Consider the following 60948-nt stretch of genomic DNA (forward strand, 5'->3'; position numbering starts at 1 on the left):
CTCTTCACCCCCAGCCTGCTCCTGCCTCCCTCACCCATTCCCTGCCCACTCCTACCCAGACCCCCCAGACTCGCACCCTGCTCCTGCCACCCCTCCCTTCTATACTCCACACCTCCACCCTGCTCCTGCATCCTCCATCTTGTCCAGGCCCTCCACCCCCAGCCTACTCCTGCACCCTACCTCCCACCCTGACCCCACACTCCTACCCCCAGCTGGCTTCCCAACAGCCCTATCCCACACACAGAGGCTGGAACTTGAGGGAAGTGAAGGGAGTATCTTTTCCTCCCTGCTTCTCAGTTGTGGGTCACATCTGTGAGTATCTCCATTTTTTTCTGCTTCTCATTTGTGTATGCCCCCCAACTGATTTTTCTGTGGGTCAATGACCCCCAACCTCCAAAAAGGTTCCCCACCCCTGTGCTAAAGCCATGAGCCTTTGTTGCATGAGCTAAAATCCAGCTGGCTCTTGACTACGGCTATAGAGCAGTCTTCGCTCTCCCTTCTCAGAGGTCTCAGTGCTTCTGGGTTCCATATATAACAGTAAAGGCTAATGCAACCCAAATGCCTTTGGAACAGGGTATGAATATTTGGTCCCAGGACTAATGGGAACATAACAGCAGGTCATTTAGGGTGTGTCTACACTTCACTGTAACTCGAAGTAAGATATGCAATTTGAACTACGCAAATTGTGTATCTTATTTCAATGCTATTTTGAAATAGCTTATTTCATCATTTGGCGCTATCTATACAGTGCCTAATTTCGAAATAGAGCGCTATTCTGAAACATCCCTTACTCCTTGTGGAATGAGGTTTATAGGGATGTCAGAATAGCGAGCCCAAAATAACGGGCTTGCTGTAAAGATGCAGGGTTGCTATTTTGGGATACTCCAGTATTCCAAAATAGCATTGCAGTGTAGACGTAGCCTTAGAATAAGATTTTCAAAAGTAAGTGGTGATTTTAAGTGTCTCTATTGTTTTGGTTGCCCAGCTTTGATCTGGGCCTGATTATCTGAGAGCAGGTTCTTAGTCCTAGGTGGTCCTGCAAATATTGGTGTTACATTTTGGAGGTGTTATATAGGAGAAGGAGACTTCTTTAGCTTTGCTGACTTGCTTTTGGTACCACAGGGTTATTCACTAAGTTCAAAGTGCAGTCTGATGTGGAGTTGATTTTTTTTTATTACTCTACGTGTATACTTTCCCATGAATCAGTTGTTTGCAAAAAAAAAAAAAAAAAAAAAAAAAAAAAAGCAGACTACTGTACTTACTGAACCCATGATAACATTAGAGACACTCAGATGTTTGTCCAAAAATAATAGGTTATTTTCCTGACTGGGACTGGTCAAATAAATCAGAACAAATTAATTTGTCACGTTTTGTATGTTTTTCTGTTCATGTAGCGTTTACAAGTAAATTATTGTTTTCTCAAATGTCATGTTTGAAATAATTTGCCAACATTTTCTAGACACTTTTCTTAGTCTGTGGCTTATTCATGAGTAGTTTGCACGTCAAGCTGTTTTGATTGGCTATATATGTGCCATGCACCATGTTTCTGCCTTGTTTGCATAAGCTGTTAGACTCATGATTTGGGTAGAATACTAATGCTTCTGAAGTCAAAATGGACTTTCTCACGTTTGCCTGCATCTCATTCAGCTGGAGTAAGGGGGCCCACTGTTTTTTTAAATCAAGTCCATGGTGTTTCAAGCTGATGCCTATATCATTGCCCACTTCCAAATATGGAGCCATTCCTTGTGCTGATGAGAATGGAAATAACCCTCCAAGAATGAGGAGTCCTGTGGCACCTTATAGACTAACAGATTTATTGGAACATAAGCTTTCATGGGCAAAGATATACTTCGTCAGATGCATGACATAGCGTCAGATGCATACCCTCCAAGAGTAACCAAGGCAGTGCTGAGGGCTGAAGGCCAACACATCATTTCTTTCTGGAGCATCTTTATGTCAAGCTGTGGGGAGAGGTGACAGGAGAGCTAGAAAGCCACGAGCCCCTTTGGGAGGGCAGGCAGGCAGCATTCTCTGAAGTGCCCACTAGGCACAAAGAATTGAGGTATCCAAAATCACTAGGCATCTTGGAATCTTTAGGTCATTGTACTTGACTAAAGTGAGGTTTAGGATCATTTTTATAAACATCTTACTATAGGTTGCACCTCTATAAACCGGGACTCTCTGGTCTGGCAACATCCATGGTCTGGCACAACCACAGATGTTCCAGGATCAAAGAGTCCTGGTGAGCTGCAGGGTGTTTGTGTGTGAAAGGGGGGTGGGAGGGGCAGAGCCTGGCACAGTGCAGGAGGGAAGCAGGAGCCCAGCGCAGGGCCTAGCTGGGCAGCTCAAGAGGCGGGGACTTGGGAAGCTGCCATGCTGCCGGGGGAAGAAAAGGGCTGGGAGCCGGGACGCCCAGTATGCAGCTCAGCTGGGCTGTGAGGAGGCCAGGAGCTGGGAAGCCTGGTGGGGTGGCAAGACAGGGGGTGGGGCTGGCAGCAGGGAGGCCAGAAATGACCTCCCCTACTCTGGCAAAATCCATTATCTGAGACCAGTCAGGTCCCAAAGATGCCAAACCAGGGAGGTCCAACCTATATCTATTTTAGAAATGTGCATCTGTGGGTCTGTCTGTCTGTCTGCGAATCCCTTTGCTCAAGAACTCCTCCTAAATGGTGAGAGCTTGGACAACCAAAGGGTTTGGTTGTGCCAGGCCAATGCGATATGCCTGGAATTCGATTGTTGCTCATAAAATGGAAAGAGAGGGGTCAGGTAGGAGGGTGTTATCCAGAATAACAACAGGCGGACAGCAAAGGGCCAGAGATGGGGACCAGGAGAGTTATAACCCCACTGGGACAGTAGGGGGTAGGAGTGGAAAAAGGGATAGCTATCTGCTATATATTTCAGAGAAGTTTGTTTGTGTGTCTGTTTGTCTGTGTTTCTGCCTGCGCCCCAGCTGGGGGACATGCACCCCTTCCCCGATCGTGCCAGCTACAGTGACTATGGAGAAGTATTTATCAAGCTCCTATGGTGAGAAAGGGTTGGGGTTATCCTTTCTCCCCAGGGCAGCCTGCATACTGAACCCCTCATCCCCAGCCTCACCTCAGAGCAATGACTTAAATAAAGAAAAACAAAACTTATTTGACGTAAGGACTCAAGTAACACCGGGTAAATCTTCTAGTGTATAAATATACCAGGTGGATTCTGGATTTTTTCTGTTTGAATGAATTTGTTGTTGTTCTGTTAGTTGTCTCTCGGAGCCGAGGAAGACATGTTGTGAGTTTCATTTATGGAAACGCATGTGGCTCCGGAGCCCAAAAGTCAAAGCACACATGCGGGTACAAATAGGGCATGGGACACCAGTTGTCAGGACAGGAGAGAACACAGCTCTATGTCTCCAATGAGGTCTTACTGTGTCCTCACTATCCATGCTCCCATTACCAACTTGCTTTTTTTGCACAACATAACCTGTGCGTGAAAAATATTATTATAGTGGGAAAGCCTTTGCACAAAGACAATCCCACTCAGAAGTCAGAATCCAGTGACATGCAAAAAATCGTTACTTCTGGAGACTGCCTCGGCTGCATTGGATGGCCATATCACCTTAAATGCTCTGACATGCCCCATGCACTCCATAATGTGCTGCTGCAATGCCTTCTCAGCCATTGAATCATAAAAATTTCCTCCGCCTGATCCATCGAAGCAGTCTTCGCATGCTGGGATGAGCAAGTCCCTAGCTCACCGAGGGTTTCAATCCCATCGGCTACCCTCACCTGGTTTAGCCGGCCTGTGAAAGCCATTGCACGGGGTTTGGCCGCTGCTGCATGCAAAGCAACTACGTGGAGCCACAGGTGAGAGCTGGGTAAAAATCAATAAAGGATGGGCCACTCCCGAAGAAGTGCGACAAGCCCTCCTTTAGAAGTACTACCCCATTACAGAAGTACCATGCAACCCCATACACCCCCTTGAATGAATTAATTTAGTAATTTTATTATTCACTGTTATTAGTTATTAGTTATATATTTATTAAATATTTGTATTTATTTATTTATTACCATAGCCCTGGGATCCTGTTATGCTAGGCATTGTACGAGCACATTTGTATTATTTTAAAGTACAATATACTTGGCAAAAACATTACGACTGTGACGTGGGGTCTATTTCAACTCAGATTGCGAAGGCTTTTTTGTCATGACTTAATTTTTCTAGCCATGAAACCAACAAACTTTAAACTTGATTCAAGGATGTCTATAAAGCGATTTGCACTCTCTGGAGGGAAGCGGCTGCAGAAGGGCAAGTTGATATACTATGTTTGGCTTTCCTTTTATTTTGGAATCAGTCAGTGTTCTGTATTCTTCATGTCTGAAGTGATTTTCTGAGCCTTGTCATTTGAATCCGCTAAGCAAGACAAATCCAGATTAAGGTTTCTTTTAAGAGAATTGTTAGAAAGAGCCTCTGACAGATGGAAGCAAGCAGAGACCGTTAAACCAGGACTCACATTTCTTCTGACAATTTCAAAACAAGGACATAGGAAATGGCTGTCTATGTGTAGGATGTGATGAAATGGGGCTTTCCCCCTTGGTTGCATCTAGACTGGCAAGTTTTTCTGCAAAAGCACTTGCTTTTGCGGAAAAACTTGCCAGCTGTCTACATTGGCCGCTTGAATTTGCGCAAGAACACTGACGATCTAATGTAAGATTGTCAGTGTTCTTGCACAAATACTATGCTGCTCCCATTCGGGAAAAAGCCCTCTTGCGCAAATGTATTTGCGCAAGAGGGCCAGTGTAGACAGCTAAAAACTGTTTTGCGCAAAAAAGCCCCGATGGCGAAAATGGCGATCGGGGGGCTTTCTTGAGCAAAACTGCATCTAGATTGGCACGGATGCTTTTCCGCAAAAAGTGCTTTTGCACAAAAGCGTCCGTGCCAATCTAGACGCTCTTTTCCGCAAATGCTTTTAATGGAAAAACTTTTCAGTTAAAAGCATTTGTGGAAAATCATGCCAGTCTAGACACAGCCCTTGTGTTTTATGTGAGCCTATGCCTTACTGTTTGGAATGCATACTCTGTGTACTTCAGTTTCCCTGTGTATTACACCAGTGCCTAGGTGGTGGGGAAAAAGAGGTGTGACTTTGCTGACACTCATGGGGAAGTTGAGGTGGTTCTAGCTGCTTGCACCTACCGTGCCCATTGTAACCTGAGACTTTGCTTGGAAAGCAAGACAAAGATGAGGAGAGAGGCAAGTATGGCAGCTGGACGCAGGTGAGTCTCTGCTGGTTTGGGGCTCTGGGGAAGGACCAGGTCTCTGTCTCTGGGCTCCTTTCTCCCAAGATGGACTTTATTAAATGCTCCTGCTTTCTGTGCTAGTGAGCTCTGCTCTGAGTTCTGGTAACTAATAAGCTTTATGATCTCTTCTAGACAGTGCTTGGTCCTGCCGTGAGGGCAGGGGACTGGACTTGATGAGCTCTTGAGGTCCCCTCCCATTCTAGTGTTCTAGGATTCCAGGATTCTGTGTTACACACTGGAGGAGAGTCACTGCTCACTGTGGAGTTGAGGTGCCCTCGGTGGTGAACCTAGGGTTGGGGGAGCCTAGGTCCCAGCCCACCCCCAGGGCTGTCCCTAAGGGGGTGCAGGGCCTGAGGCAACCCTCCCACCGCAGGCCCAGCCTCTCCTCTGCTCCCCCCACTCTGTCTCTTCCCTAAGCCTCAAACCTGCTGCACTCCTGCCACACCCCTTCCCGCCCTTGCATCACCCCTTTGGCCCCTCCCCCAAGCAACGTGGCCCGGGGGATCACTCGGGGGCTTGGCGTGGGGCAGCAGCAGGGATTGCCACAACCCCCCATACCAGTGGGATTCTGGCCCTCCCAGGCCGTTGTGTCTCACTTCTCCCAGTCAGTCGCCCCAAACCATCCACAGAGTTGCCAGGTGTCCGGTATTTGCACCGTCTGTCTGGTAGAAAAATTCAGAAAATACCGGACACGTGCAATGTCCCGTATTTTCTGAATTCCACACCGGACGGAAGCCTGGCGGGGCGGGGGAGCGACTGGGAGGCAGGGGCAGGGGCCGTGATTGGCGCTGGCAGCCCTGTGGTCACGTGCAAAAGCCGGGTGGGACAGGGCAGGGGCCAGGACTCCCAGCCACTCCCCCGCCCGGCTTTTACACACAACCAGAGGCTCCCAGAGCCAATCGCGGCCCTGCCTCCCACCTAGGAGACTCTGGTTATGTGCAGAAGCCGGGGTTATGTGCAGTGACTCCCAGCCCCGCCCCCGCCTGGCTTCTGCTCGCAAAGGGAGTGCCTGCTGGGGGCGCGGCCCAAAGGACTCCGGCTGTGGCCAGTGGCTGCACCCCCTCCCCACTGCCAGGTCTGCTTCCCGCCCCCCTTCCTCTGGGCCCCCCTCTCCTCCCGTCCAGCCTCGCGGCCCCCGACCTCCCCCAGCTCTGCTTCCCGGGCCCCCTCCCTGCGGCCCCCGGACACCCCCCCGCCAGCTCTGCTTCCCGCCCCCCCTCTTCCCGTCCCCCCCTTCCTCCCGTCTAGCCCCGCGGCCCCCATTCTCCCCCAGCTCTGCTTCCCAGGCCCCCCCCCCCGCGGCCCCCGGCCTCCCCCAGCTCTGCTTCCCGGGTCCCCTCCCTGCGGCCCCCGGACACCCCCCCCGCCAGCTCTGCTTCCCGCCCCCCCTCTTCCCATCCCCCCCTTCCTCCCGTCTAGCCCCGCGGCCCCCGACCTCCCCCAGCTCTGCTTCCCGGGCCCCCTCCCTGCGGCCCCCGGACACCCCCCCGCCAGCTCTGCTTCCCGCCCCCCCTCTTCCCGTCCCCCCCTTCCTCCCGTCTAGCCCCGCGGCCCCCGACCTCCCCCAGCTCTGCTTCCCGGGCCCCCTCCCTGCGGCCCCCGGACACCCCCCCGCCAGCTCTGCTTCCCGCCCCCCCTCTTCCCGTCCCCCCCTTCCTCCCGTCTAGCCCCGCGGCCCCCAACCTCTCCCAGCTCTGCTTCCCAGGCCCCCCCCCCCCGCGGCCCCCGGCCTCACCCCCGCCAGCTCTGCTTCCCGCCCTGCCCCCCTCCCAGCCAGTTCCGCCACTCCGCCCCCGCCAGGTGTCTGTTTTTTTGGCACTCTACCTGGCAACCCTAGACAGGACAGCTCTGCTTACCACTACTGCTCAGGGCCCCTGTGGGAGCCAAGACCCCACACACACTGTAGGGGCAGGACACCCACCCCAGTGGGAGGCGCATGGCCTTAGCCTTTCCCTCCCCTTCCATCTCCCGACCTGAGCACAGGGAGCGATGATGGGCAGTGTGCATCCCCACCTGGGGTTTGAGTCTAGGATTTTGGTTCAGGCCCATCTCCGGTTCCATGTAGTTTTGATTATTTGTATTTGTTGTTGTTTCACAGAGTTTCTTTTTAATGCTCCAAGAAGCCAGTTTGTGGGACCAAACTAAGACAAGAGCTGATCTCTGGACCATAATTCAGTTGCTGGTGGGTAGCTCTAGGAGGAGATAAGGCCTGCCATTGCTTTCAGCCATTAACGGCTCCCTGCTGCAAGAATGCCCATGAAAAACGCAAAGCAAGCACAAATGCTGAGCTCTGGGCATTGATTTAGGTCCCTGTGGTACCCAAGTGCACAGCCCTGGCTTTGCAACTGGCCTGTAAACAAACCATTTATAACTGTAACCCCCAAGGAGATTGCTTGGATTCCCGGGGCCTTGTCTGCTGGCAGCTCAGGGAGAGGCACTCTGAGTTTGCCTTGGCTCCCCCTCCCTACCAGGGCCAGAGTCTGCCCGGCAACCCACAGGGAGTGAGATGCCCCTCCCAGGGGGAAGGAGAGACCATTGTTGAGGGGAGTCTGGAGCCAGCCAGGAAAAGGGGAGGACTGAGTGTGTGGGAGCTAGTAAGCCCCAGGCCTGCATGCAGGGTTCCCCCTGAGAACTAGCCTCTAGGGACCTGAAGGCAGGATCCCTCAGCTGGGTTTATGTCTCCACTGTTGATTCCCAGTTGTGGAGTTTGCTGGGAGGTTTCCCCAGCCAGGCTGAGTAGGCTCCAGCTCCCTGGGTGAGAGGGTCACTGCATGGTCAGCGGGGCTCTAGCAGCAAGTTCAGGGCTGCTGCCTGCGGTGTGGGTCTGAATGCTGGGCTGGGAGGCTGTAGTTTTGAATTTTGGTGCAGTTGTGTGGTCTGCATCTTGAGCCCTGCACCCCTTCACGGTGAGGGGAAATTCTGGGACCGAAGCAGCCTGGTTCCTGCTTGAAGAGGACCCCTGTGAGAAGAGAGCAGCCCTTTGCAGAGACTGAGTCATCTCTCAACCTGAGGCTCATTCATGGAGTGTGTGAGTGCACCAATTTTTAGTTAGTAAGTCAGGGAATTTGTTTGGGGATTTTATTACCTGCAGCCTATTAAACTGTGGAGGGATTTGCTGCCTTCTCCCATTTGTGAGTCCCTTGGGCTGTACTGGACCTAGTCAGCCCCACTGCTAAACCACTGCAGAGAAGGATTGTGTGGTCAACAGTCATCAAGGGCCCCAACAAAGTACGCGTACCAACGGGACACTAACTTCACAGTTGCAGGGCACCGGTGACCCTAAAAATAATGTTTTACCCTGTTCTGTTATAATTGTCTCCTGTTTAATATAATTGTGTTTATTATAGTGTATGTGTTTGTGTTATTTTCTGGGAGTCTCCAACTATCTGGCGAATACGTGGGGATTATCCTGGGCTAGAATTTTCCTCCCAAGCTGCCCTGGCAACCCTGCTAGGAAGGAGTGAGGGGGGTGGAGGCACCGCCAAGTACATTAATCAGAATAAAATTGAGTAGGTGGCGGGATCCAGAAGAACCCAGACCTATCCATCCGAACCTGAAAGGAGATTGGCTCTAAAAGAAGGTAACCAGGTGGAGAGGGGGCGCTACATAACCAAGGCTTTAATTCGCTTCTGCTCCTCCTACTCAAACCTAGAGTCACTCCCACTCAGCTGCTGCCCTGTCCACTTCATTGAAACCGCCCTCCTCAGGGTCACTGCCTCTTCTTGGCCAGGCCTAGGGCCTGTTCTCCATTCTCCTCCTCCTGCTCTTGTGTTACCTTTCAGGCTCTGCAGGGCCAGGACATAGCAAGCCCTGGCTTGAGGAGAACCCAGCAAACAGGTGCAGGGAACTGGCTCAGCTAAACAGCAGCTAAGGATTGGCTCTGCTTCCCAGAGGGATCCAGCTGCGTAAGGGAGGGAGAAACACGTTCCTGGATAGCACCACCAGCGGCAGGGTGGCATGGGGCCGGCCACCCAGCTCTCTAGTCCCCGAGGCTAAGGAAAGGCCAGGACCCTTGAGCTACTGAGGGAGGAAAGCAAAGACCCTGCAGTCTCAGTCCAGGTCAGGACTATTTATTGGTTACTTTTAAACACTGCTTGTGGCAGAGGAGTAAAACAGCCTGCGTGGAAGACTCAGGGAGCTTTGCTCAGCTCTGGCTGTTTTGTCCCCAAGCTGGAGGCCAGACTGCACTTTGATACTTTTGCATGCCGCCAGGCCCTGGCCTGTCCCTGTGTGCCCTTCGAACTGCCCCCTCTCTGCTCATTAACAGCCACCTTTGGCACTTCTTCCCCCCTCCCCTGGTGTTCTTGTGGGGTTTGTCCTTGGCCAGCTCCGTTTCTCCTCCCATGCCCTCTCCCTGGGCGACTGTCTCTCCATTCATACGAATTCAGCAATCCTGGCTGTGCAGAGGACTCACAAATCTCTCTCTCCACAGCTGATCTGTCTCCCTCCATCTGGTCCTGCCGCTCAGCCTGTCCGGCTCCGGTGAAAACTGAGCTCCTGAGGTCTATTTCTATTCCCCCAGCCTCCCTAGTTGCTGTCACCGTCCCACGGGCCACCCAGGCTTGTAGCCTGGTGGGGTCATTGGGCCATTCCTAAGTCTGGCTGCTTCCTTCTCCACAACATACTAGACTCTAGAACTTTTTCTCTGTCCCAGTGTCTGCAAAGCTTTATCCAGGCTCAGATTATCTTCCACTGCAGCCTCCTCTCTGGCCTCCCTGGTAACAACACCCGCCCACTTCAGGCCATCCCAAATGTAGCTGCCAAAGGGCCTTCCTTATGTATGGATCTGGTGATGTCAACTCCCCACCTCTTCACTAGGCCCACAGCATGCTACATTCAAGCTGCATGCCTCATTCTTGTCTTCTAGGCCCTGCACGACACTGCTTTATCCTGCATCTTGGGCCTTGTCTCTTCTTATGTCCCTCAGACTCCACTCTATCAATGGCACTGGCCTTGATGCTCTGTAGCTGCAGAAGTCAGACAGGAGATGGTCACAGCAATCAAGCTGAGAAGCCACTGAGGCCTGGACAATGGCCGTGACGACAGAAAACACAGGACAGATCGCGGCGCTAATATGCAAGAAGAAACAACAGGGTTTAGTAAACGCGCCGATGAGAATGGATAGGGATGGGAAGTTAAAGGGTATGTCTACACTGCAGGGTATCCCGGAAGAACTCCGCTGTGTCCAGGGAACGCGTTTGCTCTTCCGCTTTTTTTTGCAGAAGTGCACAAGCGCTCCTTCGGAAGCTCTGTCTTCCTCATTCCATGAAGAAGAAGGGATCTTCCAAAAGAGGGGGATTTTCTGAAATTTGGCCCAGTGTAGATGGGCCAAATTTCAGAAAAACCTCTTCTGAAAAAAAATTGGAAAAAGCAACTCAAAATGTGGAGCGCATTTTGCGTCGTTTTTTCTGAAAAAAAGCTGTAGTGTAGACCTAGCCTTAGAGAGTAATTTATTTTTCCTGATACATCTCCCTGTGGCATGTGGGCAACCTTGTTTAAGGCCCGAGCAAGAGAGTTATTAATAGAAATAGTGCACGCAATGATGGCAGATGACCTGCTTTATTTGGCTGGATTAAGCATGGGATTACTGGAGGAGTGTTTAAATGTTCACAAAGCTCTGCTGCTTTTTCCCATTGTTGTCTGTTGTTTCTTCCAAAGAGGAGAATTTTGTGTAGTTATCCAGCCTCGGAATAATACCAGCTGCCATGTGATCAGAATTTGGAACGAGCACAATGAAAATGAACAGTCCCAAGCATTCCCCATTTAGAAACGAATCTGCCGTTTTTTCCCTCTTGTGCTAAAAGAGGTGATTGCTGTTTCATTAATAAAAATCAGCGTTACAATAAAAACCTTTGAGAGCATCCTGACTGCTTTCCATATGGCTGAGGGAGGAGGACATGAAGAAGAGGGAGAGGTGATGGCTGTAGAAACCATGGGGAGCTAGGGACAATGTCAAATAATCTGGACAGATGGCTGATGGCCTCCTAAAGATTACTCCTCATTCCCCAGCATAAAACTTACATGGTGCTAAATCTCATTAAGTGTTGCATTTAATAAAGTTCTGAATATGAAGAAGCAGCTAATTAAAGTCCCAATTACCTGCCAAATGTGCCCTTTAGAAACATACTTCCTGTCTCAAAGAGCCCCACCCTCTTCATCTTCTGTCCATACTTTCTCCTTAAGAAAGTGTTTAGGATTAAACGCTTTGTGTGCGTAGCACCATTCACTTGGACTCACGGGGCAGATTCTCTTGTCTGTTACATCGGTGCAGCCCTGTTTAAATCAGTAGGATTGCAGCAGTCGGAGAGAGAAGGGAGTATGGTTTTGTAGTCTCACAGAGTGTGTTTCCAAAGGGATTTGGGAATGTCAGCATTATCTTTTTTCCTGCATTCATCCCTATTTCAGCAGACACGACACATTCCGAAAGCTGGGAGGGTTGATAGTGGTTAGGCTGGTAGACCTGGGCTCAGGACTCTTGTAGATCTATCTAGTCCTAGCTCTGCCACAAACTGGTTAGGTGACCTGAGGGCAGATCACTTACAACCTGACTTTTTCCTTTCAAGGTGCAGAATGCTAGCAGCTCCTATTCAGTGGGGTTGGTGGATGCCCAGTGCTTGTAAATATTAGGCCTATGTACCACTCCGTGCCTCAGTTTACCTCATATGGGGGCAACAGGCTCAGTATCCATTTCATCAGGATGTTGCGAAAACTGCTCAATGAATGTTAAGAAAGCACTTGGGAATCCTTGGCTCCCTAGACGGTTGCAACATAGTATGAAGAAATGTGAGTACTATGCCAACCTGCGAGCGTTGCCAGCTGTACCCAGACCTAACATCCAGCAGGAGCTGCCTCAGCTGGGATCTCAAACTCTTTGAAATGCACCCTGCCCTTTATAAAGGCTTTAGTCTCTTTAATGCCAGTGGGATACAGCCTTCATGGATGGCAACAGTTCTCTTTGTTACAGAGGGTCACGCTGTGATACCGGGAATTTGAACCTCCTAGTAAATTATATTTAGTGCTGGGAGGGGGGGAAGTAACCCCAAATGTGTGTAAGATACAGCACCAAATGAAGAGACTAATAAGCATACATGTCTGCATCAAAATTACGTTTGAAAACTATAGCACTTTACACAGCTGAGATTACGAATACACGTCACTTTATCAGGGCATTTTCTCAGCTCATTGGTGACTGCTCTGAGCTGTCGCTCACGATAGATGCTTGGCTTGACAAAGCCCTGGCTGGGTTGATCTAGTTGGGATTGGTCCTGCCTTGGGCAGTGGGCTGGACTTGATGACCTCCTGAGGTCTTTTCCAGCTCTATGGTTCTATGATTCCTATCTGCTACTTTGGTATGATTACTGAGTATGTCTACACTGCAACCAGGAGGTGTGACAGCAGCAGGTGCAGACAGACCTGGGCGCAGGCCGTTCAGCTATGTAGCCAGGGTCCTGGGCGGGCAGGGCTAGCCCATGCAGCCACCGCTGCTGCAGCAGTTATTACTCAAGGTCAGTTACATTGCCAGCTAGAGCAAAGCCAAGTCTGCTGTGTGTACATGTGCTGCAATCACGCCTTCTGATTGCAGTGCAGACAACCTCTGTTGAAGCCAACCAGGTGACCTTGGGGTGAAAGGCCTTATTGCCTATCTTGATGCTGAGGACACTGGCCTCTTCACCCTTGCACTTGAATTTTTCCATGGCTAATCTATGAAAACGACACCTCCTTAAAGTTATATTGAAGGGAGGGTCTTAATACCACTGCCCAGAAACAGTAGTTTTACCCATGAAAGCTCATGATCCAATATATTTTTGTTAGTCTCTAAAATGCCACAAGACCACTCATTGTTTTTAAAGTTACAGACTAGCTCAGCTACCCCTCTGACACTTAACAACGGTGATGTCGCTCTTAAGGCAGACGTAGTAACAGGAGTTTTTCTAAAGGGGAATTTGAATATTGATGGGATTTTTATTTGACAGTCTCTTACCTAGTGCTCATGACATTCTAAAGTGTGAGAAACTGGAGAAGGTATCTTATGGTTCTAGTGTAAACTAGAGATGGGCCTAAATTCAAACTCTGGATCTAATCACACACCAGTGTGGGGGAAACAGACCCCAAATTTGCAGCTGGTCCCTAGCTTTCTGGAGGGCTGAATCCAAACCGCAGGTTCTGAGCGTTCCAGATGGTGGAGCTGAATTTTGTGTCTTGGTCCCATCCCTGAGTTTGGCCAAAATGGGGTGGCCTGGTTTATATAAATTCCAGATGCTTGTCCTCTGGGACATTGTATTTAGTTTTATGTTCCTCAAAGAGTTTGCACAGCTCTTGAATATACGTCTGATGTACTCGATCAACTTCTTCTTGGGAGGGGTTGTGCTTCTTTTCCACCTTAATCGGCTTCCCAACTGGAAAACAAAGGCATGAACCTTAGGAGAGACCAAACCCCATGTGCTGGGGTATCCAGATACCACCCTCATTTTTAACACCAAGCTATGGCTTCTGCAGGCAGGCCCACCAACATGGGGGAGGGTAAAGAAGGCAGTTGCCCTGAGACATGGTGATCAAAAGGGCTCAGGGCTTCCAGCTGTCACCACTGCTACTGTAGGAATGACAGTGGCTGGAGCCCTGAGCCCTTAAAACCATCACTGGAGCACCACATGGCATGCTCCTGGTGGCTCTAGGGCAGTGTTTCTTAAACTGTGTGGTGAGGCAGTCGGACGTGTGCCGCAGAGAACAACGGAATTCAAAATGGCCGCCCTTAAAGGGGGCAGGTGACCTTTTTTTTTTGCTCAATAACTTCCCCCCAATCCTTTTTTTTTCTCAGTAACTTCCCTACCCCCCACCCCCAACCTTTTTTTTTTTTTTTTTTTTTTTTTTTTGGTGTTTCTCCATTAAAAAAAATGTATCGTTTGGTGTTGCTCGGTCTTAAAAAGTTTAAGAAACACTACTCTACGGGATACTAGTTGCCTCTAGCCCTGCCCCTTCTACCAAAGGCCATACCCCTTCTGGGAGCACAGAACCAGTGTCCCCCCACACCATGCCCAAAGGCCTGACAAGTCTGTCAGTCCCCCTGACCTGGAGGCCGCAGGTTCACGTATGCAATGTTCTAATCAAACAACACTGTAATTAGGGATCAAGATGCAATATTATATGCTAGGGACTTGCATTTGGGAGGTGGTGGGCTTAGCTGACAGGGCATTGCCCTACCCTTCACGAGACCTAGGATCTAGTCCTGTCGCTGTTGGGTGACCTTGGGCAAGTCTGGTTGCTTCTGTTTTCCTCATCTGTAAAATGGGGATAATGACACTGATCTGCTTTTGTAAAGCATTTTGTGATCTAGGGATGAAGAGTGCTAGAGAAGAAGTAGGTAACATCATCTGTAGCTATCATGAGATGCTAAGGCTGACTGTCACCACTTGAGGGAAATTAGATGCCGTGTTGGAGCTCCTATCAAGCTGCCCAAGCAGCCCTCACTGTCACTAAGGTGGAACAGCTCTGGAATAACTTTTGTTCTAAAACACAGGGAAAAGATGTCAGCGAAGCTACAAGATGCCCTTGCAATCTTGGCTCTTGCCCAAAGAATAGCCATGGGAACACTGTGGCTATCACCAAAAAAGACTCCTCCCCTTTACTCTTAAGCTGGATTTGTCTACACGCCTATTCACAGAAAGCCCCGGGGGGGTAGACATAGGGCAGAGGGAATGTGTCTACACTGCAGCAAAACATACATCACTGACCCACATTCAATGACTCAGGCTGCGGGGCTAAAACACTGCAGTGGACACATTTGGGCTCAGGCTGCAACCCAGATGTGGGACCTCACCAAAGAGGAGGTTTCCAGAGCCTGGGCTCCAGCCTGAGTCCGAATAGCTACTCTGCAATTTTAAACCTCCCCACTCCCCACCCCCCAGCTCCAGCCCCAGCAGCTGGAGTCAGTGGACCCGGGGCGGGTGTTTTATTGCACGTCCACAGATGCCCAGTTTTTCAAAAGACACTTGCCATGTTGATTGCTTCCATTTCTGGGGCCCTGTGCAGTACCATTATGTTGGTGCCCTTATGCCCAATGGCAGCCTGGGTGGGTGGGTGCCATAATTTTTTAGAGATGTGGTTTTATAGCCTCAGAAACACACTAAGGAAATATTTTTAAAGCACATTTTAAATTAAGCTCCTGTCGATTAACACGGTAAGTTCAGAAACTGATCGTATATATTTGGGGTTGGCAAATGCCTGTTAAATGGCTTCAGTATCACTTGAATGGCTTTTTCACAGGATCAGTGTTCTGCTAATAGCTCTGGTAGGCTTTGTCACTTTTAAGTTAACTAGATCCTCTCCAGAGGAAGCAGAGTCACAGAACAGGAATAGGGAGAGGTGAGGGTGGGAGTGGTGGACATTAAGACCCAGCAGTGCCCCATATTTTCAGATGCCCTACACAGCTGCATATTCTGCATATGGGTAAGGACGACTATCTGCTCACCTGCTGAAAATCAGGCTAAGTCACAGAGCTATTTTGAAACACCTCGATTCATTCCTCATATTTAAAAATCTGCAGCTTAAATGATCTGGCTAGAGAGATTAATGCTCAGATTCTCAAAGGTATTTAGGTTCCTAATTTCCATTATGATCAATGAAAAATGCGGACAGGCCTAAGTGTCTCTAGCAATGAGAACAACAGGCTCTTCCTCCCCGAGAAGCAATTTCCAGTGGCACAGGGCACCTCTTTAGAAGACTGGAAGACCTTGGGGTTATCTCCTTCTCTTCTGAATTTCAATCTAATTGTGTTTGTCAGGTTGCAAAAGGTTCCTATTGTTTTAGGTAGCTGTCCATCTGTCTAATTAAAGGCCCTGAAAATACACCTGTGAGTGCAAGTAAACCCATTGAGAGGATCCAAACAAACTGTAAAACAATTAGGAGTAATTGCAGGCTGTCAAACCCAATCAGCACCAGTCAGCCTTGGTCTTCTCAGCCTCTCTAATTAGACTAACAAATGTTGGCTGTGCTTAGTGGGATCAATACACAGTTGGCAAAAGCAGATGCAAAAACCACTGGGCTCCGTTGGAATTTGGCTATACACTGACTCCCATGCTAGGAACCACCTTTCTCTGCAGTTTGTTTGCCAAGACCCAAGCCCTCAAAGCTATGGAAGTGCCTATTTCCTACTGGGTCTTTGGGGGGTATTTAAGCAGCTCTAAACATTGCACTGCTCCTTTTAATCATTCCTGTAAACTCTGTAGGGTTGCAGTTTTGTACTGTCTCTGAGCTGCTGGTGGAACTGGCTTGCGGACACTGAAACGATTAAGTCTACTGAGGATGACACAAAGTCCTAGCTCAGTTCAAAGCTGAACCTAGGCAACCTGGACCCAAAGTGCAGCATAAAGGGAGCTTCCTCAGAGGCACCTTCCCTGTGCACGTGGGAAGCAGCTGGCTTTCAAGTTCAGATGAACGGGGAACTTCACACCATATGGGAGCTATGGTTTCAGGCTGCCTGCAGACTCAGGTAGACATTGTTTGTACTTCTCACATGTGTAAGCATTTCTTTCCATCCGGGAGCCCTAGACATATGCCTGAAATGAACCATGGTTTAGTCTGTGTAAACTGGCAGAAAATCCTTAACTCCCCCTGGAGAAAGCAAGGGAAAGGGTTGTATGTCTTTGAGTAACAGCACCAACTGGGCTGTGCTGGGGTGATTTAGCATAAGCACTTCCCCTTCGACAAGGCTGTGTCGAAAGGCACTACCTTTCCTTAGGCGGGGACGTGCCTTTTAAGAATCTCCGAGTGCAATCGCAGCAGGCCATTCTGAGCCAAGGACCCACTTACCCACGGTGAAGATGGGCCGTCGGTATGGGAGCAGCCCTAAGCTGTACTGGAACACGCCCCGGGCATGGAACAGGGGGAGGGAGATGCCCATGATTTGCTGAAGACGGTGCTGCATCCTCCTCAGCCAGGAGCCTTTGGGGTTGTCGACCTGGTCAAAGAGCTCATTCTCTCCAAAGGAAAACACGGGGACCAGAGGAGCCCTGCAGAGGCAGAAAGGGGACGTGTTGGGCAGCTCACGCGCCGCATGCCAGCAGACACGGCACGTGAGGGGAGGCTCTTTCTCTGTGCATGGCCAGGAGCCAGCAGAGTTCGGCACTCAGCAAGAGCTCCCGCTCTGCCACTGGACAGGAGCTACGGTGAAGGCTCTGCCGCCGCCAGGCCTCCTCTGGGAGAGCAGCTCTGCAAGAGCACGTGCTGGCATGCAGCGGCCCTGCGAGCCTATCAAAGGGGTCCCCACCTTGCTCAGAGCAGGCAAGCTGCCCCTTCCCACAGGTGCTGGGCAGGGCTGTCTAGGGAGTGTTTTCAGAACACAATGCTGGCCTTAAGCATAAGCAAAGCCAATGGCCACTTGGGGCCTGGTGCTAACGCCCACTGAAGTCAATGAAGAGATTCCCACCAATGTCATCAGGCTTTGGAGCTGGCCATTAGAGGTACCCTGTCCAGCATGAGTCCAGGTCCTCTCAGGCCCAGCTCTCCTTGCGGCAATGGAACTAGAAGGGGAATGGCCCTGACAGCAGGCTGCCCTCTTCTCCTCTAGCAAGGGGAGCCAAAGTGGCCTTGTTTCCCTGCCTCCCTCCACCCCCCCTTTGCTCAGGTGTAGGCCTGGGAGCAGCGACAGGGCTCACAGCAGTACCCGTGCTCGATGGCCACTCGGACGAACCCCTTTCGGTTTTTCAGCAGTAGGGTGAAGGCTCCAGGCCGCGCATCCAGGGCCTCCTGGGCCCCTCCCACCACAATGGTCAGCATGTTCCCACCTCCCTTTCTCCTCAGCACGTAGGAAGCGCTGTCTTTGTCTGACGGGATGAGGCCTGGGTGGTGCAGAGATAAGAAGAGACATTTGACACTAAGAGCCTCACTTACCAGGGGCCAGTCATTCACACATCACTACTTGAAGAGCTCCACCAAGGTGCTTGAAGGCACTTCCTCCTCCTCTCTTCTATAGCACCAGGAGCTGAGACAGCCCTTTCCAGCCCCACAAGCCCCCAAAGGCGGACAGTCACAGGGTGAGATGGTCTCTTTTAGGGAACCTGGGCTCTACCTATGACAGTGACCCAGGGCCTGGGGCCCGTGCAGGAGATGTAACATGCATGGGATCTGTCCCTTTCTCTGTGACGTCGAGGTCACGTTTCTGTCTCACTGATGTAAATGATTTCTCAACAACAGAAGTGTGGGCACCACAATGCATGGCGTGTGATGACTGGTGATAGAAGGAGTGATATCCCTCAAATGAGGACCCTTGCCGACGTAGATAAAGCCCATTCCCAGCCTTGAAAAATCTCCAGTTTAAATAAGACAAAGCAAAACAGAGGCAAGATCTGGAGCCTGGCGTGTGTGTGTGTGTGTGTGTGTGTGTGTGTGTGTGTGTGTGTGTGTGTGTGTGTGTGTGTGTGTGTGTGTGTGTGTGTGTGTGTGTGTGTGTGTGTGTGTGTGTGTGTGGAGGGGGGAGCAGAGTAGGCAGTTGCCATGGCGCCCAGAGATTTCAAAGGGCCTCAGGGCTCCCACCCGTTACTGCTGCCACTGTTAAATTGCTGCTTGAGCCCCATGTGACATGCTCTGTGCGGCTCTGAGTGTTAGAGGGTGGGGTGTGCTGTGGTCTGGGGGCGCTAAGGGCTAGTCGCCCCGGCCTGCTTCTTCCACCCGAGGCCCTGACCCTTTTGGGAGCACAGAGACGGGCCCGACACACCTTACCCAGGGCCCCGTGGAAGTTGTCACCTCCCCTGCCTGGGGTCCTACCTCTGCAGAGGATTGGGGTTACTAATGGGGAGGAATAAGGGGAAGTGACTGCCTGGGGAAATGGGTTTTAAGCAGGGACTTAGAAGTGAGTGAAGGTGTTTGGCAGATGTGGTCAAAAAGACTGTTCCTGATGCAGGAGGCATCATGGTGGAAAAAAAATACTTGCATGATTCTTAGAGAGAACAGGCAGCGTCAGTCAAAGGAATAGGCTGAAAAGCAGGACTGTAACCAAGGCGGGACAAGCAGGGCAGCTGTCCAGGGTGCAAAGCCAGGGAGACAGAAAAATGACCAAAAAATGGGAGAAAGCACAAATATTTTCCAGGTGCTAAAAAGCTTAGTTATAGCTCATGGCAGTGAGTCTCAGAGCCCCATTGAACTGACACGGCTCATGCTGCAGGGCTAAAAATGGTCTCTTTCCCCCTCCATCCAGTGGGAATGTCTCCAGTGCTCTTTTTAGCCCTGGAGCGAGCACCTCGGTTAGATGAGACTTGTTACTGGGCCGGTGTTTTTTAGTGTAGATGTGACTTGTCGATTGGGAGCTACCTCTGCTGTATGATGGTTTGTTATTTGCATTGTGTCTCCCTGGCAGTAGTTTCTTTGTAAAAGCAGCAGCAGCAGAGAAGACGTTTTTCACCCCCTTTCATAGTAAGGGCAAGTTCTCACTATGTGCCATTTGGACATAAAAGAATTGAATTCTGCACCCAGCACGTGGGGGATTTAGTTTGCCCTTTGAAATCAGCAGAAGTGACGCAGCGATGTCCTCAGCTTTGAGAGTGGATGCGGTTGTGTCAGGTCTTGTTGGCTTTTCTTTCACTGTTTCGCATAACAAGCAACACACGGACAGAGTGATCTCGTAGCTGAGACACTTGGCTGGGACTCACAGATGGGAGGGGCAAATCCTTGTTCTGTCACAGATTCCCTCTGTGACCATGGGCAAGTCACTTAACCCCACTGTGCTTCTGCTCCCCCTCTGCAAAATTGGAGTCTTTGTCTTGCCTATTTAGACTGTAAGTTCTTCAGATAGTTTTTTTGCATGATCTGTTTGTATAGCACCTAGCACAATGGGGCCTGGACTGAGGACTCTGAGGATATGTCTAGACTACATGGCTCCATCAACGGAGCCATGTAGATGAGTTTACTAGACATAGCAAAATGAAGCTGCGATTTAAATAATTGCTGCTTCATTTACATCAAAATGGCCGCCGCACTGTGCCGACGATCAGCTGATTGGCACAGCGGGGTAGTCTGGACGCTCCGCAGTCGACAAGGGAAGCCTTTGTTGACTTCTCTGTTATGCCTCATGGAATGAGGTTTACCGGGGCAGTCGGCAAAGGCTTCCATTGTTGACTGCGGCGCGTCCACACTGCCCCACTGTCCCGCCAAACAGCTGATTGGCATAGCGTGGCGGCCATTTTTATGTAAATGAAGCGGCGATTATTTAAATAGATGCTTCATTTTCCTATGTCTAGTAAACTCATCTACATGGCTCCGTCAATGGAGCCATGTAGTCTAGACATACCCTGAGTGCTGCGGTAACACAGACAATACAGTATATAACATGAAAAGTTAAACCAATAACGTGGGGAGAGGAGAGAAGGAAGGTCAGAGCCTTTAAAGGTCTGATTGTTCCTCCAGCAGAGCTTTTCTTCTGTGTCCCCTCCAATCCTGGACTGTGTGCATGCTTATGGCAAAGCACATAGGAACCCAAACAAGGAATAGACTCCCCAGTGTGACTCCAAGGACCTATCTGTCACTATCACTGCCACTTAGAGGGGCTACTCATACCCTGCTCCCGCACTACGGCCTTGCTTACCTCCGCTCAGCAGATAGTCTCTGAAGAAGGGCGCTCTGAACCAGAGGTTCAGCATCATGACGTGAGGGGTTATCCCGGGGAACAGCTGCGAAAACCCCGTTGCTTCGGTGCAGAAATTGACGAAGGCACCAGCCACCAGGACGCCATGGGGATGGAAGCCGAACACGTAGTTCTTACTAGGATCCAGCTCTGCTGTCTTCACCAGCTGGAGACACAATTGCCAGTGGGCAGAAATTACACAGGAGCTTGTAAAACAGCTGCCAAAGCATGACTGGGCATTCGCCACAAAGAACAGTCGTGATTTTTCTTTGTGTGCAGCTAACTCCCTCCCACTAGGGGGTGCCTTCGGTAAGTCACCCTTCCCTCCGAAGCTCCCCGAGGCTAGAGAGGTTCACAAATTGTTCTCCTCCCCGTTTTTAAAACATTTTCCATGGTAAATGCCCCTTCATTCAAAACGGGAAATTTCCACCCAATTTCAGTTGCTATTTTTCAGGTTCCAAAAAAGATTTCAAGACAAAACCTGTTGAAGTTCTTGGAAACATTTCATTTGGGGGGGGGGGGGGGGGGGAATCCTTTACTGTTTGTCTGTCAACATTCCCCTCCTTTTCTAGTGGGAAAGTTTAAAAATGGAAAGACTGTTTCCCACCCCCCTTCTTTTTTTTCACCCAGCAATAGCAGGGACTACAGCCTGGCTTCTGCGGTGCAACCACATTTGTGCACTTGGGCCTATATCCTCAGATGTATCTCAGCATGGACTCCCACTGGAGTCAGTGGGTGCTACCAGGATCTGGGTCCTTGAATCCCCGGGTGGTGCGGTTCCTGTTTTGTTTTCAGGCCAACGCCCTCTGGGGGTAATGCTATGAGACAGCAAAGGATTATGGGTACAGTCAGAATTGCTAGCAACACTTCAGCATGCCTGACTTTCTCCTGCAGGGAAGGGGAGCTCTCCTGTTGAAGAGGGAAGAAAATGCTTTAACAAACCAGGACAAGGCTGAAAAATAGCTGCTGACATCAGCAAGTGGGGCTCAGCTGCTTCTGGGTTAGAAGCACTTTCCCTGGAGTCTCTTCTGCATTGAGAATTAGAAGTAATCTCTAGCACCAGTTTTTCTAGGGGGAGCGACCTGAGAATAGCAGTGCAGTGTAACCCAGGCTGGTCAGTGTGACAGTCTGCCCCCTTCTAGCAACAGCTACACCTACACCATCAGAGACTGATGAGTCTGCTGAAGCCTTGGCTAAGAGCTAGGCATCTTGTGGCTTATGCATTAAACTCCTGAGAGGCTAGATACAATCCTAGCTGACAATGACCAGGGTTTCTCAGGGCATGTCTGCACCACAGCGTTATTTCTAAATAGTGAGTGTCCACACAGGTGAGTGTCCACACAGAAAGCCCATTATTTTGAAATAATTGCAGAATAACAGGCTTCTTATTCCAGAATAATAAACCCTCGTTTCACAAAGAATAACGTCTATTTCGAAATAGTTATTTTGAAATAGGGTGCAAGTGGATGCTCAGCTGCTGTTATTTTGAAATAACGACTCCAAAGAGTCATTCAAAAGAATTACTCCCCAGTGCTTCCTGAGGCTCTAAGTCAAGGTAGCATGTCTTCAATAAGGGAGCCTGCCTCGGACTACTTTCAAGGCTTCCCTGTAATGTGGACATGCTATCTCAAAATAGTTATTTTGTGAGTTGTTATTTCAACTATAGTCTCAGGCTATGTCTACACTGCGCTGATTTTGCGCAAGAAATATGCAAATGAGGCTAAATATGGAATATCGCTGAGCCTCATTTGCATAATGAATGAGCAGATGCTTTTTGCGCAAGAGGCTTTTGCGCAAAAAGGAGCCGTCTACACGGCTCCTTCTTGTGCAAAAAAACCCCTCTTGTGCAAGAGCCGTTCTTCCGCATTTTTTTCAGGCTCTTGCGCAAAAAGTGGCGGCTCATTAATTATGCAAATGAGGCTCGGCAATATTCCACACTTGGCCTCATTTGCATATTTCCTGCGCAAAACCAGCACAGGGTAGACATAGCCTCAGTGTTACACAGGCATTGCCATAGGCACAGGAACTAGAGGTGCGGGAGGTGCTGTAGCACCTTGAGTTCTCAATCTAGCACCCAGGATCCTGGCTGCCTTCCCATGTGCCATGCATGGGCTCTGCTGTTGGCTCTGCGCATCTAGTTATCACCACAGCAAAAGAATACTGCTGCTGGCTCTGGGCCTGGAGTCCCGGCTGCCATCCCTGTACTCTTTCGAAAAAGGCTTATCTTTCCGAAAGAACTGCATCTAGACTGCAGTTTCACTTTCAAAATAGCTGTTTTCGAAAGAACGCCGTGATGCGGTTATGCAAATGAAGCATGGGAAATTCAAATCCCAGCTTCATTTGCAATTTTGATATGTCTCATTTACTTCCCTCTTTCGAAAGCGGGATGTAGTCTAGACATACCCATAGTGTTCTGGATAGACGCTGGAAAGTGCTTTGCTGGGCAGTCTTAGCGTTAAAAGTCACATATAGTTGCCTTGAGGGTCTAACTTTTATATGGGGTAGAGCCTCAGGTCCCCCCCTCCTTTCACCTGCTGGGAGAGTTTCAGGGACAGGGATATCTGACCTTTGAAGGGCATCCCTGTCCCACCACTTCACCAACGAGATCATTAGGAGGGAGTAAGAGTCACTGGACTATTTGGTTACAGCCCTGCTCAGCTATTCAATCTCTATCAGCATGGGGAGCTTTTGGGGACAGTAGGTCTGCCCTCTAATGACATTCTCCACCTCCCTCCCTGTCACTGCTAGAGCCCCTTGTGTCTGGGGCTGGCCTGGATCTGATAGCCACTGGGATGCAGAGAATTAGGGTGGGGTCAGTGTTCCCTCTAAGCTGCAGGGCAGCACAGCTTTACAGCTGAAAATCAGCCCGCCCAATCAGAGACCACTGAAAGAGAGAGCACGAATGAGTGATCTCTACAGCCTGATTTTGGCTCAGGCTGTAGAGGCTCATGCGCTAAGCTCCAGAGGAACCAGGTTCAGTTCTGCCTGTTGGAGCTACAAGAACATGTGATTTGATGGTGCAGTTCTAGGTCCCCAGACTGGGTGTTGGGTGCTCTGCTAACCTGCCTGAGCCATTTGAGAACATGGTTGCTTCCAGCCTGAGCTAGACTTGAGGAAGGGTAAGTCTTCATGGTGGTTAGACACTCCTACCAGCTGATTGTTTAATTGCAGTATAGATGTTCAGGGTCCTAGAGCCTGAAATGTTAACCCTGCAATTACACTGCCCCTTAGCCTGAGCCCTGTAATCCCGAGTCAGCCGGCACGAGGGACTTTAATTGCAGCGTAGTGAGGCGAAGATAGCTGCTGCCCCGGTCCCTGGGTCATGCAGCTCCACCCCCACTGGCTGCACAATTAGCTTTACTTACTGCCCAGCTTCATGAGCGAACAAGCCTGTTGTACAGGAGTCTGTGTGGGTATGTCTACACTACCCTGCTAGTTCGAACTAGGAGGGTAATGTAAGCATACCGCACTTGCAAATGAAGCCCGGGATTTGAATTTCCTGGGCTTCATTTGCATAAGCGGGGCGCCGCCATTTTTAAAACCCCGCTCGTTCGAACCCCGTGCAGCGCGGCTACACGGGGCACGAACTAGGTAGTTCGAACTAGGCTTCCTAGTTCGAACTACCGTTACTCCTCGTGGAATGAGGAGTAACGGTAGTTCGAACTAGGAAGCCTAGTTCGAACTACCTAGTTCATGCCCCGTGTAGCCGCGCTGCACGGGGTTCGAACGAGTGGGGTTTTAAAAATGGCGGCGCCCCGCTTATGCAAATGAAGCCCGGGAAATTCAAATCCCGGGCTTCATTTGCAAGTGCGGTATTCCTACATTACCCCGCTAGTTCGAACTAGCGGGGTAGTGTAGACATACCCTGAGTCTGGCTGCACAACCCTCTGCAAGAACCTACAAATGCACTGCAGGAAGTGGGCCTGTAACAGGCCTGAAAAGCAGGGGAGAGGCCTTGTTGGATGAGCTCAGGGAGGCTGGGAGAGCCCACTGCAGAAGGGTTATTCTCAGGGATCCATTCCCAAAGCCCTTGCACCTCCAAAGCAGCCTGGCCTATGAAAGAACCAGGCCCCGCCAGCATTATCCACTCCGCTGCCTCTGAGGACATCAGTCCACTCCGTGGTGCTATTCCAATGGCAGGGCAGCTAATTAGTCCTCCCGAAGAAAGTCAGACACAGCAGCAGGCAGGTCAAAAGAGTTGTTTGTTTTTTTTAATGGTGTGGCTAATTTTCCATCTGTCCCAGAGCATTATCGAGAGTGCACATATACCCAGTCACGCGCATCTCCTAACGAGGGGAAGCTGTGAACAGAATGCCCCTGAGCAGCAGAGCACAGGACATGAGGAAGAAAAGGGATCAGGTTGTTGATTTGCTAAGTAGCTAGCGATATTTCCATGATTCACTCAGTCTCAGGCCACCTTGTTTTGTTTTCTATTAGGATGTGCACTTAAATAACACCTTTCCTCTTCCCCGGGGAGCTTATAAATGCATGGAAGTGAGTCTAAGGGTTGGGCATCACTGAAATGTATTCCCCTGCAGGGGGAGTACAGGCAGTCCCCGAGTTACGCGGATCTGACTTATGTCAGATCCGCAGTTACGAACAGGGATTTTCTCGCTGATCTGGAAGCGCTGCGGTCTGGCCCGGGTCCTCCGCCGCTTTGCTCCGTGTCTCCCTGGTCTGCTGGGGGGGGGGGACGCAGCTAGTGCCCCCCCCCCCAGCAGACCAGGGAGACGTGGAGCAAAGCCCAGGGCCTGTGGTAGAGCAGGTGGGGCACTGCCGGTTGGTCCCGCAGCACCGCTCCTTGGCGCTACTGGACCAACCCGGCAGCACCCCAGCTGCTCTGCCCCAGGAGTCCCCAAGTTAGCCGCTGTTGAAACTGACCAGCGGCTGACTACAGGAAGCCCGAGGCAGAGTTGCTCTGCCCCGGGCTTCCTGGAATCAACTGCTGATCAGTTTCAGCAGCAGCTGACTTGGGGATGCCTGGGGTTCTTAAGCTGAATCTGTATGTAAGTCAGAACTGGCGTCCAGATTCAGCCGCTGTTGAAACTGATCAGTTTCAGCAGCGGCTGAATCTGGATGCCAGTTCTGACTTACATACAGATTCAACTTAAGAACAAACCTACAGTCCCTATCTTGTACGTAACCCGGGGACTGCCTGTACTCAGTAGCTGTTTAATGGACCACAGCTACACTTGAGACCAGCTTAGTGGAGACCATCTCCACCTGACTCTGAAGGGGAATACTGGAGCCGAGGGAGGAACCCTGGTTAAGTGATCGGGACAGAGGGCTGGGCAATCTGGTTTGCCATCCTGCCTGTGCCACAGACGTGCAGATTTTCAGAAGATGCAGCATTCTGATGGCCGTCAGTGTGTCAGTAAGAGCCCACTCCAGGCACATCCCATTTCCCTGGCACAACTAAACCCTTGTATTGCTTTAAGTTATGACAAGAGGAATCTGTATACTGAATTTTGAGGTCCTAGCTCTTTCTGTTTAGGACAGGGGTGGGCAAGAGGCTGCCAGTGGGCCGGATGCAGAGCGCATTTTGCGTACCTTTTTCCGAAAAAAAAAAAAGGTATAGAGTAGACCTAGCCCTAGAGAGGGAGGAGAGGGAGGCTTCACACTCTGTTCCCTCTCTCCCTCCACCCTGCCACTCGCAAAATATTTCAGCTCCCATTGGCCAGTTTCCAGCCAATAGGAGCTGAGAAATTTTGCTGGGGGCTGAGGCAGCATGTGGAGCTTTCCTCTGTCTCCCCTCCCCAACCCCATTCTCGGCGCAGAACCATGTGGAGCCGCCAGCCGACTGTGGGTATGTCTACACTACCCCGCTAGTTCGAACTAATACTAATACTAGGCTTCCTAGTTCGAACTACCTAGTTCGTGCCCCGTGTAGCCGCGCTGCACGGGGTTCGAACCAGCGGGGTTTTAAAAATGGCAGCTCCCCGCTTATGCAAATGAAGCCCGGGAAATTCAAATCCCGGGCTTCATTTGCAAGTGCGGTATGCCTACATTACCCTCCTAGTTCGAACTAGGAGGGTAGTGTAGACATACCCTGAGACTTCAGCAGAGAGCCTGCCTCAGGTTCCTGTAGGGCTGCTTGTTGGGAGCTGCTTAGATAAGTGCCTCCCAGCCAGAGCCTGACTCTGTCACCCCACTCCCTCTTTCCCCCAACTACCTGCTCCGGGCCACCACCCGAATTCTCTGTACCCGCTTCTTCCAGGTCACAGTTCCCTCCCAGACTCTGCACCCTCTTCTAAAGCCCATCCTCCAGGCCAGAAACCACTCCTGCACCTTTACTCTCTCCTAGAACTTGCACCCCAAACTTCTGCCCTAGATCACAGCCCCCTTCTTCACCCAAACTCTCTCTCAGACCCCACATCCCTTCCTGCACCCCAGTTCCCTACCCCAAGCTCCCTTCTGCACCCAACCTCCATCCCAGACCTTACACCCCCTCCATAGAAGTGTGGCCCTTTACCACTTGCAGCCCCTCATTAAAAATTATTACCTACCCCTGGTTTAGAAGGAGTTCTTGATCAAATAGACAAACTCTCTATAAAATATATATAGTAGATTCAGTATTAGGTGCCATCACAGCAAAAAGATACTGGAAAATCAGATATAATTAGGGGGGTGAAGGGATTAATAGGGAAAAATTAACCTCTGGATATGTTGGCTGAAGAAGCAGACAAGAGTGTTGTTATGTAGATGCATTTCAAGGCTGTAAAGAGGAAGGATACAATCCTGTCCTTGTGGGGAGTTTATGCTTTGCTTCCATCAGGTCAGGATTTCATACCAGTGATGAGAGCTAGGGCTACTGACAGGCCAAGGAGATGCATTATGTAGGCTGAATAGTGGGAGGAGGAATTTCATCTCAATGAGGTTTGTTAGACCATAGAATGGTTGAGTCGTTCTCAACTGTTTCCATTTTGGGATACATTGCCCTGGCTCCTCTTAGCAATATGAACCCTGAGAATAGTCCATTTGTACCACCTAAGACTGGACACAAATAGGTACCACAGGGAACAAACCTGCGGTGGCCAGAGGCACGAATGAGATATAACCACTGTCCCTTTCCATCCCTGATTTCTATGAATCCTGATTCCCATGCAGCTAATTGCCCACTGTCTGCACAGTGTGTTCTCATTACTGCTGGTTGTTTATTGTTCTCCTGCCATGCTGTTCTCTGTGTTTTCCCTGTGATTTATTATACTTTATAGTACACCTGTGTCCAGCCACTGCATGCGCTAGCCTTTGCTGTATCATTTGTTTTCTTTACATGTTCCTTTTGGCAGGAGTTGAGCTAGAGTGAAAATCCTGGTGTTTTATAATCCTAGCAGCTGGAACATCTGTTCCTAATATAAGGTTCCTCCTGGAGGGCCAGATCCAAAAGTCACTGAAGTCACATGGCCCTTAACCACAGTGGGCCATGTATTGGGCCCACAGAGGGGATGCATCCCTAAGAGAAATATGTATCCTCACATGGTACACTGCCTTTTCAGTGGCACCGAGAACATCCTGGGGCATGCCCACAAAAGCTCATGATACTATCTACATGTTTTGTCAGGTACTGCTAGACTATTCATTGTTTTTTTAAGTTTTTCCAGTTACAGACTAACTCAGCTACTTCTCGGAAGCTACAGAAAACCGTTATCCTCCCATCATTCAGGGTTACAGACACAGTCCAGTCAAAGTTTCCTCCTTCTTGAGGAATAAGCAAAGCAAGAAGGGGCCACTTTGCCAATACTGCCTCCATTCATTTCAGGTGCCTCCAGTGCTGGATATCCAATTTGACATCCCCAGACTCATGTTACTCAGGAGCACTGAGCACCTGCAGCTACAGCATTCAGGCGTATCTAGCTGTTGACCCAATAGCAACGGATAGGTTATGAACTGCAGATCAATGAATAAGCCAGCTGCTCTCACACACACCAGATCTGCCCCTTTTCAGACTGGTTTGATTAGTAATGTGCATACTGCAAGCTCAGGTAAGAGTAGCCAGACCTTCAGGTCTAACTTCTCATCGCTTTCTTGACATGTTAGGTACTTAGATGGCCCCTTTACCACAATATCTCAGCATCTCGCTGTCGCTAATGGATTTAACTTTACAACAGTCCTATGAGGTAGGAAAATGCATGATCCCCAGTGTACAGATGGGGAACTGGGGTACTGAGGCCAGATGTACACTAAAAGGGAAGGTTGAATCAAAATGTGCAACTCCAGCTAGATTAATTACGTCGCTCGAGTCGACGTACCTTATTTCACATTTCCCTGCCATCCCTACAGTGGGAGGCTGATGGGAGCAAATGCTCCTCTCAGCTTTACTTACTCCTCACAGAAGCAGGAGTACCGGCTGCCAACAGAGGTGTCCTCTGAGTTTGATTTAGTGAGTCTTAACTAGACCCGCTAAATCGAACTCTGGAAGATTGACTGTGGCATTATCCATCTTCCGTTTAGTGAAGACACGAGACTTGCCTGAGGTCACACAGGACATCTGTGACACAATATGAACTTGAAACTGAGGTCTCCCAAGTTCTGTGGTAAGCAGCCTCACCACTAGACAGTCCTTCCACTCTATCCTCCCTCTCATTAGGGGAACTCTTAGACACAATAACTACCTTCTTAGTGCCCAAACGTTTCTTTTTAATGGTTAGACATTCCCATTTCCCTCTTTGTTAAAATTCAGTCAGACTAGCGGTCAAGCTCAGGTCATGGTCACGTATTGGGAAGAGAGTTAATCTCTTACATTCCACAGGCTAATTGTTATGTAATACAGTCCTAGATGCCTTTTGGGGGTGGGGATCCCTTCTCTTGCTGAGTGGCTGGCTTGTTTGTTTGCTTCGAAAGGGGGGAGGGATTTGCTCTGGATTTTTTCTTTTCGGATGAGTTGTGTTTTTAATAATTGTCAGAGCACCCAGAGTCTGGGCCAGGCACAGCCAATCTAAATCCAATGAGCTCCTGCTTGCCAGTCCATCCCCAGGTATTTCCCATTCCAGAAAAACAACAACCCGTGAATGAAAATGGTGAAATAGAAACAGCACTGCCCAGATACGCCTGCCTCTTGCATCCAACAGATCGGAGGGATGCCCAAGCCTATGTCAGGAGATCCAGCTGTGATCGTGTTCGATTTTTCCAAACTGAGCAGCGCTCAGATTAATATTGCCAACTGTATTTGCAGAACCATAGGAATGCAAGCTCAGAGGACAGGTTCGTTCATCTCCTGACAATGAAAGACTGTTCCCTACAAATGTATTCCCTGGTGCTTTTCTCAGTGCAATTTTCAATTACTCGCCTTACTGGACTTTCCTTGGAAGACTCTTCCCCAGCCAAGTGGAGTTTTCTGTTAGGAGACTATGAGCTCATTGTCCATGTTATTGTGCCCATTTCATCCTGTGTCATGACTTCATTTTAGACCCGCTCCCTTTTGCTCTTTCCCCAAATACCACTGTAAGTAGAGGAGTGGTCCCCCGCCTGTGGGCCGCTTGTGACCCAATCAGCTCACAGCTGCAGCCCATGTGACATCCAGGGTCATACAGGTAGCATATGTATGATGTGGATGCAGCCCACATACTACGCAGAGAGCTGCATATGAGCCCACAATGGTTAATAGGTTTGAACCGCCAGGGTATGGTCATCAGTGTGAGGAGTAAAAAAACCAAAAAACCCTCCCGTTCAAGTCCAGGCCCCTTTCTTCAGGCTGGTTTTCTTAATGAACAGAAGATGCAAAATCCAGTACATGACACACAATGCCGAGGCTTTGTCTACACTTCCTGGGAACTCAACGCTGTGGAGATCGATCTCCCAGGGGTCTATTTAGTGGGTCTAGATAGGACATGCTTAATCGACCATTGATCCTGCTCCCGTTGGCTCTGGTACTCCCCAGGATCGCATGGTAAACCTATCTAAGGTACGTTGACTCCAGCTACGCTATTCACATAGCTGGAGCTGAGTACTTTAGTTCGACTTCCCCCTAGTGTAGGCCTGGCCTATGTAACAGAGACCTGGTCCATTTCTGCAAGCTGGGAAGAGACAGGAGACAGCTCACCCAGATCACATGGGTTTGTCCTTAGGGTTGCCAGGTGTCCGGTTTTGAACAGGACAGTCCAATATTTCAGCTTTCTGTTCGGGAAACAAATTGAGAAAATAGAAATGTCCGGTATTTTCTAAATAAGATGTAATGTAGATTGTGATGTCATGTCAAGTGCGTCCGGTATTTTTGTTGAACCATCTGGCAACCTTATTTGTCCTCTTTCACTCTGCCAATCTGTTCTCTTCTCCTTAGCTGCTGACACATAAATATGACAAAAGAATCCCCCTCCCCTCCATGCAGGGGCACAGGGATGGACCCTGGTACTGTCTGTTCCAGCCAGCAGAGTGCAGATTGGCTACAGATAACCCTTTGCGGTTCTCAACTGCAGTTCTTCCCATCTTCATTTTGTTCTTCTGAAGCCAGAGGTGACAGTAAACAAGCTCGCCCTTTGAAAAGTCGTGGAGATCGGGAGAGATCCCGGATGATTGGAAAAAGGCAAATGTAGTGCCCATCTTCAAAAAAGGGAAGAAGGATGATCCAGGGAACTATAGGCCGGTCAGTCTTACCTCGGTTCCTGGAAAAATCATGGAAGGGATCCTTAAGGAATCCATTTTGAGGCATTTGGAAGAGAGGAAAGTGATCAGGAATAGTCAGCATGGATTCACAAAGGGCAAGTCGTGCCTGACCAATCTGATTAGCTTCTATGATGAGGTAACTGGCTCTGTGGACATGGGAAAGTCAGTGGATGTGATATAACTTGACTTTAGCAAGGCTTTTGATATGTTCTCCCACAATATTCTTGCCAGCAAGTTAAGGGAATGTGGGTTGGATAAATGGATGGTAAGATGGATAGAAAGCTGGCTAGAGGGCCGGGCCCAGCGGGTAGTGATCAATGGCTCGATGTCAGGATGATGGTTGGTTTCTAGCGGAGTGCCCCAAGGTTCGGTTCTAGGACCGCTTTTGTTCAATATCTTTATTAATGACCTGGATGAGGGGAAGGATTGCACTCTCAGAAAGTTTGCAGATGACACTAAGCTAGGGGGAGAGGTAGATACGCTTGAGGGCAGAGATAGGGTCCAGAGTGACTTAGACAAATTGGAAGATTGGGCCACAAGAAATCTGATGAGGTTCAACAAGGACAAGTGCAGAGTCCTGCACTTGGGATGGAAGAATCCCAAGTATAGTTACAAGCTGGGGACCAACCAGCTAAGTAGTAGTTCTGCAGAAAAGGACTTGGGGGTTACAGTGGCTGAGAAGCTGGATATGAGTGAACAGTGTGCCCTTGTAGCCAAAAAGGCTAATGGCATATTAGGGTGCATTAGGAGGAGCATTGCCAGCAGATCAGATCCAGAGAAGTCTTTCCTCTTTATTTGGCTTTGGTGAGGCCACATCTGGAGTATTGTGTCTAGTTCTGGGCCCCCAATTACAGGAAGGATGTGGATGCATTGGAGAGGGTCCAGCAGAGGGCAACCAAAATGATTAGGGGGCTGGAGCATATGACCTATGAGGAGAGGCTGAGGGAGTTGGGTCTGTTTAGTCTGCAGAAGTGAAGAGTGAGGGGGGATTTGATAGCAGCCTTCAACTTCTTAAAGGGAGGTTCCAAAGAGAATGGAGAAAGGCTGTTCTGAGTAGTGACAGATGGCAGAACAAGGAGAAACGGTCTCAAGTTGTGGTGGGAGAGGTCCAGGTTGGATATTAGGAAAAACTATTTCACTAGGAGAGTGGTGAAGCACTGGAATGGGTTCCCTAGGGAAGTAGTGGAGTCTCCATCCCTAGAGGTGTTTAAGTCTCGGCTTGACAAAGCCCTGGCTGGGTTGATCTAGTTGGGATTGATCCTGCCTAGAGCAGGGGGCTGGACTTGATGGCCTTCTAAGGTCTCTTCCAGTTCTATGGTTCTATGATTCTGTGATTCTAAGAGCTGGCTGAGCTGCGGCACAAGCCAGCAGGGAGCCACTTAAAGAGGTGGCAGGGACCCGGGCTGCAAAAGGAAATTTTAAGTTACTTTCACCGCTGCCTGAACCAGAGATGGAGGAGGTGGTGTGTGCCAGGCAACTGTTGCCCTTTGTACTACTGCTGCACCTTTTAACCTTCAGTCCTAGGCAGAAAGGCCCTGGAGCTTAAACCAAACCAGGGAAAACAACTTGTTTTCCCTCTGTAAGGAGAGCCCACATGGAGAAGGAGGCCAGAACTGTTAATATTTCACTCGTCCAAGCTGTGTTTGTGTTACATTTTCATGATTCAAATGAGGAGATGGCTGTGGGTCGCAGTCCTTCTTCCTTGTCTACTCCAGCAAACAACTGGGGTATGTCTAGACTACATGCCTCTGTCCCAGAGGCATGTAAATTAGACATACCGAAGTAGTCAGTGAAGCAGGGATTTAAATATCCCCCGTTTCATTAGAATAAAAATGGCCGCTGTGCTGTGCTGGCTCAGCTGTTTGTTGGCACAAACTGGCAGTCAAGACGGGGATCGGTTGGCAAGGAAAGCCTTTGCCGACCGATCCTGTAAACCTCGTTGCATGAGGCATAAGGGATTAGTAGGCAAAAGCTTTCCTTGCCGACCGATATCCATCTTGACTGCCAGTTCGTGCCGACAAACAGCTGAGCCGGCACAACGCGGTGGCCATTTTTATTCTAATGAAGCAGGAGATATTTAAATCTCTGCTTCATTGACTGTGTCGGTATGTCTAATTTACATGCCTCTGGCGACAGAGGCATGTAGTCTAGACATACCCCCGGACAACAGCAAACCTTCTCTTTTCCCCACAAATGTTCCCTGTAATCTTTTCCATCCATGTACAGAATAAATTTTTATGTGCACTAAGGCATGTGCGGAAGGGCACCACCAGGAGAAACACAAACCCTAGCTATGGGCATTCTGTTCATCAGCTGGGTAGCATTTGAATCTCTCCTGAGTGGCTGCACAAGTGCCCAGCTTACAGGGAACGCTGCTCTCAGCCTTCTCCCTCCCTCGCTGGGCCACAGCTCTCGGCCACTTGGTGGAGTCCCCACAGGCCACACACCTCTCATTCCAGGGCAGCTCTAGTACACTACTGGTGCCAAGACGTTCCCTGTCCTTCAAGCCGGGGCAACCTGTCTCATGATCAGAGCAAGGCACTGAGAGTTGGAAACTCTCGCTTCCATTCCCTGGTGACAGGCTGATTGACCCTGGCTAAATCACTTAGGCCAAAAGATTACCACTTGGGTGTCTGGAGCTGGTCCCCTCAATCCATGTGTAGACTCCAAAGCAGAGCTGGCCAGATGATCCGAGGTGCTGAGAACGTGCACCGCCCAGCGACTTCCTGTCAGAAGGCACCTCTCCTTGCATGGCCTACCTGGGAGTAGGGTCTGGTGTGGACTGTAGCCTTTGCTCTCAGGATACTAGCCCCGGATGCAAGAGGATGGGCACTGGATGTGTCTGTCTTCCACCCATACATGGGTCAGGTTATTGGGCCAGGTACAAACGGAGACATATTTGTGGTAGCATCTTGGTGCCTGAGTCATGGACCTGGAGCCTGCTGGGCTAGGCTCTTTACAAACACAGAACAAGAAGTCCCTGCCATCAAGGAAACAACACCCTTAGGGCTGTGGCAATTTACTGCCAACCCACCTGATAAAGGGAGGAATTGGGAGGAATTGTGACCTGTCCCCGCAGCTTCCTGACCCGTGCCATTACACATGGCCCCTTACTCAGGGCTGATCTTAAAGGCTCAAGTTAGCCCTTAGCTCACACCTCACAGATGGGTCACTGACTCACCAAGCCGGCTCCTGCATTGTTGCGTTTTATGCTCATGCTCCTATGGTGGAGCCGTACGGTCGGGAAGCTCAAAGGAGGAGAGAAATGCTGACAAGGATAAGCTAAAGCTGTGGTGCTTTCTTGCAGTCAGAGCGGGCCTCACAAGATTATGGTTTGGAGGCTGTGGTGCCAATGGGATTTCCAGGCATTTGTGTGAACTAGCAGCAGGGGCAGCAGCCATGTCAGACAACAATGAAACAAGATTGAATTCCAGCTGGGTTTGTCTAATTTCAGTTTCCCAGAGTTATCGCGTAAGTTATTTAAGGAAATATGGGGTGGGCAGGGGAGAACATATGACATATGTACAGCCTGAAGGGTTACATAAAAGGTGGTTTCAAAACAAGCAGGAATCACTTAGCAGTATCAGCGTTCTTGCCGCACCATCAGGTGCATAAACCTTAAGTCAGTAACCACCATATAAATGCAAGAACCGTGTGTCACATACGGTACAATGTGATAAATGGGCATATAAATCAATACACGTTAAGTCACAAGCCTTCGATTCACAGCACAGGACTGGAGTCGCAGTGCAATGGGGCTCATCTTCATATTTCACTTCTCCATTCTATTATGGTAGAACCTGCCTGCCTGGTCCTGGTCTGATGATTGCAGCCAAATGACGGCAATCTGGGGCACCAGGCTGATCAGCCAGGGAAGCAACATCTACATTTTGCAATGAAAAGTGGAGCTGGTTGAAATTCTGAATTTCTGTTGCAAGGCGGATTGGAACAAAAAGTTAAAATTTCAAAACTTCCCCAAATGTGAAATTCCCAGGTCAGCTGTAACATTTCATTTCAATAGACTCGAGTATTGATTTTGACTCTTCTTGTCTGTTATATTTTTATTTTATATTAGTTTTGACCTTGCTTTTCTATTTTTATTTTGTAATTTGAAATGAGAATTTAATTATTTGAAAATTATAATGTGAACATAAAGCAATAATTTGTGTTTGGTAATTCAGCTGGTAATTAGTTTGGTAACTGATATTGTAATTTGCATAATGTAAAATGGTATAATAAAATAATATGAAATAAAATAAAAATACAAAATGAAACACATTTCAAAATGAGAAGTCCATTTCAAAATGAAAAACTGAAATGCTCTGAGAAGGCTGACATGCATCATCTCAACCATATTGAAATATTTCATTTCTTTTTTTCCCCAAAAAGAAATACTACTGAAATTGACATGTCCCCATGGAACATTTAGATTTTTTGAATTGGACTTTTTGATTGAAAAATGTTCCAGTCACAATGTTTGAGCCTATCTGTGTTGTCTGGTGTTTTAATGGCAAGGCATGTCAATGACATAGTAAGAAAGCAGTAGCTAATTGAGTTAGTAAAGCTGGTTGGATAGACAGGTTGCTAGGCTATAGCTGAGAAGACTAGGGTTCAAAACCTTACTCTCCCACAGGCTATCTGGGTGATCTTGGCAAGTCATGCCTGGTCTATGCTACAAAGAAAAGTTGGGAAAAGATACACAAATTGTGAACTGCAATTTGTGTATCTTTTTCCAACTTTTCTTTCAAGAGAGGCTTTTCTGAAATGTGGCCCATCTACACGGGGTCAAATTTTGGAAAAACCTCCTCTTTCGACACATCCTTTCTTTCTCATACAATGAGGATTAAAGGGATGGTGAAAGAACGCGGCTGCTTTTTTCGGAAATTGTTCCGAAAAAGCGGACACATTCCTTGGCCGCGACATAGCTTTTCCAGGATACCTCCAGTATTCCGCAAAAGCTCTGCAATCTAGACATAGCCTCAGTTAATTTCTGTCTTTGTATAACTGGGCCAACAGCTCTGCCCTACCTCACATGTGTGCTACAAGGATAAATACATTAAAAGTGCATGAACCACCCTGATGATAGAGAAATGGGACTACAGTTAAATTTATTATCAATAGGCAGTTTATATGCTGAGATCAGTGAATTACCTGTAAACAGGTTTCAGTGTCCATATGTTCTGCTCATTATTCAGGCATGTGGGCACAAGCCAGATTCTTTTTGACGGGGCTATGGGGGGGAATTTCCTCTCTGGGCTTTTCATTCCACATTCCTGAGGCAGCTTATACTGGCTGCTGATGGAGCCGAGTGAGGAGGTCTGGAGGAGCCGCTGGTCTGATCCAAAATGGTGTCATGCAATGAATGGTTGGATGAACACTATGAGCTGCCTGAGAGCCATCCTTTGGGATGACTGCCCGAAGTATTTGCTCTTTGTCATTCGATTTCACTGTGTGGCTGGGCACCTCTGTCACAGGACATTGTTTAGTCTCCCCGATTTGATGGCTCCCAAAGAGGCTTCAAGAGGGTGACACAATTCCTTCCAGTAAATATGAGCTTACAGGAGTCTTCGGTCAGGTTCAGGCTGCCTGCCCCCTCCTCCCTGCGCAGGAGAGGAATGGTCACTTTGAGCCATCTGTAGTTCTCTGGTCTGCCCCTGGAGTGATCTTCAGGGCAGATTTCAAAGTTACCAAATGGCCTAGAGGGATTGGCACCTAGCCCTGTGGTACAGAAAGAGCTAAGAGAGAGATGACTTTGCAACTACTTGATGTTGTGTAATCCCCTGCTGCCTTCTTTCTTCTCCTATCCATAAATGAAAACCAAAGTGAATGGCCACAGCTATTAGAAATTAAAAAGTCCACGGTTAACGTCATGGGCCACTGTATAAATTGCCTCAATTATAAATAATGCTTCCCTTTTATACAGCTCATGCCAAAGGGTCCAGGCTTATGAAAAGAATTCCTGGGTGCATTTGTTTTCAGTCCAACCAATGCATGCTTCCGTTGGAACCCAGTCGTGCGTCAGAGCTGCAGTTATGTTAAGTAACCCCAGTCATGGTTTCTGCATAACCAATGGCCATAAGCAAGATGCAGGCCAGAAAGTCCTGAATCACAGCCTTTCCTTTCAATGTGACACTGTGCTGTCTGAAGACATGTGGGCTAGATATTGCTTTCAGTTACACCAGTGAAAATCCAGAGTGACGCTACTTCCAGCTTCCAGCAGTGGCCTTTCAGAGTTTGCTAATCGCCTTAGATAAGTAGGTGCTAGCAGTTAGATAACCTCATTATTTGCAGTGCTCGAGATATTTCCTCTGGTAAGTAGCAGGAAATAGAAAGGGTTGCAGTAGACATGGAGGTAAATTTTCCGTCTGTCCTGTGTAACATGGGCAAGCTGGCCCCCACTGTACTCAGTGGGGTTACTCTGTGGTACCCGATACCAGAAGCCAAAGGCTAGAATGTCCCAGATGGATTTGCTCATCATACAGTAAGTGATTACAGCCCATGTTTCCTGTGGCCCACGTCAGTCCTATGCTGGTTCTGACAGGGCTTCCTTTTCTCCCCCTGCTTTCTGGGCTTCAGGGCTCGTTCCTATCAAATTATGTCAGAAAGAAACAACAGTTGTATGGGTGGCAACGTAGGCCTTGACTGTGCCCTGGGATGTGCTGGCTTCTGCATTTTGATGGGGCTTTTCCCTTAAAAATCTCCAAGCTCTAATTTTGCAAGGTGGGGAGTGTTATCCCCCTGCACTGAAAAGGGTTGTGGAACCAGGGGCCAAGTGGCATAGCCTTGCAGTGAGCTAACGCCAGAGTTGGGCACAGAACTCAGGTGTGCTCCTGGTTAGTCTCTCACGGTGACCCCCAGACAAAGCACCTCCTAATAGACGGCCTGCAGCGTCATTGGGGTAGGGGTGTGTGGGATGAGAGTAGCTGGGTATGGAAGGGAAAGGGATGTGTGAAGGGATAGGCTGGGCCATCCCTACTACTGCTGGTGTCCTCCGCAGTCCTCCGCTCTGGAGGGGGGCTGCACTCTGGAGGGGGCAGGAGCAGGGCATTTGGGCAGGAGGGGTTGGGCCCAACCCCATATTCACCAGCAGTGGGAAGTGAAGCCACCCGGTCTCCCCTGGCTCCGAGCCACACTGCTCAGAGTATGGGTTTGGAAGAAGGGGTGGAGTGAAGGCAGGGGCAGAGCAGGAGCAGAGCACGGTGGAGTCTGTCCAAGACCCCACGCTCCCATAAGGGATCCACTGTGGTGGGCTGAAGAGGGCATCAGCAGTGCTGGGAGGCCAGCTGGGGATGGGACTGGTTGCTAGAAACCACAATGCTCCATACCGCAGCACACAGCTGCCTAGGGCACCATGAAATCTGGGGCAAGTTGGTGCCCCAAATTTCATTCCACCCTATGCAGCTGCTTGCTTTGCATATTGATAGGGATGGCCTTAGTTAGGGATTAGCTCACTTAGGGTATGTTTAAACTCCATCCCTTTTTTGATAAAGGGATGTAAATGAGACATATCGAAATTGAAATGAAGCCGCGATTTGAAGCCGGTCAAGACGGGGATCTTTTGACAGAAATGCCCCATTTCGAAAGATCCTGTAACCCTCTGTCCAAAGAGCCCCATCCTGACCACATTTTTTTTTTGAAAAGTGGCTTTTTGAAAAAAAGCTGCAGCCGCCATTATGTAAATGAAGTGCGGGAAATTCAAATACCAGCTTCATTTACAATTTTAATATGTCTAATTTACATCCCTTTATCGAAAAAGGGATGTAGTTTAGACATACCCTCAGGGTACATTTTAGGAAGTTTTTCTTCACTCAGTGCACAGTCAACCTTTGGAACTCCTTGCCAGAGGATGTGTTGAAGGCTAGGACTTTCCCAGGGTTCAGAAAAGAGCTAGATAGATCCATGGAGGTTAGGTTCATCAATAGCTAATAGCCAGGATGGGTAGGAATGGTGTCCCTAGTCTCTGTTTGTCTGGAAATGGATGACAGGGGAGGGATCACGTGAGGATTACCTGTTGTGTTCCCTTCCTCTGGGGCATCTGGTATTGGCCACTGTTGGCAGACAGGATATTGGGCTAGATGGCCCTTTGGTCTGACCTAGTATGTCCATTCTTATGTTCTTATGTTTATACAGCGGGGCTAAAGTTGAATTAAGCTATGCAACTTGAGCTACGTCAATTGCGTAGCTTAAGTCAAAATAGCTTAACTCGGCTTTTGGCACTGTCTACGCAGCAGGAAGTCGAAGGAAGAACACTCTGCCTTTGACTTCCCTTACTCCTCGTGAAATGAGGGTTACAGGAGTTGGAATTAGAAGTCCTCCAGCTCGATATTATTTCAAAATAAAGTCTTAGTGTAGCTGTAGGGATAGACATTGGGGGATGGACAGTGGTAATTAGCAAGGACCTGTTGAAACTGGGGTTGCCAGCCCTCCAGGATTGTCTGGGAGTCTCCAGGAATTAAAGATTAACATTTAGTGAAAGGTTATGTCACTTGATGAACCCTCCAGGAATATGACCAGCCAGAGCTGGCAGCCCGAGCTGATCGCACTGGTTCGTTAGCAAAAGGTGAAACTCACTGCAGGTTAAGCTGAACAAATGAACGTTATTAAACCCCATGCCCTGCTCTCATCCGCCCACCTGACTGTCATGCTTTCAGACCTGCTCCCTGGTCCCCTGATCCCTTGTCCTAACAGACCTTCCAGAGAGCACAAGCCTCTAACTCATGGGCGGAGGGTAATGTAGGCCTTCCCCATAATGTCTACACTCCACAGCTATCTGGGAAGGCTGGGGCCATGCCCCAGCCCTCCAGGTGATCAGTAAGGGTTGGGCAGGGTTTGGCTCCACGTGGGGGTTGGGGGTGGGAGGGAAAAGTTGCTGAAGGGGCGGGGCCTCTGGTGAAAGGGGCGGGGCTGGGGCCTGCCTTCCCTAACTGGGCCTTCACCCTCCTCCCACGCTTGGACTCCACTTCCACTGATCATGATACTCTCATCAGGGCCTCGCCCAACTCCTCAGTGGCTCAGTGCTGCTACTGCTGCTGCCTCCCTCATTCACAGCCTGGAAGCAGCTGCCTGCCAGCCCCACCTCCTGCAAATGGCTGCAACTGCACATCAGGGGGCTCCTTGCCACACAAGAGTTTTCTCTGCTCCCAGCTGAGTTTCAGGTTGATTTTCTCTGCTTCTGTCTGTCCTCACTCTATGAAGTTTTCCAAAACTCACCAGGATGCACACCCGGCTTGCTGGCGGACTGACAGGCTGGGGCGCTCCCAGATCCCTCCCTTACTGCTCTGTCTGTGGTTCTCTAAAAGTTTAGCTCTGCTAGCACGGCACACGCAGGGGGAGCTCTTACAGTGGCTATGTCTACACTGCAGCGACAATGCAAACGAAGCGCTCATTAGTATTTCTCGTGCTCTCATTTGCATAGTCTCTTCTGATCCGTTTTGCAGAAGAGGTTTTTGCATAAAAAACCCACAGTGCAGACGAGGCAAAAAACCCTTTCACGCAAGATTCTGTATACCTGCTGTTTTAAGGAATAAGAGTTCTTGCGCAAAAGGTTGGTTTTTTGTGCAAAAACCTCTTTTGCAAAACAGACTGTAAGAGACTATGCAAATGAGAGCACAAGAAATGCTAATGAATGCCTCATTTGCATTGTTTTTGCCGACAAAGGCTGCAGTGTAGACATAGCCGCAGTGAGAGAGCTGTAACAAGCCCGTGTTTGCATGCCTGACACTGGCAATGGCAAACCTGCACAGTCAGCTAGTTACCTGCAAGAAAAGGACTGTAGACGAGGAGTGCATATCACTCAGTCACCAAAAAACTGGGTGCATGCACCGGCCCTGCCATCCTCTCTCCTGCAGCAACAAACATGTTAACTGAGCAGAGCTCAGCTGTAGAGGACACTTCCTAACAGAGGGCAGAGCAACCTGGCAGCTCTTTTTCGCTTTCTTACCCACAGGCACGGAAGATTTGCCACATCAGGTTTGCTGCTGGGACATGGGAGGATTAAAAGCCATTTTTAATCTTCCAGGAGCCACTAATCCTTTCATGTTAAATGAAACAGAGGCTGCTGTGGGGTAGGGCAGGGACGCCTGCATGTGTTGCTTTTCTGGGGCTTGACTGAGGAGCAAATGACAGATCCATTTCTTTCAGTCAATTAGGCTGGTAATGCTCCGCTTGCTAGCCAGCTGTGCACCCATCACCCAGCCAACCGCACGGCGGGAACACTCAGCACTTACTCTGGATGGTGCTCATCCTCCAGAGATGGCCGAGCTCTTTGCAAAGCAAAGGAAGGCTCAGTAGCCGCACCGTCTCGGTGGAGGGATATATCCTGGGTAATAACATGGCTCTTCTTCAAGTGGGAGTCAAGGCTATTAACCGATCCATGTTTACAAGGGCTTTCGAGCCACAAGGCCCTAATGGCTGTTTTGGCCAGACGCTGTTGCTGACAGCAGAATGCTAAGCATTTGAGTGGCTGAGGAGCATGGCCCTGAAGCATGGCTGTATGGGGCAGGAAGGTTTTAGGGGAGTACTCAGTTCTCCTAGCTCTGTTTTTGTTCAGCAGCTGGAGCTGTGTTGTCTGGGATTTGTTGCTTTGCAGCACCACCCAGTGGCTTTCTAGAGAACAGCAGCATTGCCTTGGCGGAAACTCTTGGGTCCTGATTTTGACCCCTCATTCATGGGTGTAAATCACAGATTACTCTCAGTCTAATGATGATGGTGATGGGCGATCACTCATTGCCGAGTATGATCGTCTTCCACGAGAGTTATGGACCCTCAGGTGGCTGATAAGGCCGATCCTTGAACCACAAGTTCTATTACAGTGAGGACAGATGTTTCCAGGTACAGCAGGAGACTGCTGACCGTTTCCCCTTCCTCCTGCACCTCTTCTCTTCTCCTCTTCAGCATGTCAGTGGTTTCTTACATTTTCGACCTCTGGGATGGTGATCCTGCTGGATGCAGCTGCTGAGCCAGGAGGAAAAGAGGCAAGACTATTTTTAGGGCACTTTTTCTTGCCCTTTCCCCATGTGGGTGAGCAGAGTGGATCCTAAAGAGGACCACGCAGTCATGGGTGCAGCTGCTGAGATGCTCGACCTGCCTCAGTCCTTGAGCAAGACGGGTGAATCACATACCCATTGCCTGTGTGTCGGTCGGTGACTGTTCCCATCATCACTTGCCGATCACCAGCAGGCTTCTGACTTGTGCAGGTGTTGTTTTCCCCCCAAAATGGAAGGTGCCTGGGTGGGGCTTCTTTTAAAGTGGGGAGACTCGTGCACAGCAGTCACCACACTGTCCTTGAGACACAGAGGGCTTGAAACCAACGGCATGGACACCATGACGACTGCAGATCATCTATCTGCTGCAGCCTTCATCCGCCTGCACAGCTGCTGTAACATTACTCAACAGTATCAGCTCCATTGTGCAGGTATCCTCCGTCTACTCTGCCATGGAGGACTTCTTGAGTCACACTTGGTCTGAAACCGGGCCCTTGCCGTTCTGTCATGGGAGACCCTAAGGGAGTACATGACTCCAAGCAATGTTGCTCTCTGGGGTCATTGGCACACGCAAGGCTCTCCCCCACTACAATGTGATGATCCATTGGCAGGTCTCAGTCCGATACAGTGACACTGATTTGACTATAACTCAGCTTCTTGGCCTTCTGGTGTTGCAGTTACTACTGGGGTGACCAGCTAGCAAGTGTAACAAATCAGGACAAGGAGTGTAGGGGGTAATAGACACATTTATACAACAAAGCCCTGATTATCAGCACTGTCCCCTATAACATGGGGACATTTGGTCACCTTGGTTAAGACTGCAATGGAGTGATGGCTGGAGGCGAGGGAGGGCTTATGGTGGAAAACGGTAGCTCAGAGGAGGAGACTATGGAATCTCCATTGGGCACAGTGGTAACCACCAGCCCAGAGTCTGTGAAGGTGGCCAGGAGAGCAGAAAGGGAAGGGTTCCTTTGGCACACACCCTGGTTTGGTGGCAGAATCTGCCCAGACTCGGACATTTGGGGGTCTCATGAAGCAACGCAAAGACATGTGGGAGCTGGCTGTCTTGTGGCTAGGTATGTAAATGGTTAACCAGTTAACCGGTAAGCCTCACCTTTAATGGGTGAGGGCTACTGGTTCTGGTTAATTGGCATGGGCAGGGGGCTGCTCTAGCCTCGCAGGGCTCACTGCAGGCAGGGACTGCTCTGACCAGCCCCTGTCCGTGGTGGGTCCAGCCCGGCCCTCCTGCCACAGGTTACACTCTGGCTCCATGGGAACGGGGCTTCTGTGAGGTGATTCTCTGGGAGACACCATTGTGGGAATCAGGAAGGCTTCCGGCAGAGGGGAAGTGAGATGTCCTTGTGTGAGTTTGGGATTTTTCCTTGGGAATGTTCCTCTCTGCCCTGCTGATGCAGAAAACCCTCCCTGGCATCCTCCTCATACACTCCACACACCAGACAGCCAGTCTCTCTACACCCCTGGTTTCTGCCCCAGCCCTGTTTTTTTTTTAAATCATAAGGATAGCACACGGTGTGGGATACCAAGGAACAAGCCCTGACTGTGCCAGCAGGATGAGTCACATTAGTGATCAATTCCCCCTCACTATTTTATCCAGCTGCAGCAACTGCTACACAATCCATCCCCTCCGGGGTATTTACACACTTCCCTTATTTCTAGGCAGGGAGCACGATCATCCCTTAGCTAAACTACTCATCTGCATTTCTTTCAATAGCTCTATAGAGCATTGTCCGTCCAGCCCCTTGATCATATTGGTGGTTCTCTCTGCACCCACCATGCATTTTATCTGCATCTTCTTGGCATTGGTGCTGAAATGCTACGCTGTGGTAAAACTTCAAGGCTCTTTCTACTGCTCCTACAGAGCAGCATCGCTTTCCTGCTGGCAGATTCAGCTCTCTCTGCAGCTCCTCAGCCTTCCATCTTTTGTCAGTCGTATCCCAAGATGGAATAAAAAATAAGCAAATGTACTGATTATCTGGAGAGCCGTGGAGAGGTATTATTTAGCCAAATCAGCTGTTTTCCCATGTATTTAAGAGAAGCAAAGTGGATTTTGTAATCTATATATTTTAGAGAGTTTGTCTCTTTGATCAAGAATTCCTCCTAAACAGTAAGACTCCCCAGCTGACTGAGGGTTCCACGCAGCAATTCCCCAGAACGCGGGGTCAGCTGGTCCCGAGTTCTACTGAAATGCTGCATGGAGCCCAGGATCAGCTGGGGAGTCCCCCGGTGACCCCGGCTCTGGGTGGCATTTCAATTCGTCAGCGCTGCATGGAGACCCTGAGCTAGGGGCTCTTGTGCATTTCAAAGCTGGCACACCATGTGCAGCCCAGAGTCAACAGACTTCCCGCTGGCTCCAGGCTGCACACAGAGTTCCGCATTCTTCTTTTAAAATGTACAAGAGTCTCAGTGGACTACTCGACTAGTCAATTAACGTTACTTAACAGCCTTAGTATTAACCCTTCGCACTCCAGACCTCTGCAGCACTGGATGTTCCTTGTCCCAGCAGAAATAGCTCCCTCAGTGCCTCTGCTCTTTGCTTACCACAAGGGGATCCCTAATATCTGCTGTCCCACTAGGCACTTGGAGCCAAAGGCATCGCTAGGTCTGATGGCTGCACCCCAGGGTGTAGTGAGCAGGGTTGGCCGCTCACTGACCCTGAGGAAGAAGAACCCCCCTCTGAGCACCAGTGGGCTGAGCCGGAACCTGCCCCTTTAAAGCCACAGAGGCCTGGGGGAGGGGCAAGAAGTATAAAAACTAGGCCCAGACACTCAGTCGGGGGCCAGCTGTCGGAGGGTGCAGAGGCCTACCCTGACCCCTCACACCGGGAAGACCCTGAGGAGCTGGGCCACCCGGCTCAGGCGTTGAGGAGGAGACTTTTTTTTCTCTACACCTAAATTTGGACTACGGAGACCCTGCGAGCCAGCCAGGTACATACTGAGGGGGAATCTGGAAGTGGCCCAGGGGAAGCGGGGGATGGTCAGGTGGGCCTGATCACCCTTTAATGTATGTCAGCGTGTTTCAGAATAGATTCCCTGCTGACCCCAATGGCCGCCAAGGCGGCCACTGCTAGGCCCCTGGGCCAGGACACGGTGCAGTAGGGAGGGTCCGTGTCCCCCCTGCCACCTCTCCCATACTGGGTGGCAGCCTCCCCCTTCCCGCTTGTGCTATGAAAACTGTTCATTCGCCTGCCCTGCCCTGAACCAGGGCCTGGGCCACCATCTGACCATGGAAACTGTTTGTTTGTCTGCCCGCTTCCGGGGCCCTGGTCTTAAAGGAGCCACTGGACGAGGAAGTACAGGCCCGAGCACTGGACAGGGGGTCAGGACTAAGCGAGTTTGCTTACACAGGGGAAATGTAAAGTTACAATGGGCACCCGGAGAGCGACTTCAGAAAACATCAGTGGCTACTGTCCAGCAGGGTGCTGGGGACAGCCAGTCGCCCTTTGCTTAAAAACTCTCTGGTCTGGTGTTTTGAGCCAGAAGCGGCTCTGCCAAAATGGGGCTCAAGGAGACTGGCTGCTTTCCAAAGCACAGACTTTTTTTTTATTATTCTTGTTTATACCAGGTGTAGCCAATGGGGCCCCTATGGTATGTCTACACTAGCCCCCTAGTTCAAACTAGGGAGGCTAATGTAGGCATTTGAACTTGCAAATGAAGCCTGTGATTTAAATATCCCAGGCTTTATTTGCATGTTCCTGTCCAGTTGCTATTTTTAAATGCCACTAGTCCGGACTAACTGCCTGCAGCTACACGCGGCAGTTAAACGGTAATTCGAACTAAGTCCTTAGTTCGAATTACCGTTTAACTGCCGCTTGTAGCCATGAGCAGTTAGTCCGGACTAGTGACATTTAAAATTGATGGCCAGACGGGAACATGCAAATAAAGCCCAGGATATTTAAATCGCGGGCTTCATTTGCAAGTTCAAATGCCCACATTAGCCTCCCTAGTTTGAACTAGGGGGCTAGTGTAGACATACCCCTAGATACTACTGCAGTGTAAATAATAAGTAACTGATCACTTTGGAGGTGTTGACAGGACGTAACCAGGAACGGAGGTTGCTCTGTCAAAGACTTGTTAAGGCGGAATGAAACCAGCTCCTAGGAAAGTGTCCAGTTCAGGACTGGAAACTGAGACCTGATGTACTCATTTCTGGATCTACCTCTGGCTTGCTGAAGACATGAACTGGATGGGCCATTAGCTTTTGATGTGACTCAGTTAGTCTCATTAGCACTGGTACTACTGTTGACAGGGTTCCCCCCCCCCCCTCATTCCACTCTCCCTTCTTTTTCTGTTAAAAATTTGGAGGATCCCTCCCTGCCTTTTTTTTCTCTACTCATCTGAGGAAGGAGATTTTGCCCATGAAAGCTCATGATAATCTATCTATCTATCTATCTATCTATCTATCTATCTATCTATCTAGTTAGTCTCTAAGGTGCTACAGGACTACTTGCTGTTTCATTACCCCTGTGTCACAGCTAGGCAAGAACTGCAGATTTCCCATTGCATTGTGTGCTGAAAGCTCTATTCAGCCCTGGAAAACCGTCCCTTTGAACTAGCCACCACACAAAATCTACCCTCCTTCTTCCCCTCCCCCCCTTGCTGTCATTATGATGGTACTGTAATGAAAAAAACAAATGAGGTTTCATTTGCCTACAGAATATTACTCAGCCCTGACAGGCAAATAACACTCTGCAAAGCTAGCTGGCTTAATTAACTAATGTACTTGAATGGGAAGTGCCAGCACCTAGCCAAGCAAAAGAGAGGCACCTAGTGAAGCAAAAACTAAAATAAAGGTTGGTAGAGTCAGGGAGCGGGGAATTGGGAATCTTCACCCTCTGGAAAATGCTGGGATGCCAAATGATTTCCTACCTTCTGGAATAACCTTATTGCTTGCTGTGCTGCGCTTCCCTTTCACCTTACTCACAGGAAGCAGCAGCCGCCACGGTGGCGTGCATGTCCTGGGCTCTTCAGAAATGTACTTAGTACATGGTCTGCAGAGAAATATTCGTCCAAGATCCAAAGCAGAGCTGCTCTGCATTGCTGTCAGAGGTGTGCACTAAATGAATGCTAGTAACCAAAGTCCATGTATCAGAGTTCATGTATGTGTAATACCCAGGGCTTGACAAATTATACAATCTACTCACCTGTAGCAAGTAGATTGTAACCTGGAAGAGCCAGGTTCCAGCAACCTGCACATGCACATATCACCAGACAGCATGGCTGGCAAGCAGGGCTCACCACGGTTCGGCAAGTCCTGGTAATACCAACAGGTGGAATTGAACCTGGGAGTTTTGGATCTTAGTCTGGAAGCCTCAAATTGTTGAGCTATAACCCAGCTGGCTCTCAGTAAAGGCTGTAGAGTACACTCAATCTTTCTCGCTGTAAATGGTCTAAGCACCACACCCAGTAGGTATGTGGGTTACATGTGGAACACATTTCCATGACTGTTGCCTTATCTCCAAGTCCTTAACAACTCGGGGTCTCTTCCCCATGAAGCTTGATGGGGCTGCCACCCTTCTATGCCCCTTTTGTACCTTCTCTATATCTCTGCCATGAAGGCTTCTCTGCCGGTCTGCTGACTATTTCTCCCCATGCCCTCTTCATCCACTCCCAGTTCTGTGCTGCCTTTTATGCTGCCTGATTCACAGTGGCTAGGTATATAACTAGCCGAACGTGAGCTCCCAGAGTGACATGGGTGCACAAAGCAATGCAATCCTTGGATGTATAAATGGGAATCACAAGAAGGGAGGTCAGATCCAGATTGGCTGGAACCCTGTGTCCAGTTCTGGTGTCCAAAAAGGGACATTGATAAACGGGAGCAGGTTTAGAGAAGAGCCCTGAGAATGATTAAAGGATTGCAAAACATGCCTTTATAGTGATTAGTGTACCAGAGGGTATGTTACAGAGAGACCAAATCAGCCTGGAAGTACCTAAAGGAGGAACAAAAACTTGGTGGTAGAGGGCTCTTCAGTCTAGCAGGCAAAAGTGTAACGAGATCTAACGGCTGGAAGTGGATGCTAGACAAATTCAGACTAAAAATAAGCTGTGTTTTTTTGAATAGTGATGGTCGTTAAGCACTGGAACAACTTGTCAAGAGTTGAGGTGTATTCTCCATCCGTGGCAACTTTTCAAATTCAATACTGGATGTTGTTTTAAAAAATATTGTCTAATTCAAAAAGAATTAATTCAGGGAAGTCTTTTGGCCAGAAGATCTGACTAGATAATTACAGAGGTCCTTTTTGGCATAGGAATTGACAGAAAACTCCCTCCCAGTGGATGTTTGCCCAGTATGCTCTTGAGAGCCCATCTGTTTGAAATGTTCAACCCATGGAATCCTCACTGTGTTAACCTTCTCTGTTCATCTTGAGGCTCTGAACCAGCAGTGGTACCTTTTGGCCTTCCAAGCAAACAGGCTGGTATGGAGGGGCCTGTAATAGTGGAGTTCTGTAGGCTCTGACTTGGGTTCTTGAAAGTGTTGATTGATTGGGGGTTTGGGGTCATTGTCAGCTTTTCCCCTCTCTAAGCAGCTCTTAAAGAGGCAGGTCTTGCGGCCTGACCTAATGGTGTCTAGTTTGTTCCCCTCTGGAAGGCTCACGCCACTGTGGGATCCCTGACTCTGTAATCCATTGCTTTGTGCTGCCCCAGCTAGCACCTGGAGACTGCAGGCATTTTGAAGCAAGTTCTCTCATGGGTGCTGAACATGCACATCCTGCCATGGGCACTTAGGGTGCTGCATGGTAAGAGCACATCTCTACTTAGCACAAGATCAACGCTCCGGAGGTCAATCTTCTAGCGTTCGATTTAGCAAGTCTAGTATAGACCCGTAAATTGAATGCTGAGGGCAGCCCCCACCAGCGTCCGGTAGTCCTCCTTCTGTGAGGAGTAAGGGAAGAAATGTTCCCATCAGCCTCCCACTGTGTGGATGCCACTGTGGCTTGGCTTAAGATAAGCCGACTCTAGCTATGCAAATTGCGTAGCTGGAGTTGTGATTCTTAAGCTGACCTTCCTGGTCTAGTATAGATCAGGCCTAACAGTCCAACAAAACGCCAGTTCGCATTGAAAATTCCCACTTGGTCCTGCAGCCTTGACTTAAAGCCAGTTAATTTTCAGTCAGCTACTCCCCTGTAAATTGCTCTAAGCAGAGAATGTAGGAGCCCGGAAACTCTTGAGTTCAAGGCCAAGTTTGGTCCCTGACTTGCTGTGTAACTTCACTTTGTGTCACTGGTTCAAGTGCTCAGATACCTTAGAGGATGCAGGACAAGAATCTCAAGCGGCTATTTCCCTCCCTCCCAAGGTGTGGTGAAACTGAAGAGGTAGGTGTCTAAAGACTGATATATTGTGGTACGTGGGTCTGAAAATGCCGGGCTAAACAATTCTTGCAAGGTCGGGCAGTAGGTCTCCTACCTTGTGCTCTTACCTCTAAACCACCCTTCCTTCCAGGCTATGCAAGATAAAGCAGTAAAATCTAGTGCTGATTTATTAGGCCCAGTGCTAGGAACCCTTGGCCTCTCTCCAGTACTGTGAGATCCTGAGCGAATGCCCAAGGAACGAAATGGGAGTGCCTTTCCACAGACTTCAGTGGGCACTGGATTGGATCCTACCTTTGGTTGCACTTACAGTGATGGGGAAATAGTCCCTCATGTATCTCCAGACGATGCTGTTCCTGACGCAATGAATCCGTCGCCCACCTTTGCGTGGCGTGTCCCAGTCCAGAAGCCACCATGCTGCGTACAGGACGCTGACCAGCCAAAAGCGAGTGAAGAAGAGGCCGATGAAGAGAGCTATGCAGCACTGTGCTGAGATAAAGAAACAGGGCAGTCAAAGGGCAGGGTCAAGAGGTGAAGAACGTTCTCAGAAATATCACAGCTTTCAAGGCTCTTCCACCTCTGCCCTCCTCCCCCTGTCATTGGCTTCTTGAGGGCAGCTCAGTCTGGTCTGAGGCCTCTAGCCATCCCCTTTGCAGGGCACTCTGCCAGCATGGAGGGAGCATGGGAAGGCACCGGAATCCACACAAGTGCTGATCAAGTGGCCTGACCCTTTCTTCCTACCCCTTGCAGCTGGTACAAAGAGCCGAGCTTCTGTTCTGCCTCAGAGGCTGGAGTACTGGCTGTAGTCCACAGTGGGGGGGCTTGCTACCTTCGATCCCTTTCATGACTGTCTGGGGTAGGGGTCGGGAAGGAGGGTGGTGTGAGAGTAGAATTTGGGTGTGTGACTCCCCCTCCCACAATTTGTAAAATCTTTGTAAGACTTGGTGGGAAAAAAAAAAAAAAAGACTGAAAACACTTAAAAGATAATCAACCAACCGTTCTTCTATACCAGTGGCTCTGCAAGTGTGGTCCGTGACCATCTTCCAAGTGGGCCCTGGGCTTAGGGCTCACCCCCCTGCAGTGCGGAGCCTGCGTTGGTGCTCCATCCCAGTGCCCTTCCCCTTGTGTGGTTGGAGCACCAGCGTCGGCTACCTGCTGCGGGGGTGGAGTAGAGTGAGCCTCTCAGACTAGATCCAGCTTGCGGAGGAAGAAATTGGCTCCATGACTGAGAGAGCAGCAACGCAGGAAACCACTCACCTTGAGGCTTTCCCTGCTGCTCCCATTGGCTGGAAATGCAACCAATGGGAGCAGTGGGGGGGGAGAGGGTTGCCTAGGACTGGTGGGAGGCATGGAACCAAGTATGCATCTCCCATCTCCTTCATGCCCAGACCTTCCACCCCCATTCCCCTCCCGCACACACTGTCCTGCCCAGACCCCATCAGACTTTTCAGTTTAGAAAAGAGGAGACTGAGGAGGGATATGATAGAGGTCTATAAAATCATGAGTGGTGTGGAGAGGGCCGATAAAGAAAAGTTATTTATTAGTTCCCTAAATAGAAGAACTAGAGGACACCAAATTAAATTAATGGGTAGCAGGTTTAAAACTAATAAAAGGAAGTTCTTCTTCACACAGCGTGTAGTCAACCTGTGGAACTCCTTGCCAGAGGAGGCTGTGAAGGCTAGGACTATAATAGACTTTAAAGAGAAGCTAGATAATTTCATGGAGGTTAGGTCCATAAAAGGCTATTAGCCAGGGGATAAAATGGTGTCCTTGGCCTCTGTTTGTCAGAGGCTGGAGGGGGATGGCAGGAGACAAATCGCTTGATCATTGTCTTCGGTCCACCCTCTCTGGGGCACCTGGTGCTGGCCACTGTCGGTAGACAGGATACTGGGCTAGATGGACCTTTGGTCTGACCCAGTACGGCCATTCTTATGTTCTTATGTTCATCCAAAGTCCACTCCTGCACCCTACCTCACAGCCTGACCCCACACTCCCACTCCCTCCTGTACCCATTTTGTCATCATGAGTGGTTGGCTAACTGTCCGTGGTAAGGTCTGTATTGAGAGGGGTGGGTCACAGGCCAAACAGTTTGAGAAGCACTGCTCTACTAGGTGTGCAGCCCAAACACACTTCCTTTTCCAACTGGCTTGCAGGAGGACAAACTACCAAGCTGTCAAGCTTCAGAGCAAGGCTCAGGAAGTAAACCGCCAATAAAAATAATGTGCTGTCAACACCATCTGTAACGTTCTGTCAGAAAAGCCAAACTCTGGCCCTGTGCATACTTAGTCATAGTCACTGGGCCCAGACACACGGGTAAGAACCAAATAAGGGTGTGACGGGTAACATAAGAGCTTATTAAAAGCTTAAACTGCTGCAGGCTCCTTTGGTTTGTGTATCAGGTGTCTCCCACTGAAATTGTGGTGAATGTGGATGAAGCAGTCAGCTGGCAACAGTTACCACCATGAGCTCGTGTCAGATGTGTCTCCTTAGAGGAGATACACACAGTTCTCTCTGGACATCACTTTAGCTCATTCTGGTTTGTTTTTCTTAACCAGGAGGGGGCTGTACTGCACTGCAGTAGCTTCAGAAGGGTAGCCAAGTTAGTCGGTGACTGGAAAAACTTAAAAAACAATGGATGGTCTTGCAGCAACTTAAAGACTAACAAAACATGGTATCATGAGCATTCATGAAGAAGTGGGTTGTATCCAGAAAAGGTCATGATACTATCAACATGTTTTGTTAGTCTTTAAGGTGCTGCAAGACTATTTGTTGCACTGCAGTAGTCTTCGTTTTCATGCATAAAGTGCAGTCATATCTTCAGGTAAAATGACTCTAGGGTTTTGTAGATGCTGACAAACAGCTCTGCATATCTAAGCATGGATGCCACCAATAAAATAAGTTGTAATGTCGACCTAGTACAAGCATTGTAGCTCCATGTTATCTAACTCCATGTACAGCTGAAATAGAACCATAACATTTCCAAGTGCAGATGCTGCATGCTGGAATGTCTCCATCTAAACTGAATACAATGACCTCCATCAAACAAGATGACTAGATATACAGAAATGCAGTATATGTCCCTGGCTGCTGCAGTTACAGTGGGCACAGCTGGGGGAGAGGTGCATGTCTGCTGGCTGGGGGACAGACAGACAAACACACAAAAAGACAAACTCTCTGAAATATATAATAGCTGTCCCCTTTCTCACCCCTGCCTCCTGCTGCCCCAATGGGGGAATAGCTGTCCTGGTCTCCATTTCTGGTCCCTTGCTGCCCTCCTGTGGTCATTCTGCAGTATAACTCCTTCCTACCAGACCCCTCCCTTTCCATTTTCTAAGAAACAATTGAATTCCAGGCACATCCCATTGCCCTGGCACAACCAAACCCTGATCTTACTTCAAGTTAAGATAAGAGGCAGCTGCATATCAAATTTGGTGGCCCTAACTCTTACCATTTAAGAGGAATTCTTGAAGAAATGGACTCATGAACAAATGGACAGATACACAAAGAGAAATATGCACCAACTCTCATCGTATATGAGAGAGTTTGTGTGTCTGTTCATTTGTTTGATATGAGAGCGTTTGTGCATCTGTGCATCTGTCTGTTTGTTTGTGCGTCCATTTGTTCAAGAATTGCTCCTAAATGGGCCACCAAATTTGGGGGTGTGTGGTGTGTGTGTGTGTGTGTGTGTGTGTGTGTGTGTGTGTGTGTGTGTGTAATCAGATAATTGCATAGCTCCAGACTCTCTACAGAATTAAATGGGAATCTCATGTAATAAACCAGGTAGAATGAGCCAGGACTTTTCAACCTGACAATAATGTTGAAATTAAATATTACAAATGACCTTTCATGACTCAAGTGCATGCGCTGCTTATAACACTTTGTGAAAACAGCAGCAAAAGCTAAATTAGGCTCTAGGGACAAGGTGATGTACAAAAGCCCCATGTTGACATTAAATTGGCCATGCTCTTAATACACCTATAAGGCATGCAAATAAACCTGTCGCAAAGCTGCATTATATCTAACCTTTTTATCCTACTGCACAAAGCCCAAGTACATATTACAAGGAGGCAGCGTAGTTCCTGACCGGATGCAGTTGCTGATCAGTAAAGTCAGATTGATTCTTGCAATGACCTCTTATAATGATTAATGCCTGTTATTTAGGCTCAGGTGCTTTTTTGTGACTAGATAATTTGTGCAGAATAGGAGCTGTACCCCACTGGACTTCACCCTAGCTTACAGTTGCATATGCTTGCAAAACATTTTGTATTGAACTCCATCTTCCCACACAGAGGTTCTCTCCCAGTCTGGAACCTAATCCCTAATCATTAAAAATGAAACCTCAAAAATGGCTTTTTATTGTTTTAAACAATGTCTTTGAGGTTTCAGGAATCTTCTCACGTGATGTCCTATATTTCGTTCTCTTCCTGGAAAAACTCCAGGGAATTTGTGCTGAGATGCAGGATTTTAAGTCTTTTGGCACTGCCAACCCTGCCATGCTTATAGGGGTGGCAATGTCCGACTAAAGCAAGAAATACTTATGTCTGTGTCACACAAGGGATCATGTCCCAGCCACGCTAGCTGTCCAGATGCTAATAGCTGCTGAAATTTTACTATCTCTTCATTTAGTCTTTAACTAGAAAGCACGGTGACCGGTGAATGGAGGCTCTTTGGATTCTGAAAGCAACATCCTTGCCCACTGGAGTTAACTGTCGGGCACAATTGCATGAACTAAAGGAAGGTCTCTCAGCAGCCTAAGACAAACTAACAAGTTTCAGCAAGATCAGACTAACACGGCTACCTCTCTATTACTAGCCTAAGACAAACATTCAGTAGCTCTAATCCCATCCAGTAGGGAGTGATGCACCAATGTACCAGATGGCAGATCACACACTTATTATCATAAGCGTTTCTGACATGCCGGTTGCCATAATATCTAGGCATCAGCAGCACATAACTTTGGAAAATTATCAATTTGGAGAGTATTCAAACTCTCCTCCCTTTCTCAGAGGGACTATCACTTACTTTCAGTCTAGCTGGTTACTCCTAGGTGCAGGGTTTCCCAAATCCCTGATGCTCTGGCATGGGACAAATCTCTAGTGGGTGAAACTTGTCCCTGTGAAGAGGCCAGTGCAAGGCCAAGGGAGTACGTAAATCCTGTTCTGAGGAGTTACGTGATGCAATAGGCTTTATGCTGGCTCTCTGCGTCATAGCACATCACTAGTGAGTCTGGTAAAGAGGCAGTTTATTTAGGTTACTTTCCCATAAGATCTCATGTGACTTCATCAGAGCTGACCAGATCCTTGACCTGAATCTCCAGTTCTTCTTGTCTGGAAGTGTCTGCCACTGCCACGGGTTCTGCTCTTGTTGCATGCATACACACCAGGGCTGCGTCTAGACTGGCAAGTTTCTCTGCAAAAGCAACTGCTTTTGCGGAAAAACTTGCCAGCTGTCTACACTGGCCGCTTGAATTTCCGCAAGAACACTGACAATCTCATATAAGATTGTCAGTGTTCTTGCGGAAATACTATGGTGCTCCCGTTCGGGCAAAAGCCCTCTTGCGCAAATGCTTTTGCGCAAGAGGATCAGTGTAGACAACACGGTATTGTTTTGCGCAAAAAAGCCCCGATGGCGAAAATGGTGATCGGGGCTTTCTTGTGCAAAACCGCGTCTAGATTGGCACGGATGCTTTTCCTCAAAAAGTGCTTTTGCGGAAAAGCGTCCGTGCCAATCTAGACGCTTTTTTCCGTAAATGCTTTTAATGGAAAAACTTTTCCGTTAAAAACATTTGCGGAAAATCATGCCAGTCTAGACCTTACCTGGGAGCTCAGTTCCCTTTTCCCATGTGACTCCTTTGTGCCAGCTAGCTGAGAACAAAGGAGAGTCTGGGGACACAGAGTTGGTGGCTGAAAGGGACTATGGTGATCATCTGATCTGACCTCCTGTATGGCACCGGTCATAGAACTTCCCTCAAATAATTCCCACACCTTAGCTCTTCGGACATTTTTCTGTCTTGACAAAAAAGGCCGGGATGGGGAACCCACCACAGCCCTCAGTCAGTTGTTCCTGTGGTTAATTATTTCCACCTTTAAACTTACACCTTATTTCTAGTCTGATTTTTGTCTCGCTGCAGCTTCCAGCCACTGGACCACGTTACATCTTTGTCTGCCAGACTGAAGAGCCCATTATGAAATATCTGTTCTCCTTGCAGGTGCTACTAGGCTGTAATCAAGTCACCTCCTAACCTTCTTGTTGTTCAGCAAAATAGATGGGCTTAAGGAGATCCATCACAGATGGCCTATTTTCTAATTCTTTAAGCATTCTTGAGGCTCTTCTCTCCACCCTCTCCAATTTATCAGCCTCCTTCTTGAACTGTGGGCACCGGAACTGGACACAGGGTTCCAGCAGTGGTCACAGACATAGAGGTCCAATAACTCCTATATTCCTACTCAAGATCCCCCTGTTTTTCTGCATCCCTGGAGCGCATTCGCCCTTTTGGCTATAGCATCACACGGGGAGCCCGTCCTCAGCTGATTATCTAAGCCCAAAATCTTTCAGAGTCACTGCTTCCAGGACAGAGTCCCACATGGTGTAAGGACAACTTGCCTTCCTGGTGTACGCTTCCATGTGGCCATATAAAAATGAGCATCATTGGCTAGCCTCGGTTTCCCTAGCAATCCAAGTTGCTCTGCGTCAGTGGCCTGTCCTCGGCATTATTTACCGCTTGCCCCAAGTTTTGCATCAAAAGGTGAATACAGGGACACATTGGGGGATCTGCAGATACCACTGAGTCCAGGCACGGAACTGCCCCTGCTGCGGCACTGGGAGTAAGAGGCAGGCCTGAAAGGTGAGGAAGGGTAGATGAGACTGGAACTGGGTTGGGCTGATTCTGGAGCCTTGTGAAACTCCAGGCAGAGAAGGGACATGCCCCAATAGGAGAGTTGGCAGCTGTTGTTTCACACACCACATCCCAAGTTTTCTCTGCTTCTGAATCAAGCAGGCCCCTCAATGCTCAGTACACACACACTCTGTTTCCCATTCACCAGGATCCAGCCTCTGCCTTGTGGAGATGCAGATCATGTCTGCCTGTTGTTGAAAGAGAAACTGCAACAGACTGTACCCTCCAAGCTGGCCCAGCCCCTGAGGTCTGGCTGTGCCGCTCATGCGCTGAGCAATCCAGTGCCCCTCTGGAGAATGAATGGCTCCTCTTACTTCCCAGCTGGCCCATTCTCCTTGCATGGGCTCATTTGCATAACCATAGCAACAGCTGCCAGGGGAGGTAGAACTGAGTGGCTGCTGTCTGGCTCTCCAGCTAAAGGTCTGTGCTAATGCCTGGCACAGATTGTACCGTCAAGATTTCTTATCTCAGGGTTGAGCCTTGAACCTTTCTAGATTAGCAACCAAGGACCAAAGATTCAGAGATTAGCAACCAAGGACCAAATGCTGCTCATTTAAATTTTAGAGCCTGATCTTTGGAGTTGGGGTGGGCTGGGGCTCACAGCACTTTACAGGGTAATGTCCTTATACAGAACTAGTCAAAAATATTGGAAAATAGCGTCTTATCAAAACTGACATGTGCCCACAGGAAGCTCTGTTGTCAGCAACTTTCTGTTTCAGGGGAGGTGGGGAGGGGAAGGGTGTGAAACTGTGGGCATTTCAGTCTTGTGGAAAGTTTCCCTTTTGACACTTTTGGAGCACCTTGGTTTTTATGGGGTTTGTGTGTGTGCACTCACATATGGTGTGTGTGTGTGTGTGTGTGTGTGATTGTGATGAATATCTAAAGAAAACATTGATTGACTCTCCTGCCAGCTTCCTTTAAATATTTGATTTTCTCCCCTCCTCCTTCTCCTTTCCCAGGTCTGAAAATTTCAATGTGGAACAATAACAAACTTCAGCATTTCGTGCACAGTTAAACCTCTGAGTTTTGACCAGCTCTGTCTTTACAACTGCTTGGTCCAGAAGTAACTCCCTGGAAGTCAAGGAGGCTCATGCTACTCACTGGTCAGGTCTGAACCTCTATTAACTCTATTGACTTCAGCAGGGTCGTTCTTGGTTTACACCAGCATAAAATAAGAGCAAAACTTGTCCCTGCCACTTATTAGAGAACTCTACTTGTACCCGAAAATACAATCCAGCTACCAATGTTCTGTTAAAATCCTCAAACTTACCACCTCTTACAGGGCGACCTCCAAGGGTATGTCTACACAGCAGCATTATTTCAAAATAACTAGTGTTATTTCGAAATAACGTAGTCTGTATCGACACAGCAGGCAATTATTTTGAAATAATGTCAAAATACTGTCAAGCTGGAGGACTTCTTACTCCAACTCCTGTAACCCTCATTGTACAAGGAGTAAGAGAAGTGGGAGGAAGAGGGCTCTATTTCGAAATGAGTGTTGTGTAGACGCTCCCAATTTCGAAATAAGCTATTTCAAAATAAGCTACGCAATTGACGTAGCTCAGTTTGCGTAGCTTATTTTGAGTTAAGCCCTGCAGTGTAGATGCACCCCAAGTGCTATACAAGCTTTTTAGCCCTGTTGGAGGAAGGTTGACCATCATTTTACAAATGGGGGAGAAGAACTTCTCTGATTAGAACCTAGGCACACTGCAGGGCCCAAGGGAGTTGTACTCTGTGCGGAATCTGGAGGAAAAAGAGAACTGTACACCATCCCTGCATTTCTTGGTTCCCCAAGCTACAATAGACATTAAACCAGCACTTGAGTTAGGACGGCTATTGAGGCCCTTGGTGTGACTGGTACAGTATAAAGGCGCCAATTCTGTGGGCCACATAGCACAGACCATGCCAAAGCAGGTCTGGATTCCCTGTGAGACCCCAGTTCCTCTGCCCAAAGAGCCTGCCTCTGTATCCAGGGAACAGTTACATTGCCTCTGCCAATAGGCGCTTCCTCCAGACCCACTGAGGTACACAAGCTTAAATGGCTTGGCTAGTGGGGCAGCTTATTCCTTAACCCAGAGGCCAGATCTTGAGTGGGTGTAAATCAGCAGAACTATCTTACACCAGCTGAGAATCTGACCCCGCATCTTCTGATGCCCAGACCCACGTTCTCATCATTGGACATCACGGCCTTAATGAAATTCCAAATCTCTCCCTCTCGCTTCCATTCTGACTTAATTTAATCAATCAGCTTCGAGATAATACGTTTTCCCGACATCCAAACTTTCTAATGAGTTCTGTGCCCAAGCAGGGTTTCCTTGGAAACTGCCTGTTTTGTTTATCTAAACAAAGAACTCTGCAACACAGTGCGGGCAGAACAGCTGCCGCATCCATTGGCCATCGTGCATTTTTGCAGCAGCTCATAGTATCACTCCAGCCCAGGCACTGGGCTGCTTGGGGCAGCACTTTCATGAACCTGTGTGGAATTAGGCAAGCGGAAAAGAGAAGCCTGAGGGGAGGGAAAGATTAACTCATGCAGATGGGGAGTGGCTCTGTACCGAGAGGTGTCCTGTACCAAGTCTTTGTTCTTAGCTTGTAGGGATTTGTTTAAAAAACAATAAGGCAAAGCCACACAAAGATAGCTCTAAGTAAATACTGGGGCTATGCTGTTTGGCTAGTGATAACAGGAACAAAGCAGAGAGCCTCTGCAAAGGCCAAATGTACAGGCTGCAAGATAGACTTTTCTTGAATATACCCCTCACCAGAATATACCCCTCACCAATATACCCCTCACCAGCATACACATGTACAAATTAAGAGCGGCATCATGTGTGTCCACAGAAAGGACTTAACTTTCCATCCCTGTTCATTATTATTAAACTGGTACTTATCTTCAGTATGCTGCCTTCCTAGCCTACTGAAAGTTGAGTCTGGTAAGGGATAGATGGGGGGGAAGGAGAATGAATGTCTGAAGCTTCTCTCTGCACAAATGTATTACCCCTCTAAGGCTATATATATATATATATATATACACACACACACACCAGCTTTATTTTGGAATAACTGACCTTATTCCAAAATAACAAAGAGTGCATCAACACTACACACCTTTACTTCGAAATAATGTCGAGCTGGAGGACTTCTTAGTCCCAACGCCTGTAACCCTCATTTCACAAGGAGTAAGGGAAGTCGAGGGAAGAGTGTTCTCCCTTTGACTTCCTGCTGTGTAGACAGTGCCAAAAGCCGAGTTAAGCTATTTCAACTTCAGCTATGCAATTGACATAGCTGAAGTTGCATAGTTTAATTCGACTTAGCCCTGCTGTGTAGACGTACCCTAAAAAGTAGCATCCTGCAGGGGCTAGCTGACAGGACTAGATATTAGAAGAGTTGGGGGGTCTAGTCCCAGCTCTGCCATGGTCTTGGAGTGAGATGTTAAGTTCCGTGCCTCACTTTACAGCTGGGGAAACTAAGTCACAGGCTCTTTCTGACTCTGTAAGGTCCTTTGATAGGCCTTCTCTCCAAAGATAAATTAAAATTAATCTTACCTAGTCCCAGGAAGCCAAAGACCCACTGAATTACTGAAGCTGTCTGAAGCCTTCTCTCCAAGGGAATAGAGAGAGGAGCAAATTCAACCTTCATCTTGGACCAAGTGCACGATTCAAAAGGTTCAGGACTTTCTTCAAGTGGCAAAAGCAGAGATCAAAGTCTTTTGCCTGCATTTACTCCGTCTCACAGTACAGCATGTTGTGCAATATACAGTGAGTAAGAAGGTTGGTAAAGTTGTGACCGGGAAGCCCAGCCCATTTCAGGAAGGGTGAGTAAAAGAGGGTTCTGTGGGAGTAAACATGGACTCTAAAGCAAAGTGGCTCTCAACCTTCTCCACCTGCCCCCCAAAACCTGAACAAATGAACACCAGTAAGTCACTCAGGCACAATTGTATCTCCAGCTCACCATCCTTGAAATAGGCTCCCTTTAGGAACCTGGTTTGACTTTTTATTTATTTGGGTCTCTATTTACCACTGGAGTATCTTTCCTCCAGCTGCTTGAAGTACTCAGCTGTGCATCTGCATCTGGGAAGGGACATGGCCTCCTGCGCTTTCACACACACACACACACACACACACACACACACCTTAGACATCACACCCACACACACTCACACCCCTCAGACATGGCCACGGTGAGAGACTTTTCTTTGTCCCTATACAACACTCCCCACATAGCCGCAAATGAGGGTTGTTTTTTTTCGTGGGGGGGGAGGTTCT

The 60948-nt window shown here is 48.9% G+C and overlaps 1 protein-coding gene and 1 long non-coding RNA gene across 4 annotated transcripts; one reads left to right on the top strand and one right to left on the bottom strand.

Annotated features, from left to right (window-relative positions):
• Positions 1 to 4938: 4938 nt before the first annotated feature.
• On the top strand, positions 4939 to 10322 carry LOC112547513 (uncharacterized). Of its 3 annotated transcripts, XR_012900805.1 has the most exons (4): positions 4939 to 5545; positions 7375 to 7458; positions 9709 to 9778; positions 10204 to 10322. It is a non-coding gene; the product is annotated as an uncharacterized LOC112547513 (long non-coding RNA). The 3 variants fall into 3 exon arrangements; XR_003091275.2 differs by lacking the exon at positions 9709 to 9778 and having other exon boundaries at positions 10144 to 10282; XR_003091274.2 differs by lacking the exon at positions 10204 to 10322 and having other exon boundaries at positions 9709 to 10059.
• A 496-nt stretch (positions 10323 to 10818) lies between these two features.
• Positions 10819 to 60411, bottom strand: MOGAT2 (monoacylglycerol O-acyltransferase 2). Its single transcript, XM_006133576.4, has 6 exons — positions 60229 to 60411; positions 50102 to 50280; positions 20848 to 21052; positions 17935 to 18109; positions 17082 to 17281; positions 10819 to 13672 (listed from the first exon to the last, which is right to left on the bottom strand). Exons 1-6 carry the CDS (start codon positions 60320 to 60322, stop codon positions 13518 to 13520), a joined length of 1008 nt encoding a protein of 335 aa, XP_006133638.2. The 5' UTR covers positions 60323 to 60411; the 3' UTR covers positions 10819 to 13517.
• Between the last annotated feature and the right edge of the window lie 537 nt (positions 60412 to 60948).

This window comes from Pelodiscus sinensis, chromosome 1, assembly GCF_049634645.1.
Source record: "Pelodiscus sinensis isolate JC-2024 chromosome 1, ASM4963464v1, whole genome shotgun sequence".
Taxonomy (NCBI): domain Eukaryota; kingdom Metazoa; phylum Chordata; order Testudines; family Trionychidae; genus Pelodiscus; species Pelodiscus sinensis.

Bases quoted from the DNA above. Each gene is read 5' to 3' on its own strand.
- MOGAT2 (XM_006133576.4), bottom strand. From the start codon at position 60,322: ATGAAGGTTGAATTTGCTCCTCTCTCTATTCCCTTGGAGAGAAGGCTT. The intron at 50,281-60,228 runs GTAAGATTAATT...TCTTTATCTCAG, and splicing joins CTTTGGCTTCCTGGGACTAG to CACAGTGCTGCATAGCTCTC. The intron at 13,673-17,081 runs GTAAGTGGGTCC...TTTGTTTTCCAG, and splicing joins ACGGCCCATCTTCACCGTGG to TTGGGAAGCCGATTAAGGTG.